Source organism: Gobio gobio (assembly GCF_949357685.1).
Source record: "Gobio gobio genome assembly, chromosome: 20".
Classification (NCBI taxonomy): domain Eukaryota; kingdom Metazoa; phylum Chordata; class Actinopteri; order Cypriniformes; family Gobionidae; genus Gobio; species Gobio gobio.
In genome coordinates, this window is record NC_137113.1 from 27,859,249 (window position 1) to 27,931,337 (window position 72,089).

General features: G+C 37.0%; 2 protein-coding genes across 3 annotated transcripts; both read right to left on the reverse strand.

The window, feature by feature from the left end:
* Positions 1 to 5,530: 5,530 nt before the first annotated feature.
* slc16a12b (solute carrier family 16 member 12b) lies at positions 5,531 to 17,983 on the reverse strand. Its single transcript, XM_079845697.1, has 7 exons — positions 17,668 to 17,983; positions 16,025 to 16,273; positions 14,333 to 14,436; positions 12,357 to 12,500; positions 11,655 to 12,249; positions 7,350 to 7,609; positions 5,531 to 6,542 (listed from the first exon to the last, which is right to left on the reverse strand). Exons 2-7 carry the CDS (start codon positions 16,132 to 16,134, stop codon positions 6,310 to 6,312), a joined length of 1,446 nt encoding a protein of 481 aa, XP_079701823.1. The 5' UTR covers positions 16,135 to 16,273; positions 17,668 to 17,983; the 3' UTR covers positions 5,531 to 6,309.
* Positions 17,984 to 21,261: 3,278 nt separating this feature from the next.
* On the reverse strand, positions 21,262 to 34,683 carry pank1b (pantothenate kinase 1b). 2 transcript variants are annotated; one of them, XM_079845682.1, is made up of 7 exons: positions 34,144 to 34,683; positions 30,581 to 30,933; positions 28,698 to 28,951; positions 26,346 to 26,522; positions 26,127 to 26,250; positions 25,583 to 25,708; positions 21,262 to 24,173 (listed from the first exon to the last, which is right to left on the reverse strand). In XM_079845682.1, exons 1-7 carry the CDS (start codon positions 34,403 to 34,405, stop codon positions 24,114 to 24,116), a joined length of 1,356 nt encoding a protein of 451 aa, XP_079701808.1. In that variant the 5' UTR covers positions 34,406 to 34,683; the 3' UTR covers positions 21,262 to 24,113. The 2 variants fall into 2 exon arrangements, with proteins under 2 accessions (XP_079701808.1, XP_079701809.1); XM_079845683.1 differs by lacking the exon at positions 34,144 to 34,683 and adding an exon at positions 33,261 to 33,427.
* Positions 34,684 to 72,089: the final 37,406 nt, after the last annotated feature.

Here is a 72,089-nt window from a genome sequence, read left to right on the forward strand (position 1 = left end):
AGAACCTCTGAAGAACCGCTGAAGCACCAAAATTGGTGCTATATAGCACTAAAAAGGGTTCCCCTATGATTACGAGACAAGAACCATTTTTGGTGCAATATAGAACCTTTTTTTTTTTAGAGTGTAGGGTTCTTGACTCTTTAAAGAACTCTTTTTCCAAAAAGGTTTTACTCACTTAAAAAAGTAAGGTTAAAAATTACCCAACAGATAACCCAGTGGTGGGTTGATATAGCACGACCTATTGTTGGGTTATTTTAACCCAATATATTGTGTAGTAGCCGACGTTTTACCCAATAAATTGGGCTGTAAAATAACACATTTGTTTGGGTTATTTGGTCCAAATGTTGCTTTAACCTTTCTGGTATTAGTTTTGGCATTTTTTTCGACGTGGGGGAAAACAGTCCATTCCCCCACAATGTAAATGCATGGGGTTAACCCAGTTTAGCCTGTGTAGAATCACTTTTGCCACTCGACAGAGCAAGATATATAGAACTGAGCCATATTGGGTCAGATTGTCCGTAAAGTATCTGTGACTGATAAACGACCCAACGGAATCAATGGCCAGAGGTGTCATTTTGTCATCAAAATACATGCTGCTCCGCCGACCCCCATATAGGTATGACATGCCAACTTCATAAATCACCCAGTCTTTCCATGAAGACGTTAATTCAGTGTTCCAGAATTTAATTGATTAAAAGTATGTATTACATACATTTAACGTTCTAAAATTATCATAAAACCTGTCTTGTGTTATGAAATTGATATTTGGAGTTGACATGTCAGTGTCACAATATTAGAATTACTGACAATAGCAAAGTTTTTTTATTTACTTTTTTTACAGCAACCGTCTTCATCAAAAGACAGGTGATTTATGAAGTAGTCTAGCTATAATGTTGTGTAATATTTGTGGGAGCAGCATGCATGATGAGAAAATGTACAAGTGTCGTACATATAATGTGAGCTTGAATCAGCTTGAAGCACAAGCATGAGCCCAGCCCTTCCCATCATAAAATAAAGAAGACTTTTGAATGTTTTGTTTATTTAATAAACGCATTATGTGGGTATGTGATCGCTCGTTGTGAAAAACTGCTTTAATGAAAAATTGACTGCATTTCTGACACAGTTCGAGTCCCGTGACAAGTATGACTTTATTGGCGTTTTGTTCAACAAACTTTTGCCATTGCAATTAATGAAATCTCTTTACTATCTTTACAATAATACAAGCATCATGTAGTGCAAATGTTTAATTGTAATGGATTGCCGGCTTTCGGAATTGACGAACGGCTCCGTCTGTTTTTTGCAATTATAAAACTTCAGATCAGGGTCTTTTTTTACTTACTTAAGGTGCAGAATGCCAGATGGCAACTTTTCGGGACTGCACCAAGTAAAAATAAATCGTAATCATTACAAAGAGTAAAGATAAAGCGTCTAACAAGGTCTAACAAGGTTTTCCCCCACGGCATATGGCGGATATGACGTTTCGTGGGTGTTCCCAGTAATAAATGGAAGCGTGAGCCTCGTTGGTAGTCAGCTGGGGATGAGATAGCACTGCTGCGGCAGTGGAAACAAACTTCCTTCCTTTTTCCAACTTGCCTTCAAACTGTCTAATGAGCCAGTTGTAGGGAGAATTGGGCTCCTGCCGAAGCAGAAGAAATGACACTTCTGTGGCAGTGGAGCGAGGTTGGATGGAGTAACAAAGCTCCTGTGGGAGTGGAGTTGACGTTTTCAACTTGCTTTCCAAATATCCGATGAGCCAGCTTGGACGTAGAACTGAGCTCCTGTGGGAGTATGGAGATAACACTGCTGCGGCAGTAGAAGCAAGTTGAACTGAAATACGGAATTCCTGCGGGAGCTGCTGCGGTATTACTGCTGCGGCAGTGGAGGCCCTATGGGCGGAGAAACTGGGCTTCTGTTTGAGTGAAGGAGATGACACTGCTTTGGCAGTAAAAGCCAGTTGGATGGAGAAACTGAGCTTCTGTTGGAGCGAAGGACACTGCTGCGGCAGTGAAAGAATGAGGTGGGATCCTTTGGGAGCGACTGGGGAGATGCTGCTGCGGCAGTGAATGTATGATTGTTTCCCTTAGTGGATTGATGATGAAGAAAACGGGTGCTCCAAAATACATTGTACAGTTCACACACATCTAGTCGCAAATGCGAGTATGGTCGCCTTGTGTTGAGCCCTGTGTGACCGAGCTTATGTGAGCGTCAAGTTGTTAAGTATTGAATCAAAGGCAGTGATTATCAGCTGGTTCCAATTAGTCGCTGATCATTTGGCGTAATATGCGCTGTTGTATTCCCATCATTTTAGTGATTTAGCCTCACGATACGTTCATTCGCTTTACCAGCAAGTATATTTAGGGTTCATCACCACTTGTCTGGCTATCACCAGACCAAGCTCAATCTTTTAAGGTTGAACATTAGTCTGGGGAGTCTGCTATGTATTTTCTACTGCACAAGAGGTGTGATAAACAAGCATAATTCAAAAGACTCTGTACGCAATTGGATAGTCCTTCAACCAATCAGACCACAAGAGGTGTGATAAACGAGCATAATTCAAAAGACTGTACGCAATTGGATAGTCCTTCAACCAATCAGACCACAAGAGGTGTGATAAACGAGCATAATTCAAGACTCTGTACGCAATTGGATAGTCCTTCAACCAATCAGACCACAAGAGGTGTGATAAACGAGCATAATTCAAAAGACTCTGTACGCAATTGGATAGTCCTTCAACCAATCAGACCACAAGAGGTGTGATAAACGAGCATAATTCAAGACTCTGTACGCAATTGGATAGTCCTTCAACCAATCAGACCACAAGAGGTGTGATAAACGAGCATAATTCAAGACTCTGTACGCAATTGGATAGTCATTCAACCAATCAGACCACAAGAGGTGTGATAAACGAGCATAATTCAAGACTGTACACAATTGGATAGTCCTTCAACCAATCAGACCACAAGAGGTGTGATAAACGAGCATAATTCAAAAGACTCTGTACGCAATTGGATAGTCCTTCAACCAATCAGACCACAAGAGGTGTGATAAACGAGCATAATTCAAAAGACTCTGTATGCAATTGGATAGTCCTTCAACCAATCAGACCACAAGAGGTGTGATAAACGAGCATAATTCAAGACTCTGTACGCAATTGGATAGTCCTTCAACCAATCAGACCACAAGAGGTGTGAAAAACGAGCATAATTCAAGACTCTGTATGCAATTGGATAGTCCTTCAGCCAATCAGACCACAAGAGGTGTGATAAACGAGCATAATTCAAAAGACTCTGTACGCAATTGGATAGTCCTTCAACCAATCAGACCACAAGAGGTGTGATAAACGAGCATAATTCAAAAGACTCTGTACGCAATTGGATAGTCCTTCAACCAATCAGACCACAAGAGGTGTGATAAACGAGCATAATTCAAAAGACTCTGTACGCAATTGGATAGTCCTTCAACCAATCAGACCACAAGAGGTGTGATAAACGAGCGTAATTCAAAAGACTCTGTACGCAATTGGATAGTCCTTCAACAAATCAGACCACAAGAGGTGTGATAAACGAGCGTAATTCAAAAGACTCTGTACGCAATTGGATAGTCCTTCAACCAATCAGACCACAAGAGGTGTGATAAACGAGCATAATTCAAGACTCTGTACGCAATTGGATAGTCCTTCAACCAATCAGACCACAAGAGGCGTGATCAACGAGCATAATTCAAGACTCTGTACGCAATTGGATAGTCCTTCAACCAATCAGACCACAAGAGGTGTGATAAACGAGCATAATTCAAGACTCTGTACGCAATTGGATAGTCCTTCAACCAATCAGACCACAAGAGGTGTGATAAATGAGCATAATTCAAGACTCTGTACGCAATTGGATAGTCCTTCAACCAATCAGACCACAAGAGGTGTGATAAGAGAGCATAATTCAAGACTCTGTACGAAATTTGGATAGTCCTTCAACCAATCAGACCACAAGAGGTGTGATAAACGAGCATAATTCAAAAGACTCTGTACACAATTGGATAGTCCTTCAACCAATCAGACCACAAGAGGTGTGATAAACGAGCATAATTCAAAAGACTCTGTACGCAATTGGATAGTCCTTCAACCAATCAGACCACAAGAGGTGTGATAAACGAGCATAATTCAAGACTCTGTACGCAATTGGATAGTCCTTCAACCAATCAGACCACAAGAGGTGTGATAAACGAGCATAATTCAAGACTCTGTACGCAATTGGATAGTCCTTCAACCAATCAGACCACAAGAGGTGTGATAAACGAGCACAATTCAAGACTCTGTACGCAATTGGATAGTCCTTCAACCAATCAGACCACAAGAGGTGTGATAAGAGAGCATAATTCAAGACTCTGTACGCAATTGGATAGTCCTTCAACCAATCAGACCACAAGAGGTGTGATAAACGAGCATAATTCAAGACTCTGTACGCAATTGGATAGTCCTTCAACCAATCAGACCACAAGAGGTGTGATAAACGAGCATAATTCAAGACACTGTACGCAATTGGATAGTCCTTCAGCCAATCAGACCACAAGAGGTGTGATAAACGAGCATAATTCAAAAGACTCTGTACGCAATTGGATAGTCCTTCAGCCAATCAGACCACAAGAGGTGTGATAAACGAGCATGATTCAAAAGACTCTGTACGCAATTGGATAGTCCTTCAACCAATCAGACCACAAGAGGCGTGATCAACGAGCATAATTCAAGACTCTGTACGCAATTGGATAGTCCTTCAACCAATCAGACCACAAAAGGCGTGATCAACAGGCATTGATCCATTGCTTCTCTATCCGTCATTGTGTTCAACCCCCCAATAGCGCGCCAGGTGGATAAGCCAGTCTGTGATTGGTTCCCGCGAATGTGTAACAGAAGCAGGATACATTAATTTACAGGCTACATCACCACGGCAACCGTGTGGGTCCATGATGAACGGACTTCTCGTGTGTGAAAAGTATCTATACATCAATTATTGAAGTTTGTCAATTGTTCACAATTACATCTCGGGAAAAGCAGAAATTCTTTTACCGTGAATGCAGATGGAAGCGGCCGAAAGGTTTTTGTTTTAGGTAACGTTAGCTTAGAAATTTGTAAGGGAAAGATTTTAGCATTGAAGAATTGCTTCGAGCGGCTTGTGGAGCCATGTAGACAGCGTGAGTGGGGAACTGCTGGAAATACCATCCGTGCTGAAAACCTGTCCAGGAACGTTGGTGAGTTGACTGGGTATTTATGTGATCCTCCACTTGTGCTGATTGGGTAGACATGTTGATTACTGATTGCTGACAGCTGGTTGGAACGACATAATGATTGCATAGATAGATCATTTGAACGTGCTCCTCCTGAACTTTGTTAATGAAACATCATATAATGGTTTATATAACAGTTGTGTATTATTGCATTTCTGTCAATAGATCCTCATAAATACTACGTGTGCATTGCGAGTAAAAAAAAAAAAAAGCGGTAACTAATATCACTAAAAACTTGCAGAATCGTGAGATGATGCAAACCACACTTTATGCTCTTGAAAATAGGTGGAATATTACCTTCTGTATATACTTTTTATGGTTTTATATAGTCACATTTTTTTAACCCACTGAAACTGATGAAATTCACTATTACTAAACATATATTTCAGACTGTTAACATTAAATTCTAAAGGTTATACTGTATATTAGTCCCATGACTTAGTAGCACCCACACAAACATACAGGTAATAGTCTCAAGAAACGAATTTGTTATCCAGAGAATCGCCGAAGAACTACTTAGCTGTAGCAAACTCAAGATCATAAAAAAGGCATTGCTGAATAAAAATATCAGCCCTTTATAAACCATTTGCAGAACATGGGCGAATGTAATGCCTTTGATATCTGAATAATACAGCAGCTCAAGACTGTCCAGCACTGTCCTCTACTGTCTTAAATAACATACTACAACTGGAGATTCAAGTATCATAACCTACATTTGTACCACAGTAAAAAAAAATTACACATGGAAAAATCACTGAATGCTGACACATTATTATAAAATAGACACAAAGAAAATACATCAAATGTAGCCTAAGTTTTGTGTTGTTTAAAGCTACTGTAGATGAGAATAAAATACTTTCAGAACAAAGAGTCAACAAAATGCATGTGAAATTTTTTTATACACAAACAATTTTTCTCTCAATTAGACATTATTATTGACTCTATCTATCAAGGAAATAAAACAATATTTCATACAATTGATTAAAAAGAACTATACAATTAAAAAAAGAAAAAGAAATTGCTATTTCAACGCTATGAAGTGGCTGGTATAATTATCATCAAGTCTTTATTTTTAGAAGTAAAATAGTCCACTTGTTTGCCTTCACATGGCACCAATTTTGGGTCTTTTCTCAGACTGTTCTTTCGTTTTCTCTGGCAATGGCGAATGACAGCAACTGAGAACAGCAGGACAGAGCTGGAGATCAGGGCGAACCCACTCAAAAAGAATGTTGCTGTGTAAGTCCCTGTGGTGTCAACCAACCAACCTATACAAAATAAAATAAAAAATGACATGATTACCTCAGCTTTTTACTGTAAACTTTATCATACCAAGAAAATGTGTTGATAATAGAAAATATATTTTGACTCATCACTCAGTGTGACAAAGTTCGGTTACACTTTATTTCGATAGTCCACTTTAAACATTCTTCTAACTATAAGTAACTTTGCAACTACATGTCAACTAACTGTCATTTGAGTATTAGTTGACTTTCAGTAGACTGGTAGGTTATGGTTAGGTGTTAGGGTTCGGGTTAGTAGAATAAGTTGAACTGTAGTTGCCAAGTTACTTATAGTCAGTAGAATGTCTGTTGGGGGACCAACAAAATAAAGTTTTAGTAAATATTATTCAGACAGTCTACAAATACTCTAATGACAGTTAGTTGACATGTAGTTGCAAAGTTACTTATAGTTAGTAGAATGTCTAAAGTGGACTATCAAAATAAAGTGTTACCCAAAGTTCCATTACACTCTAAGGTTCTATATGGCACCAAAAATGGTTCTTGGCTCGTAATCATATGGGAACCTTTTTTAGTGCTATATAGCACCAATTTTGGTGCTTCAGAGGTTCTTCACTGGTTCTTTGACTAATGTGCTATATAGCACCTCTGAAGAACTGCTGAAGAACCACTAAAGCACCAAAATTGGTGCTATATAGCACTAAAAAAGGTTCCCCTATGATTACGAGCCAAGAACCATTTTTGGTGCCATATAGAACCTTTTTTTTAGAGTATATAATGTTTATTATATTAGAACTTTGAACTAATCAAAATAAAATAATTTGAGGCCTTTACCTCCAATGGGTGGGCTGACCAGATAGGGAACAGCGTGGAGGAAGTACACAACTCCGAGAGCTGAAGAGAGGTATGTTGTCCCTACAACATCTGATGTTACCACAGGAATAAGGGCAACATAGGCTCCATCAAAGTACCCATAGAGCACAGAGAAGGGTACCAGCAAGTCAAATGTGCGTAAGAGGGGGATAAAAAGACAACATAGTCCCTCCATTCCCACAGCAAACATGTAGCATATATTCCTGTACTTCTTCAGACACCTGGGAGAGATACAGAACCGGTTAGTCAGCAAGAAGCAAACGATCAACATTCTCTGTCTGTTTTCTTAAAACCTGAGCATTTTTTTAAAGCTTTTTGACCTCTTCAAATAACAAAGACCATGACGTGTACACCCTCTTTCTAAACTGACGGCCGGGTCAATGATAAATAAAGAAAAGGACAAATCGGTAACACTTTATTTTACAGTGTCCTTGTTACATTTGTTACATGTACTTAGTAATAACCGTAAATTATGCATAATTACATGCAACTATCCTTCAACCAAACCCTACCCTAAGCCTATAGTAAGTACATGTAGTTAAAGCTACACTATGTAACTTGTCCGTCCACTAGAGGTCGCCTGTTCAAAACAAAGGCGTAGTTTGATGACGCCACGTTTGAGCGCAGAATCTTGGGTCATGTGGTCTTCACCTCACAGCCGGTGGGAAACAGTCAGGATAGGACTCGGGCAGAAATCATGTTCATGGATGCGATTATTAACATTACTGTAGTGAAGCAGAGCAGGAGCGAGTGTTGTGGAGCTGAGCAAGGCCGCTGGAGCGATTGAAGAGCGGGACTGTTATTATGTTATAGTCGCCGGCGGGACTTTTATTATGACACGGTTGCCGGTGGCACTTCCTCTTTTCCAGTCATGAGTATATGAGGTAACGCAGCTCTGTTTATCGTATTAGATATATCTGAGTGTGTTGAAAAGGAAGTTATGACGTTCGCTCAGCGGCTGCTATGACACTTGTTCACACTGCAGTGAGAGTAAAGTGTTTCACTGAATAAAACCGGAGACCGAGGGTGACGCAGATATGACGCAATCGACAGGCGACTCCCTCAAACGCATAGCTCACACGTCCCGGCTCCTTGGTTAAAATAGCAATTTTCTCACGATTAACAAATAGTTGAAAACATTTGGGATATTCTAAGTACTCAACTGAACAAAATATATAACACTGGCCTAGTGATTTCTGGATGTTTTACTGCAAAAATCCTACATAGTTCACCTTTAATTAATTAATATTACTTAGTACTTAAATATATAATTACACTGTAACAATGACACCTTAAAATAAAGGGTTACACTTTATTTTACGGTGTCATTGTTACAGTGTAATTATATATTTATGTACTGAGTAATATTATTTAACTACATGTACTTACTGTAGGCTTAGGGTAGGGTTTGGTTGAAGGATAGTTGCATGTAATTATGCATAATTTACTGTTATTACTACGGTAAGTACATGTAACAAGGACACTGTAAAATAAAGTGTTACCAAATAAAGTGTAACCTACAAATCTTTTAAAATCTAAAAATGTGTTCCTTCTTATCAGAAATGTACTCTTTGTATTCATGTTGGTTTCATGTTTTAGAAAACGTTTTACACCGTTGTTGCTTATATGTTTATGTGGTGTTTTTAATATGCTTTAAGACAAACCATGTGCAAATTCATAAGTCAACACTTTGAAGACATCATTGAAGAGTATTTTCTTTTTAAAACTGCAGTGAAAAATAGACAGTCTCAAAAATGTGGTTTGAAATCGACGATGTTTCTTACATCACAAAGTATCTTGTAACCAATCACGTCATTGTGTGGACGGGCTTTAGCATATCATTAACTGCTGCGAAGCAGAGGAGTCTCAATAAAAGCAAGGTTATCCCAGTATATTTTTCTGTTGATATGAAAAATATGGTACTTTTAGCAATATATTGGGTGAATTATGTATATGATGTATATTACAATTTTATGGTGAACTATTTTTCTTTCTCCACTGACGTTCTAAGTTGTTCAAAGCGTTTCTAAGGATGCTGATTTTTTAGAAGGCAGACTGAGATGGCAAACACACTATTGGCTATTTGATAAAGTAGTCAAGCACAAGGCTAAAGTTATTAATTACCTTAATGTGTCTGATGTTGTAGAGAGCGATGCATAAAACATGCATTACCATTCTGATACATCGACTTGCATACAAGGCTGTATAATTCACTCTTCCACTTCTGAATCAGTTTCTGGTTCAAACATATATGGCTGAAATAAACCAGTATTTCCACTTGCCATTGTGCAGCGTTTGCTAAAATTGAGCAAGTGGATCAGGTATTCCGAGCTTGTGTGATTGAGTGGAGGACCAATTTACATATTCATGAGTCTGCGTATACTAAATGAAGCAAGGGTGTAGACTTATATTCAAGCTATAAAAAACATTTACATTACAGTTAATGTAAAACATGAGTTAAGGGATAAAAATTATTGACAATGGGAAGACTTTAAACATTATTATGAAACTTTTAAAGGTTTTAAAACATTTTTAAAGCTACACTGTGATATTTCCCCCCATCTAGTGGTGAAAAGGTATATGACCATCCAGTGAATATTAGTTTCTGTTCCTCTCAATTCCGATTTCGTTTTAACTCCTACGGTGGCTGATTTAGTCCAAGATTAACATGGCTTCCAGTTCGACCTCGTCCACATTCGACACGGTGCCATCGAGTGTTAAAACGCCAAAGGCGAAGCTTGAATTTACGGGTATGTCCCTCTTTGGCTAATGTACTTTCAAGATGGAGGGGCAACATGGCGACCCGCATTCGAACCCCTCACCCGTATGTATTTTCAATGGCATATTATAAACTTACGAGAATACTTTATTACTTGAAAGAAGTAAATATACATTAATGAGCACATATATTTTTGAAAGAACTAAGTGTTTTAGCTAAGAATAAACTAAAAAAGTTACACAGTGTAGCTTTAAAGGTAATTATTTTTTTTACAAATAGAAATTATTATTCTAATTTATAATTCACTAAAAGTTTTTAGGGAGTCACACAACATGATATTTTACAACCTGATATTTTAAGAGATCATAATCATGAGGGTCTGCAGGGGACATCATTTCCTGTTTGTATATAATAGCAATAATGCTAAACTACTAGGACCCCCCCCCCCCCCCATTTAATTAATCTTAATAAGTGTATTAAAGGGTTAGTTCACCCAAAAATGAAAATGATGTCATTAATTACTCACCCTCATGTCGTTCGACACCTGTAAGACCTCCGTTCATATTCGGAACACAAATGAAGATATTTTAGTGTAAAGCTGATGGCTGAGAAAGGCTTCAGATAGGCCTCCATTGGCATTCAGAACATTTACACTCCCAAGACCCATAAAAGGCACTTAAAACGTCGTTACAAAGTCCATCTCACCACAGTGACTCTACAATCATTTTACGATGCGACGACAATAGTTTTTGTGCGGAAAAAAAAATCTAAATAACACCTTTATTCAACCTCTTCTTGTCTTCCGTGTGTGCCTCCACGACGCATGCGCGAGAATATGACGTATTGCCAGCGTTCGGGAATCCATGAAATGCACACTTTAGTCCCATTTTGAGAACTACGCCGAGACCTAAAGCACGATCAATGTAGAATTCAACAGCTTAGATACGCGTGTCTTCCTCTGCTTGTAAACAAATCGCTTCTGGGTCATGTGTCCGAACGCCGGATCTGCATCATATTCTCACGCATGCGTCGTGGAGGCACACACGAAAGACAAGAACAAGTTGGATAAAGGTATTATTTTTTGCGCACAAAAACTATTGTCGTCGCATCGTGAAATTATTGTAGAGCCACTGTGGTGAGATGGACTTTGCAACGACGTTTTAAGTGCCTTTTATGGGTCTTGTGAGTGTAAATGTACTGAATGCCAATGGAGGCCTATCTGAAGCCTTTCTCAGCCATCAGCTTTCAACTAAAATATCTTAATTTGTGTCTGAAGATGAACGGAGGTCTTACGGGTGTAATTAATGACAGAATTTTCATTTTTGGGTGAACTAACCCTTTAATGTCACTGTATTAAGATCGGGACAACAAAAATTGTGTCATGTCAATTACCCAGCTGTTTATTGGATAACAAAATCTGTGCTTAGAAAAAAGAAGATGATTAGATCTGAAAAAAAGTAAAAAAGAAGCAACATGTGGCTCAGTCAATAAATGTAAATGACTGTAATGTAATAATAACACAGCACACACAAAACAACATACATTACCTCCTATCAGTGAGCCAGCCAAATGTGATGTTGCCAACGATGTCAATGACCCCTAGTATGGACATCAGGAACGCAGCACGCTGATGGCCCACACCTACATCCAGCGCGTACGGCACTAGGTACACAAATGGCAAACTGCACCCACTGGCCAGCAGCAGGAAGGAGCCTGCCAGCACCAGGAAGTCAGGCATGAGCAGGAAGTGGTATTCTTGCATGGACTGAAGGCAGCGTTGTTTAGCACTCACTTCTAACTTATCGCCTGCAGCCTTCCCTGTATGAACGCCATTTACAGAGGGCGGCTTAATGCTATACCCACATTCTGAGTCCACTGGAAGAGGACAGGCTTCCTCTTCCTTTAGAACGATGGGCCGTAACAGAGCTCCACATACACACAGGTTAGACACGAAGCCCCCTAAAATGAGGAGGGCCCCGCGCCATGAATAGTGTTCGATTAGCAGCTGCACTACTGGGGCCAGGATGAAGGTCCCAATGCCACTGCCAGACATGGCAATGCCATAGGCCAAAGACTTCCTCTCACAGAAATAGATCCCGACCATGGCAATAGATGGAGTATAGCAAAGGGCAAAGCCAAGCCCTAAAAAAGAAGAATATAAAATAAAACCGTAAACTTGCTACATACTAAGTGCCAAATATGGGTCTGTACTCTGTATGTCAGGGATTTAGGGCCCTTAAGGCTCTTACCAGTTACCACTCCCAGGGAAAGGTAAAGATATTCCAGACTGGTGGCGAAGGAGCTGAGGACTAGTCCTATTGAGGCCAGGAAACCTCCTAGTATTACAGCTATGCGGCATGACAACTGATTCCCGATCAGGCTTCCTAGTGGAGCTGCAAAAAGTAAAGTGAATAAACATGTATGTTGTGCAAGTCATACTGAACAATAAGTTAAAACATAATAAAAGTCAAATGTAAATAATATTTATTGTAAGCTGGGTTTCCATCCACATACACTGTTGTGTAAAAATCTGGGGCCAGTAATTAGTTTTAAATTGATACTTTTATTCAGCAAGGATGCATTAAATTGTTCAAAAGTGACAGTAAAGACTTGTACATACAAAAATGCTTTTGTTTTGAACTTCTATTCATCAAATAATTTCGGGAAAAAAGTATTATGGTTTCCACAAAAATATTAAAGGGTTAGTTCACCCAAAAATGAAAATTCTGTCATTAATTACTTACCCTCATGTCGTTGGACACCCACAAGACCTCGTTCATCTTCAGAACACAAATGAAGATATTTTAGATGAAATCTGATGGCTCTGAAAGGCCTCCATTGGCACAATGCACTTTACACTCTCAAGACCCTTAAAAGGTACTAAAGACGTCGTTACAAAGTCCATCTTACTACAGTGGTTCTATAATAACTTTATGAAGCGACGAGAATAGTTTTTGTGCGCAAAAAAACCCTAAATAACGACTTATATAGTGATGACGATTTCAAAACACTGCATCATGAAGCTTCGAAGCGTTATGAATCAGTGAGTCGATTCATGATTCGGATCGCGTGTCAAACCGCCAAACTGCTGAAATTTGCCGATCCAAACTGCTGAATCGACTCACTGATTCATAACGCATAAGTTATTTTAGAACCACTGTAGTGAGATGGACTTTGTAACGACGTCTTTAGTGCCTTTTAAGGGTCTTGAGAGTGAACCGTGCATTGAGCCAATGGAGGCCTTTCAGAGCCATCAGATTTCAACTAAAATATCTTCTTTGTGTCTGAAGATGAACGGAGGTCTGACGGGTGTCCAACGACATGAGGGTGAGTAATTAACGACAGAATTTTCATTTTTGGGTGAACTAACCCTTTAAGCAGCACCACTGTTTTCGACATTGCTTATAATAAGCAATGTTTCTTGAGCACCAAAACAGCATATTAGAATAAATTGAATAAAATGAAGGATCATGAGACAATGAAGACTGGAGTAATTGCTACTGAAACCTCAAACTTTTGAACGAATTTGGAGATATTACACAATTAGCTCAGATAACTGGTTTTGGCTATTACCGCCTCAGAACTGCTTGACAAGCTCCCAAACATGCAAACATAATTTAATATGTGTGCTCTAAACTGTGACCAATTTATTAACATTACAAATACTCATTAAAATAAATATTACATTATTATTTAAAAAAGAAATATAGTCGCAGCAACTTTGTTCTCATATTACAAAATATATGATTTGCAACTATGTGCTTCCAGAGACCCCTGACCAGCATGATAAAAGAGAACACAGCCAAACACGATACTGGAAAGCTTTATGTAATAACAGCATTTCTTACGTCTTTTGTTTACTAGTCACCAGACTTAAGATAGCCTTTTCTTAGCAATGTAATTCTTAAGATTGCTGCACTGTCAACAGCAGACAGCACCGGGTGTAAGGAAAGCAAACAGGCCTGTTTTTTTGGGTCAAGCTTGCGACACTGGCGTGTCCTCTCAAGATGTTCGCTGTGTGTGTTGCTGACTTCAACAGAACGTTTTGAGCCTCCCACAGGCTGCAGGTCTTACTTAGTTTCTTATGCAACAGTATTGTCTCAGATGTGCAAAAACTGCGTAACTGAGTTCTGCAGATGGAAACCCTATTTCGGATCGGCCAATGATGATGATTGTGATACGCTAATGTGTGACGGAATTAGTGTCGAATACGATCATTACGTACCACACAGCATGGTTGTGCAGTCCACTAATGAATGAATCCATGCCGTCCCAGAGTAATCTCTTGCAAAATGGATCTGAAACTCAACAAAGAATATAGAGATGCATCTGGAAAAAAGAAAAAGACAAAAAACTCTGAACACCACGTTTATAGTCTTTAAAGGACCATATTGTGACTCTTCAGACTAACAACACGGTTTAAAGTCCAGTGCCATTCACAGCCATTTACAAACAGCCGTGCAGATCGTGTATGAAAGGCCTGTTCTGCACCTGAACAAACAAAACTAGACCACCAGGCCGGTCACTCGGGTCAGAGCACTCAGTGTGGGTATGACAGCCAGAAACTCTCACGTCCTCCGCCACTGAGACAGACGTGTCTGGCCATCAGCCATTAAAGAAGGAGATGTCCTTCAGTCAACCGTTTCACAATCAGTGTGAAAACACCACTGGCATAGCCAAGGTGCAGACTCAAAGGGTAACATCTCACTCAAGGACTTGAACAACACACACTATGTGTGGATAAGAGCTTTTTAAGGGGTTAAGGGCAGAGAACAGAATATCCATAAGATAAAGAAGAGGTTAAAAAGGCACATTTTCCATCTGAAAACCAATAGCTGCACTTTAAGCTCAAAAAGAGTTTCATCATCTGGTAATCCTTGGGTTGATTATTACCACTTATCTCAGCAGGACTTTAGAAATTGTCAAAAGAATGCTTGTTTCAGAGGCGAGGTCAAATTAACGGTTTTGTTCTTGCCAGCCCGTTTGCAATTTCATCCTAGTAAACATCAGCTTTCCAGACCTGCTCTTCAGGTTCTAGTGTTTCACACCTTGCATGTCAGAAGATGCACCTGCACATTTAAATTTAACACCGAAATAATTACAGGGTGTGAACAGCATAGTTGGTAGAATACGTTCACTGCGGTAAAGTCAAAATACTGCTAAATGGAACAGCTTGTCCAAAAGTATAAAAGGAAAACTTTACCTCTCACCTCATATTACATAGAAAAAACTTCTATAGTAGCAACAAATGACACTTACAACAGCACATTACAAACGAAACACACGTGTTAATTAACCAGTCAAAGCAGTAAAAACTCCTTCAAAGAGGCCAATAGATGTAAAAACAACACTCTGTTATCTATATCCATGTGTGAATGCCTGAAAGTTGTTTACAAGTATGTCAAATGTAACCTGACCTTAAAGGCTGCAGCAGAAACACCAGATAGCACTTGTCACTTTGTGAACCAATGACTCATTCTAGGTAATTCTCAGTGAGGAATGAACTAAATATAGAGTTCTGTTGTGACTCGTGTACTGTACTATACAAGAGTATGGACTATTTGACAGGTTAAACCAAATTGAGGAACAAATCCAGGAATTTTTTTTCTAAGGACAGAAGGTTTACGAGAGTGTATAGAGAAAATGCACTAGACTTTTCCCCATGGATCTGACTTTTGATCTGGTATGTCTGTTGCTTCCCTCCCCTCTGTTTGCTCTTATTGGATGTTTACTCTATATTTGCATTATGTGTTGTGTGTTTTTTCTTAAGTTAAAGATCGACAATATTCTTTATCATCAAGAAGTTAAATGAATTATAATTATGTGGTTTAATTATAGCTGAAAACAAAACACCTATCACTCTTTCAAACTGTTCTAGTTTTATAAGCAACAGCATACACTCTCCAAAAAAGCTTACCTCGTAACAGCTCTTGTGCAAACAGTTACCACAAAGCAGCCAGCCACGATCATCCATCCCCACCCTCCATCCGGAGGAAGGACCCCTCCTTTCTTCCTTTCCTGAGCCATGGAGTCTGTCCTTCCCACCACTTTTATATCCTTCAAACTCCAAAACTCCCAGTCCCAAACACACAATGCACCTCTCTGCCGCCACACTCACTGGTCATGGAATTCCTTCAGCAGATGTGAGGCCCGGTCAGTGACTCCGCTGAGCACAAGATGACACACACAGCAAAACAGGCAGGAATAAGTAACAAGCTCAGCAAAAATGCTTAACAGGTCTTCTGTCAGTACTCAGAAAATGTGACTTCTTCCAGGTTTGGGGCTCCTTTTTGGTCTTACAAATGATTCACAGTGAAAAGTGAAATGATGCATGACGGAGGACTTCATGTGAAGTGTTTCTGAGAGAAAGCTCATTCTAACTGATGGGTTGCCATATTAACTTGAGACCTTGCAGTCTGCCTTCCTGACCCTTCTGACCTTCTGAAATTGAAAAGTTTATCTATTGTTTTAAATGATTAGGGCTCTTTCTGAAAACTAGTTTTTGGTGCCCTAAAAAAAAAATTATGTTGGCAATGTCGTGTCCCTGGCCAAAAATAGTTGCGATAGGATGGCATTAATCTGTAAAAATATGTAACACAGAACATTTCCTAAAAATCCACTTTAAACTTTGGAACTATTTTTCAACCATGACAGGACATGTCGGAGGGATGTCTTCTCAACGGTCATTAAACGTCCAAATTTTTGCTGGGTAGTTACAGTCAGTCTATAAAAACCAGTGTGGAAAACTAGATGCAAACCACTCTAGAGCCATTTAGAGCTAAAAACAATAAATTGTGTGATGTGCAATGTTTTGATGTACACGATGTACACTGTCAGGATAAGATGATGCCAGTTTTTTTCCCCTTATTATGCAACTGAACGTGTACTTTATGAGTCTTCTAATCTGGATATCAGCTGACTGTGGGAACAGCCCTTTCACTGCAGCATGAAAAACACACATCAACTCAATAGATTTCTTTGAAATTAGGCTTGTCTAATTGTGACAGCAGATAATTTACGGGCTTATGCACTCCTTCTCTCCCTTGATTCAAAAGTATGCCTTGAAAGTATTTAGCAAAATATATGCCTCTCAATCTGATCTTTGACATGCAAGTCCATCACATGCTAGGACTTGCAAAGAACTGCATTGGTGGATTTAAAGTGGTTCCCTTCAGAAGTTGTCTGAGGGAAAAATATGGGAGTCATTTAAAAGCATTTACTTTTTTATAATTTTAATGTTATTGTAATATAATTTCATTTAAATTTGCACCTGCAAATTTTAAAGAGCATTTGCCTACTCATCAAGGTTAAACCTTTTCCTTGAGGTTTAATTGCAAATACCTTACATTTATTCTAGACATTTGTTAGCATTTAGCTAAATACTTGGACATTATTGTCTTTAAACTAATACAACAAATGTTAAATACATTATGTAGGAAAAATAAGATTTTTTGTTTTTCTTTGAACAGCTAAAAGTTCACCACTGTGACTTCATTCGCTTGTTAAAACCAGATGTTTTGGGGGAAAAAACTTCTCAAAGAGGTAAATTGAGGCACTTACCATTTTATAAACAACCGCAGACACGGTCCAAACATTCCCGGCTCAACTCTTCTGCAATCTCCAGAACTGGCCCTGGCGTTTGGAACTCTTCTGCACATTCGTTTAATTGAGTTGGTGCCGCATGTTCATCATCATCATCCTGAACGCGTTTGCAGCTGAGGGAACGTCACGGACACTTGAACGTGTATAAGCGTGCGAGCTGTGAACCTACTTACCTCTGTCTCCACTCCCCCTTTTTACACGTGTAAAGAAAATTATGCAAGGATGCATGACAGGGTATCGTGAGGATTTCCTTCTCTCACTTAAAATACGTTCTGCTTGGAAGTTGAGGGAACGCCTGTTTACAAACTTGCTCTGCATTTATCGATTTACCATTTGATATGTACGCCTACATTTTTTTGTTGCTAGTATGCCAACCATATTTCAGTACATTCATCATCGCACATTTTTTCTCATTTACATGTGCTACAGAACCGCACCAGCAGTTTCAGAACCGCAGCCACAGAACCGGAAGTGGGGGCGGGCCTTAAACAGTTATAGTTGCGCTACCAATACACGTAATGTTATTTTTTCTCATGGATTTTGTTCGGATCTTAAATAAAGTATATTTTCTGTTAATACATGCATAACATACACTATATTGGCAAACGTTTTGGGATGCCTGCCTTTACATGCACATTTAAAACTTAATGACATCCCATTCTTAATCCGTAGGGTTTAATATGGAGTTGGCTCACCCTTTGCTGCTATGACAGCTCAACTCTTCTGGGAAGGCTTTCCACAAGGTTTTGGAGTGTGTTTATGGGAATTTTTGACCATTCTTCTTGAAGCGCATTTGTGAGGTCAGACACTGATGTTGGACGAGAAGGCCTGGCTCACAGTTTCCGCTCTAATTCATCCCAAAGGTGTTCTATCGGGTTGAGGTCCGGCCAGTCAAGTTCCTCCACACCAAACTCGCTCATCCATGTCTCTATGGACCTTGCTTTGTCCACTGGTGCGCAGTCATGCTGGAACATGAAGGGGCCATACCCAAACTGTTCCCACAAAGTTGGGAGCATGGAAATTGTCCAAAATGTCTCGGTACACTGAAACATTAAGTGTTCCTTTCACTAGAACTAAGGGGCCAAGCCCAACTGCTGAAAAACAACTCCACACTATAATCCCCTCTCCACCAAACTTTACACTTGGTACAATGCAGTCAGGCAGGTACCGTTCACCTGGCAACCGGCACACAGACTTGTCCATCAGATTGCCAGACAGAGAAGCGTGATTGCTTGATTTTTATACACGTGGCCATGGAAGTGATTGGAAAACCTGAATTTAATTATTTGGAGGGGGGTCCCAGTACTTTTGGCAATATAGTGTATCCCCTATCCAGATATCGAGCGAGTCCATGTTGATATAAAGACATTAAAGTCACCATAAAATCAACTTTCATGTCAACTTTAAATGAATTACAGTTTCAGTTTCCCATATGAGCACTGTGATAATAAACGTTGCCATGGAAACAGTGGATATTAGAAACAAGACAGCTGGATTCCCTGGCTGACCAATTGGAAATAAAGGGTTAATTCACCCAAAAATGAAAAATTCTGTTAGCATTTACTTTTCAAACTCATTGTTATTCTTTTAATTGAGGTTTTTATTCACACATAAACATTGATCAATGCACATACACAGAGCACATCAAATATGGTCAGTGGAAAGAAGCTCAAACATGCATGAAAACCAGTGAGGGTTCTCACACGTTAAACAAGCACGGTCAAGAAATGTCTCCGTTTGTGTTCGATGAAGGAAAGTCTTATGGGTTTAGAATGACAGGATGGTAATTGATGACAGAACACGATGGCTGAACTATCCCTTTAAGTATTCAAGACAGCTAATGGTACCTATTCCAAACAGTGTCTACATTTGTCACAACTATACATTTGCTTTGCTGCTAATCATCCCAATAGTGACAAGTAACTATTTTATCAAATTGCACCTAATAAGTTATTACCAGTAACAATTGCATAGTTGCAAGGTGCTATTGGGATATTAGGAAAAGAAAAAAATACTACTTTAAATGAACAAGTAGTGACTTAAATTGATATAACTGGAATAAGTATTAGTGTATAATGAATAGATACTGTTTAATGACAGAGAACCCTCAGCATCAGATTGAAAAGAGCAGAGGGGAGAGCATCACTCCGCTCTTTTCAATATACACAAGTGACTGCACTTTCCCGGACTCATCCGTTAAGATCCTGAAATTTGCTGATGATACCACAATCATCAGACTCAATCATCCAGGATGGCGGCGAGTCAGCATACAGACAGGAGGTGGACCGGATTTCCTTGTGGTGTGTAGACCCAACAACCTGAAACTTAACACCCATAAGACAGTGGAGATGAAAAAAAAAAGGTACATCCTCCTATGCCTCCACCTGATAGCCAAGGTTGTACTGTGTGCAGCACTGATTCCTTCAAGTTCCTTGGCACTACCATTTGCAAAGACTTGAAGTGGGTAAAGAACACCATTAACATAATCAAGAAAGCTTAGAAGAGGATGTATTTTCTCCGCCAGCTAAGGAAGCACAACCTGCCCAAGGACCCGTACGCCATCATTGAATCCGTACTGTGTTCATCAGTCTGTCTGGTTCAGCAATGCCACGCAACTAGACAAACACCGACCTCACAGAGTAGTTAGGATGGCAGAGGGCATCATCGGGACCAATCTGCCCTCCCTCAAGGACCTGTACTCATCCCGTGTCAGGAAACGGGCTGGGAGTATTGTAAGGGACCCCTCACACCCCACATACAGCCTGTTTAGGCAGGTGATATAGACTTATTAAAAAAGTACTACCAGACAGCAAAATAGCTTTTTTCCTGGCAGCCACAAAGACCCTAAACACCCTCCCATAACCTCAATTTATACTGGACTTTTTACCACTACAGTGCCTCTATTCATTTTACTTTGTGCAATGTTTCTTTAACCAACTGGACAATCATTGCCATGCCACAGGCCATGTGTACTGCTTTCTATGCTCGGTCAGTTAATTATTGTGTGTATGCTCTGCACTGAACTGCTCTATGTGCGGTTCTTAGATGTTTGTGGTATCTGTAATCATGTTGTATTATTTGATATCTCATTTAGTCCAACACTGCTGTGCCGTGCCTGTATGTGTAAATGTGCACTGCTGGTTTTCTCTAAACGGTAACAAATTCTGGTAAAAATGTACAATAAGGTTGTATTAGTTAACATGAACTAACCATGAACAACACCTCTGTTCAGCATCAGTTAATCTTTGATATAAAAACAGCTGTTCATGGTTTGTTCATGTTAGTTCACAGTGCATTAACTGATGTTAAGATTTTAATAACGCATTAGTAAATGTTGAAATCAACTTTAACAAAGATAAATAGATGCTTTAGAAGTGCAGTTCATTATTAGTTCATGTTAACTAATGTTAACGAACCTTAGTGTTACCCAAATTCCTTGTATGCTCAGGCATACTTGGCCAATAAAGCTGGCCAATAATTTTGATGCATGTTTCTGAATATCCAGTGAACTGGTGTAAGGGTTGATAACAAACCATTACAGTAAACCATTTTCCACAATCAACACATTTATTAGATATTTACAAAATAGTTTATTAACAAATGAAGTTAGCTTTTCACATGATAACTCAAAACCAATATAAAAATCTCTTAGTGACATGAATTTCAGAGCTATAGTATTGTGATGAGTTCATTCCTTATGAGGCGCAAGTAAATTAGGGGTTCCTAATCAACATCAAATATTATAAGAAATACACTTAAAATTTGTGTAGTGATTCTGTTTGAGATTCATATGTGCTGAAAGTTTAAAAAAATTTTTTGTATGGAATTAAACAAACATACTCATTCAGATCACATACATAAGACAAGTTTGTCAGGAGATTGAGATCATTAATGAGGGTTATTAGCATGGAATATTGACATCTAATTATCTAAAATGATACGATTTATAAAGACACAATTTAGTTCTAGAAAAAGCTTATAATTCAGCGGTATAGCTGCGATTAAGCATTTAAAATTTAGGACATGCTTCCTGAAAACTGGGCATCAAACATGTACAGTTTGGGACAGACAGAATACATTTATGAAAGGAGAGAAAGGTTTCGTACAATTTAACATATAGCGCAAAGAATGAACATGCGTTGACATACGATCTAATTTACAAGAACAAAACCTGATAAAGAGGCAATTCGACTACATTAGATGGAGCGATCCATCCAAAGACCCTTAGGAAATGTCACCCCTGTTCAGAAATCGCTTGCATGCTTTGCATTGACTCATTTAAAATACAATGTACCGACACATGCATTCAGTCTGCTGTGGCATAGAAAAAAGTAATACCCCCCACCCTTACCTCAAAAGAAATTGAAAACACCTCAAGTATACTGTTAAGGATTAATGCGACATCTGGATTTAGCATTTGTGACAATACAGAGGATACGGAGATAAAGCCTTGTCTCCATCAGTAAAAGGCAACCTATAACACTCGGAAGTTACTTTTGTGGCTCAGAGAGATGTTGGGGGTGCCATTTTGTTTTTGGAGGACTGGATTATGCACAATGGCACCCCACCGCATAAGGCAATTCTAAGGACAGAGCAGAGGAAGTAAAGCATGACTCAACAGAGACAAGGAAAAGACGAAGAGGCACTGCACTTAATGTGCTACAGATGTTGTTCCAGATGTTACAAGCAGCTAGAAGACACTTTAATGTTAGCACAGGTCTGTTGTTGAACATGTAGGTTCAGTACACGCACAATGGATGAATATTTTTGACAGTCAATCCTCCAATCAAAAATTGCATTATGATATTATTCTTAAATGTACATTTTACTTCCTCCAGGAAGTTTTGGTCTTGCTTGTATTCATGATGATCAGAAAAAAAAAGAAAAAAAAAAACTACAAATTACACTGCTTATTTTATCAGTGCTGTAAAAAATAAAGGATTTAATGACTTGACTACATATTTACACTGCTGAAGCCAAATGAGAAAATGCAATTGGTAGAAAAATAATTGCTGTCATACTGTGGCTCAAAGGGAGGAAAAGGCAATACATTTTCCTCCTGGAAGTGCTTATGTTTCTGATCCTACATATTTCGACAGATTATAGTGACTGGAATAACTAATTATGATTCCAGCTTTAGGAGCATGTAATTAACATACATCTGGTTCTGAACAACAACCTTCACAGTTCACAGTCAGACCCAGCTGTACAGTATATTTACAAAGAGTTAAAAGGTGTTTAGGCAAGGGAAAAAAAATCATTAATACATAATGTTTAAAGGATGAAGGCATATGTGAGGAGGTTTGACAGTAAATATAAGTCTTGGTTAGAAGTCTCTAATGAGACATCACTGCATAATGGCATGAATATGACAAGAGATGGTTTGTGCAAATGTTAAATTAAATAAATCAACAAAACATTATATACTACAGTGTATATACACAGGGTAAACTGTCAACACATTCAGATCAGAGAAATATTGGCATTAGGGACTGTAAAACCAAAAAAAATCATCAAGGTAAGAAAGAACTTACTGTATGTAGTGAACTATGAGAATTCTCCATCTGATGTTTTCCAGTCAATATTGACAATTTGGTCCCAACACAATCAGTGTCAGCTCAGGTGCATATGTTCACTGTTCATTAGACTGACCAGTTAAAAGGAGGTAAAGATATCTTAGAAAATACAGCTACTCATGTCAACCATCCACTAATCATACAAGGTCTGTTTACCTGACGATTTTTTGCTAATTCTGTACGTAATTGAAAAAGTATTGAAATTCAATTGTTATTTGCTGTATTAAAAAGATTTCAGAATTATGAACTTGGACTCACGCTTTAGTGTCCAAAATGATTTTATGCTTAATAATACAACTTCGCATTTTTAATGCAATAAAAATATGATGAATGCTCATATGTGACTAGAACAGGGAGAGCAAAGTCCAGCGTAAATGCCTCTTAAGGACTGCTCGTATTTTTCTCTGTATTGAGGAAAGGTTGTTTTTATACTGTACCACTAATAAACATAATACTCACCTCCAAACCCTTTTCATAAAGCTCACAAACAGGGTGTAGAAGGAGTATACAGGCATTTTTAATTAGTGTCCTAAACCATCTTCCACTCAAAATATCAAAGCCAAAGCTGTTCTGGATATATAGAAGCAGTGATGAGGCATAATTATCATGAGGTCAGGCTCATCACACACTGAAAGTGCGTTGCTGTTGCATTATTTCCTCTTGGTCACCTGCTTCTGTCACAAGCATAGAAGGGCCAACGTGTCAATGTTTTGAATGGAAAATAAAACTCGGGTCATATTATTAAATGGCTTTTCCTTATTAGGGGATGTGGCTTTCCTGAAATCTTACAGCAGCTTCTGGTTTGAAGGTTGGGTTTTCTTCAGTGTCTCAGGAGTCGTCCGTCATCTTCAGTAGCTCTAGGAAGGCACCAACAGCTCCAAAATATCCCTGCAGTACAGAAGCAAAACATTTGATTCGGTTTCCATACATGCACATGGTATGATGTGGAATCTGTTGAAGCCTAATGATCAATTGATGGCTGATATTTTAATATACTGTACATAAAGTAAGTTGAAACATTTGGGGACAGTAATTTTTTTGAAAGAAATTAATACTTTTATTCAGTAAGGATACATTGAATTGATCAAAAGTGACAGTAAAGACATTTATAATGTTACTGAAGATTTGGATTTGAAATCAATGATTTGCTTTAAAAAAAAAAAAATCATAAAAGAATCCTGAATAAAGGTATCATAGTTTCCACAAAAACATTAATCAACACTGTTTTCAACATTGAAAATAAAAGGAAAAGTTTCTTGACAACCAAATCAGCATATTAGAAGTATCTCTGAAGGATCATGTGAGACTGAAGAATGGCTGCAGAAAATTCAGGTTTGCCACCACAAAAATAAATTACAATAACATTTCACCATTTTTACTACACTTTTAATCAAATAAATGCAGCCTCGGTTAGCATAAGAGAAAATATAAAAAACATTCTAAAAATACATTTGAATGATATCTTATGAGACGTACACAACATAGCTCAACCTAAATGGTTTATTTTACATAATATCTTCTCAAAGTGCACAATCTTTGACAGCAGAAATCAACATTATCCACTGACAGGTAGATTTAGGAACTTTTGGACACTAAAAGTCCTGTTAATTAGCAAAGACGTCATGCAGTGACAAGCACAGAATATTGCAGGGGAGGAAAGACAGGTAAGTTAATATATTCAAATGAAATCTAAATTAACTTGTACAAACAGTACTTAAACCTTGTTTGCTCTTAACATTATTTGAACATTTCTCATTTATTATATACCTATGGCGGCTACACACCTGTTGTTGTTTTTTAATAAATCCTGATGCAAAAGGTGCACATTTTCATCTTATTCCCTAATATTTAAATACTCACATTCATCTTCAGTAACACCTTTCATTGTTATTTACCATCTTTTCTGGTCTCATTTTCTATATCTGAATATCGGGACTAAACAGGACTGAAATGTACAATGTGAAAAAACTAGAACATCTTGTTATAATCAATGAATCTGCCAACATATCTATTAAAGATGTTGGAGTAAATACATGAGTTGACTCAAAGAGATGTCACAGAAGCAAATGATGGCTTGTTGACATTTCTGACTTATAAGGAATATTCACAGAATTGTAATATTAATAGAAATTCTCCACTATAAATAATCTCATGTGTATACAAAAATGTTTATAATATGTGTGTGCTTATTGGCTGATTCCAATAGTTATAAAATGCCAAACACACAATGGAGAATGTTATGGTAAGTCTAAGATGGACAGGGAATTAAAAGTGATTTAAAAAGGAAAAAGTCTTACTTCATGTTCTAAGAAAAGGGCTTTCAGTTGACCGTTAGACCAGAAGTCCATGGCATAGGCTAGCAGCTTAGTTGATACAGTGTTGATCCGAAGGAAATTGCCAACAAAAACCACTTTATCGATATTCTAAAGGGAATTAAATACAAAAACAGGCAGTCAGAATAAACAGTAACACGATTTGAATTTGATGAAGAGAAAAGAGGAAATGTCCACATTACACATGTAACACCAGAGTATTTTAGGAAAAAGAAAAAAATGTTTATCCATCTTGAGGCTGTTCAGTGTGCTGTGATAGCCCTGTACAATGCTGCTTGATCTCCATGCCACAAGACAACACTGTAAAGAAGCTCAGAGCACACAGAGTTCAGGCCCATCTTTAGTACCATGGACTTGATCTTGATATTTTTTGCCGGTAATGCCCATTGAATTATATGTATTTTTAAGTAGACAAAATAAATTAATGTGGCTGGAAGCCTGGAAATATGGATAGAAACTGCAAAAACTGATAAATGAGCTTTTGCATTAAAAGAAAATGTTTTCAAACCTCGTTCACTGCACACATGCGGGCGATGGAGCCGATGTTGTTTGTGATGGTGACAAGAGTGGCCCTGGCCAGGTCCTCTTTACTTATGCTATCACGTTTTTCCTTGCCCATCATATGACCAAAACTAATAAATTAAAGAAAGAAAAAAACTTTAAAAAAATTCTTTAAATCACAAACATGATCATTTTTACATATGAATGCTGACAAATCTGTCTGTACCTGGATGCAACGGCGGATCCCTGGAGACCGAAGCGCTCATAATCGCCACCGTAAATGTCCTTCACAAGTTTGTCCACATTTGTGCTGTCCCCTTTGGTTGCCATCTCTAAGGCCTCCTCGAATGTATCACAGCCAGTCAGCAAGCAACACAGGCCTAGAAACGTACCACCTCCTAAACTGAATCACAACCAATGAAGCAAATTAATGTTAGGCTCTTTATCGCCATCTGTGGTTCAAACATAAAATTGCCTTTTTTTTGTAATCATTTGATATTTGGCCACAAATTAAGAATTTGTTCCCACAAATTATTCATTAATGTCCACGATTTATAAATTATTTATTTTGTTTGAGTTAAATTTTTAAAATTATTTAAATAAAATGACTCCCCGTGTGAATACAGCGTAAGACTTTCATTCATCTTCGGAACACAAATAAAGATATTTTTAATGAAATCTGACAGATTTCTCTCCCTCCACTGACAGCTACGCAACTACAACTTTAATGATTTAAAAAGTTCATAAAGTGATCATAAAAATAATCGATATGAAATGAGTGGTTTGGTCCAAATTTTCAGAAGAGACACAATCTCTTTATATGATTAACAGATTGAATTTAGGCTTTTATTCAAATAAAAACATTCATCAACACACACATCAGTTGTGGTAAACGGAAGTTCAAGCAAGCTTGGTTGATGTGCGAGAACCAATGAGGTTCATTCTTGTGTGTTACGCAGCACGTTTGAGCTTCCGCAAGAACCAATGAGGTTTGTTCTTCTAGCAAGTACAGGTGAGCTTCTGTTTATGTTCGCTGATCAATGTTTATATGTGAATAAAAGCCTAAATTAAATCTGTTCATCATATAAAAGACTAAACTGCTCACTTCATATGGATACTCTTTTTGAAGCAACAAAGTGGTAGCTGCATGGACTGTCAACAAAGGGACAGAAAACTCTCAGATTTCATAAAAGATCTTTATTTCTGTTCAGAATATTTTTAACTCTTACGTTAACGTTTCTCATTTACGTTGAATGGGTGATGTCATGCGTTGCCGTACTGAATTGTGGGTTCCGTCGCGTCGCAATCGGCAGAAGTTGAAGATTTCTCAACTTTTCAAGCGCCAATGCAGGCGTCATCCAATCAGATCGCCATATGCAAATACCCTAGAGCAGACGCTAGCCAATTGCATTCATGCAACCCTAGAGCAGACGCGGCAAGTAATGTGATTGGCTGTTGTTGCATCAGCCACGCCCTCTGTCAAGCGTTAGCGCTGACGCCCCGTGTGAATGCGCTGTTACAGGTTTGAACGACGAGGGTATGTAAACTATGAAAATTATCATTTTTGGGTGAACTAACCCTTTAACTAAAATGACAAAACAAATGAACCAATTACATTTTTTTTTTGTACTTTGGCAATGCACTTCTGCATGAATAAATTTGATGGTTTGAGGTATATCTATTAGGGCTGTCAAAAGATTAATCGCGATTAATCTCATCCAAAATAAAAGTTTGTGTTTACATAATATATGTGTGTGTACTGTGTATAATTATTATTTATATATAAAAACACACACAAGCATGTATATATTTAAGAAAAATTTATTATATTTATATATAAAATATTTATATTTATATATAATATAAATAATATAAATGTATATACAGTATATACATGCAAATATTTCTTAAATATATACATGAATGTGTGTGTATTTATATATACTAGGGCTGTCAAAAGATTAATCGCGATTAATCGCATCCAAAATAAAAGTTTGTGTTTACATAATATATGTGCGTGTACTCTGTTCATTATTATTTATATATAAATACACACACAAGCATGTATATATTTAAGAAAAAAATATTATTTTATATATAAAACATTTATATTTATATATATTATAGATTATATAAATGTATATACAGTATATACATGCAAATATTTCTTAAATATATACATGAATGTGAGTGTATTTATATAGAAATAATAATTAACAGAGTACACACACATATATTATGTAAACACGAACTTTTATTTTGGATGCGATTAATCGCGATTAATCTTTTGACAGCCCTAATATATAAATAATAATTAACAGAGTACACATAAATATATTATGTAAACACAAACTTTTATTTTGGATGCGATTAATCTTTTGAGAGCCCTAATATCTATGCTTCTGCAATAACACATCTGATAAATGTTATCAGGTCAGGAAGTAAGATCTGCCGCAGTAGAAGCCAGAACTTCTTTTCTTACTTATGCATGGCACGTATTAAAAGCAAGGACAAATGACATAAACCTGAAATGACCATGTTTGCTTGGCTACAAGAAAAAGATGAGGCAGGAATTCACCTAGTGCCGGTGACCCGCTTGTAATCATCCTTGGAGTAGACAGCCAGGATGCTAACCCCCGAGCCAATGTTTACCAGCAGCATAGGGAAGGGGTTCTCCAGGCTAAATGGCCTCTTGACACAGTTTTCAGGGTCAGAGGGATTTTGAAAAAAATAACACTCGGGATGGCCATTGAACCCGACTGAGTCAACGTACAGCAGACCTTGAATAAGACAGTCCAGTTCATCCAGCTTCTGCAGCTCCAAAGCAGCCACCTGTGGGAAGAAATAAATACACAATCATAGATGTGAGAGGCATATCCGATGCGAGCTATTTTTTCGTGTCCTGATAACAGTAATAGGTTAACCAGTCATTATGTCAACAAAACACTAGCCTGGCACGGATCAACAAATTTTTTTCACATTCAATATAACACACACCACTGCAATTTGTACAGCTTATCAGTTGGTTGATTTTCATTTATAAAGCAATTACTGGATCATTACCATCATATTTATCAGTATTCTCATTGGCAACAGACAATAGATATAACCTCAGGTCCAACAATAGCATACTTTTCAATGTGCCTACTGTTCACTCCGAATTTGGTAAAATGCTCCGTCAACCTGGAACGCACTACAGAAAGAACTGAAACTAAACATGTTTATCCTCATTTCTGATTTCAAGTCATATCTGGCAGACACTTTACATCATACATGTGAGTGTGTCTAGACTTTATGTTGTTTACAGCCTGCATATTCTCACTTGTTAAAGGAACACTCCACTTTTTTTGAAAATAGGCTCATTTTACAAGTCCCCTAGAGTTAAATAGTTGAGTTTTACCGTTTTTGAACCCATTCAGCCGATCTTTGTATCTGGCGGTAGCACTTTTAGCATAGCTTAGCATACATCATTGATTCTGATCAGTCCATTAGCATGTCATTCAAAAAATGACCAAAGACACTTTCAATATTTTTCCTATTTCAAACTTGACTCTTCTACAATTACATCGTGTGCTAAGACCAACTGAAAATGAAAAGTTGTGATTTTCTACACCTATATGGCTAGGAACTACTTTCTCATTCCTGTGTAATAGTGGCGGATCTTCGCGGCCGTACCATGGCTGCAGCGGCGCAATGATATTACAGCGCCTGAAAGTAGCCCAGCTAGGGAACTTTCAATGTGACCGGCACTAAGTTCGTGTAGTTGCAGAGAAAGTTTCAGGCTTGCAGCCGACAAATTGTGTTGTGGATTTACCTGTGTGATTAGCCATGGTTCTGTGTGTTGTAAAGGGCTGTGATAGTAAGTCGAAGGTGTAACTACCACCATGTTTCACAGAATACCAACCAACCATTGCGCCGCTGCAGCCATGGTACGGCCGCGAAGATCCGCCACTATTACGCAGGAATGAGAAAGTAGTTCCTAGCCATAGAGGTGTAGAAAAACGCAACTTTTAATTTTCAGTTGGTCTTAGCACACGATGTAACTGTAGAAGAGTTAAGTTTTAAATAGGAAAAATATTGAAAGTGTCTTTGGTCATTTTTTGAATGAGATGCTAATGGACAGATTAGAATCAATGATGTATGCTAAGCTATGCTAAAAGTGCTACCGCCGGATACAAAGATCGGCTGAATGGGTTCAAAAACGGTAAACTATTTAACTCTAGGGGACTTGTAAAATAAGCCTATTTTCAAAAAAAGTGGAGTGTTCCTTTAATTGTATTTATGCTTTTTATGTTGTGTCCATCTCTGTTTTTATGTGTCTTTTTAAGCTATGTGCTGCCTTTTCTTGGCCAGGGCTCACTTGAAAAAGAGACTACTGACTACCCTGGTAAAACAAAGGATAAATAAAAAAAATAAAATAAAACCCATTCATATTTTGCCATTCCTCTGTGGGTCATGTACCGTTCTGAAGTCTTCCTCAAACTTGTATGCACCCCCACCCGTGGCGCACAGGGTGGTGTGCAGGCTGGAGAAATTCTTGTCTCGGCCCATTTGGATGAAGCGGTGCATGTCTTGAGTGGGGAACCGAATGAAGTGCAGGTTGCCTTTGCGGCCACACATGGTTAGGTTCTTCAGCTCCAGGTGAACGTCACGGATGCCCGTGTTTCCATAGGCCACGTTGGAGGTCAGGTAGCGGCGGATGCTCTTCAGGCTCTCCACTTCCTCTTGTTCTTCTTCAGCGGCTATGTCCTTGGGCTCAAAGTAAACCAGCTTTACCAGGGTGCCTCCGATATCCATGCCAAACCACGGAAAGGCTGAAACAAAAACACACGTTTTAGAAAGGGTCAATTCAATATCAGTGTTTCCCCTACAATGTATTCACAGCGGCGCAGCGCCGCCGCTGGATTTTCAGCGCCGCTGCAAAATCTTCATATGATCAATATCACATTCACTTACACACTGTAAAAGAGAGAGTGAGATTGACGATGGCCAGAGAACTAAACAAAAATGTAGTCTGCTTACACTTACACAATATCACAGGGCTGTGATATTAATCTTATTTTATTTTCGCTTCCAAAAGAAGATATGCTCGCGCATCGTCTAGCACAACTTCCTTCCCTTCATAGCGCGCGCTGTCATTTCTCCCCAACAAACATGCATTTAGCGTCAGATTCAGCACAATCTGTGATTGTTGTCAAATGCACTCTCCACTTTGGCTAAATTGCAGAACCTGTGTTTGATTAAATGAAAAGCACAATAATCTGCGCAATAGACGCTGTTTCCAAGTTCAAGGCGGGTGTGTGTGTGTGTACGCACGCTGCTAAATGGACTGATTTGCACATGTGCTTCGTTTGCGCGACTAAACCATCAAATACACAACAAAATAGCCTATATCTCAAAATGACAGGCTTGGAGAGTATTCACTTAAACACAGTTTAGCTTAAATGGGCGTAAATAGTTGGGAGAAATTAATGGGAGAATGATATTAGATCTGCGTCTTAAAGGGGCAGCATCTAATAAACCTGGTGACGATTGAGCCAATAATGTGAATCAAACGATTGAGCCAATAATGTGAATCAAACAACAAAAGGCAAAGAGAAAATTACTTGCAGCTCTTGTATGATATGTGATGGTCTTACTTTTTTTTTTTTAACCTTTTTATTAATCATTATATATAGAGATTAATAAAAAGGTAAAAAAAAAAAGTATATATATATATAAAAATGTATATATATATATATATATATATATATATATATATATATATATATATATATTTTTTTTATATATATATATATATATATATATATATATATATATATTTTTTTTTTTTTTTAATATATATATATATATATATATTTTTTTTTTTGATTAATAAAAAGGTAAAAATCATGTAATAATATTTCACAATATATTTTTTTCGGTATTTTTGATTAAATAAATGCAGGCTTGATAAGCATGAGACTTTTTGCAAAAACATAAAATAGTATCCAAATACTTTTTTTTTATTTTTATTTTTACTTACTGCCCCTTTCTTACATTTGAGCCCTTGCCCCTTAGGAACTTTTTGGACATCCCTGCAGGTAATTGAAGTAAAATAGGCTATAAGCTGGTCACCTTTTAAACTAATGAAAAGCTTATTTTGGATTTTAATGTTCAAAATGTCTATTTCTATCCACAAAACTTGCCAGAAATCATGGTTTAAGGGTTGTTTTTGTTTTTAAATTTATTCCGAAGGTGCATGCCCCCGGACCCCCCGACGCGCGGCTTGGTAACAACCACCAAGTAACAGCACTGCTGCTGGAAAAAATTCTAGGGGAAACACTGAATATTCTTTCCTAACAAGCATAACCTGAATATTTTTGTGTGGTATCAATTGGTGTGAAATGGGACTCAAAAAAGAGGTGTTGCATCATTGGTGATCCTTAAACTGATGTTTTTAATAATAATATATCAATGAATACTGTCTGATTGCAAAATACTATGACTGCTTTGGCAGGGGGAAAAAAATGAGTATTTTGGTCTATTCACACTGTGGCTTATGGGGCCTTTTGTTGCCATGGTAACAGCAGTTTTAAAGAGATTGCCTTAGCGATTCAGAGAAACATCCTATCTTTAAAATACAATCTTTCCAGCATAGCATACACCTTTAAAAAACGGTTTAGACTTACCGTATTACAGTATTTCTCATAGTAACATCAGTGAATCAGTGAAATAGATTTTGCAGTGTTTGAGAGAAAGCAGTTTCTTATGTCATTGATTAGTTAAGGCAGTCTGTGTTTAGATCAGTGATGATAATGTAGCTGGCAGACGTACATGTGGGTGAAAGGTGTGAGTACTCCTTGTCTCAGAGAGCAAAGTACTCTAAAGTCACCAAGAACACAGTGACATTACAGCAGTGTGAGCACAAAAAGTGAGGTTACATTAGTTTACATAAACCTATTTAAAAACAATATTGAATATTAACAACGATTAACTATACTTCAGTTATAGATACATTACTGTTACTGCAACTACTTCATTAGTAGGTTTGACAGTAGATTTAAAAAACATCAATTAATACGAACGAAACAGAATAAAAAAAATGGTTTACTGTCGTGTACAAATTGCATTGATTCAATAATAATATGCAAGACATTACCTGGTTTCTTCACAATTAGTTTCATACTTGCAGGTGAGACAGAGGATTATGCACGCAGCGATCTATTCCTGATATGAATATATCTTTCAAATGCCGCTGTCAGAAGAATAAACGTGTTCATGTCAGCTGGCAGGTGTGCTATTGCCTTTTTATGTTAATTTGACAAGAACTGTAAAGTCTGCAGGCTCCACCCCCTTGTGCGATGCTTCCCTCTCATTGGTTGTTCAGCATGCCCTTCATATCTGGCGTGTTTTGTCCACGCCCCCTGGTTCTGATCTGGCCAATGAAATCCGCACAGCGAACATCACATTGATTTAACAACACTAAATAAACCAGTCTTTCAAAAACACATAGACCTCTTAATACAGGCATGTTTGAAATGTGTTTACAGTTTTATGTTATTCCTCTTTTAAATAAACCTCTTCTTGTTTTGTTTTTTAATTGCGAAGAATAGTTGAATAAAACCCAAAAAGAAAACAAAAAATGGTTCATTACTTCCGGGACTTTATGACACTTTAAATAGGCTATATCGACCTGCAAGATCTTGATACAAATATGAATAAAAACGTAATGCAAAAAATGCATCGTAAACACTTTAATCAAACAGTCAGAAACTAAAATTGACATTTTAACGTACAGTGAGATAACATGTATCATGACGAGACGAAAAATAATGTGTCCATTAAATTAAATTAAAACAAAGAAAGGCAATTCAAGTTATGCCATGGAATCGTTTTTTAGTTGCTTACATTATAGATGTTTGTTTAAATAAACCATACCTCAAAAATACATATTTACTGTAGGCCTATGTTCTGCTAATTGTCATTGTACGGTTTATGTTGCAATTGAATATGTTAATGAAATGCTGCAAAGCTGAACTTACGCGGTCTGTTCTTCTTCCCCGAATCCACGCGTCTTCTGAGTCTGCAGCGCTTTGCAGGCGAACCATTGTTGTGTACATCCTGATGAAGATGGTGGAAATTTTCAATACCATTATGGCCACCGCTACTGTCACTAGCAGCCAGACCACCTCCGTTAGACGAAACAGAGTCCCCGTTATCGGACTGCGGGGGGTGAAATCCGTTCAGTAAACCGTTCGTGTAGTGCGTTGTTCCGTTTTGATCGGATGTTTCAGCATTTTCCATTATTTACGTAGCAAATGTAAACGCTCGGAAGACAGATGCGTAACGACTCGACGTTTCGAAGGCGCTTCAAAATGTACAATTGTTTTGGCAGAATTCTACATAAATGCTGATGTGTTGTAAAGAGGTGAAGACAATAGATAGGTCTTCAACATCTTATTCGAGGTCACTGTCGGTCATTTCTTCTTTACACGCTGTATGGCTGTTTCCGAGTCAAACAGCCGGTATGCGACGTCACTAAGGAAAATGCCTCCACTCCCTCTGCTGAAACGTCATGTTTCAGAGCCGCCTACTTACATTTAGCATAGGCTATTTTTATTAGGGGTTCAAGCACGAAGTGCTGAAACCCTATTGTATTTGTGCTGATTAGGGGTTCAAGCACGAAGTGCTGAACACCTATTGTATTTGTGCTGATTTTTATTATTATTATTATTATTAGGGGTTCAAGCACGAAGTGCTGAAACCCTATTGTAATTGTATTGATTTTTATTAGGGGTTCAAGCACGAAGTGCTGAACACCTATTGTATTTGTGCTGATTTTTATTATTAGGGGTTCAAGCACGAAGTGCTGAAACCCTATTGTAATTGTATTGATTTTTATTAGGGGTTCAAGCACGAAGTGCTGAAACCCTATTGTATTTGTGCTGATTTTTATTATTATTATTATTCTGCCGTAAAACGCATCGTGCAGCCCAAACCGTAAGTGCTGGAGCTTTGAAACTTTGTCAGATGGTAGTACAAAAATCGAGGAGAGGTTATCAAATTATGAGCCAGATTGGCCTATAGGTGGCGCTATAGCAATCAATTGCGCGAAACTGCTCATAACTCCTAAACCGTATGTCGTAGACTCAAGTGTCTTATATCATTGGAAAGGTGAGTCCCTGACGAACAAAACGTATATCTCCGATTTCATTTCCGTCATAATAGATTTTCCGCCATTTTGAATTTTGTCAAAAAACTACTTTTGCGAACTAGTCCCTGGATTTTTGCCCGATCGGAACCAAACCAGTGCAGAAATGTTCTCTGGAGTCTGACTATCAATAATTATTGAAAAAAAGTATAAATTTCGCTTCAAGGTCGCAAAGGGGCGGAAAACGAATGTTGTGGGAGGAGCCTATTTTACTAAAATGGCTATAACTCAAGAACAAAATGAGATATCTTTACCAAACTTGGTACACATATGTATGGGCTGAGTCTTTGGTCACGATAAAAAAATCCCGACGATTGAACACTTGGTGGCGCTATAACATGAAAAAAACATGAAAATGGCTATAACGACCCGACCGCTAGTCCGATTGACTTGAAAATTGGTATGCAGTGTCTTGGTCCAAGGTACCATATATGTCTATGAGGACATTGGCATATCTCAAAAAACATGGCTGCTATCGGCTAATGAAGTTTGAGCACCTCTAAGACAAGGTTAACGGAGGCCGATCGGAATGAAACTTGGTGGGCATCTTTGACTCATGGCCCTAGAGGTCTGTAAGAATTTTGAAAGAAATCGGCCACTAGTTGGCGCTAACGAGTTTTATGGCTCTGTAATCACGTGGTGTTGCACACATCAACCAAATATACACATCATATGATAGGTCTCCTCATGTTGAACAACTTTGCCTCTAGAAGCATTGCTGTCAATCAAACCGTTCATTAAATATCCGCGATTATGTTTAAAACCTACTTTTGCGAACTAGTCCCTGGATTTTTGCCCGATGGGAACCAAACCAGTCTAGAACAATTCTCTGGACTCTCTAGATCAATAATTATCGAAAAAAAGTTGAACTTTTGCATTTAGATGGCTATAACAGGGTCATTTAGAAGAGGAGCTTAGCAAAATACACTCAAAAGGCTATAAATCCTAAAGGAAAACTCAAAACTTCACGAAAAATGTTAAGTATATGTATCATAACATGCTGAAGAATCCTGTAAAGTTTCATGGAGATCGGACCATAGGTGGCGCTATAACTGTTAAAACGCTTTGAAAACCATGTATTCCCTATGGTGAAATGCCTGTATTGGCTGCAAATGGTATTTTCCATCTCTGTAATCAGGTGGGGTTAAAAACATCCACATAATATGCATAAATTATGATAGATCTCCTCATACTGAACAACTTTGCTTCAAGAACCAATACTGTCAATCAAATCGTTATTTAAACATTCACAATTATGTTAATAACCTCATTTTGCAATCTAGTCCTAGATTTTTTTGCCCGATCGGAACCAAACCACTGTAGTACGATTCTCTGGACTCTTTAGAGCAATAATTATTTAAAATAAAGTTAAACTATTGCATCTGAATGGCTATAACATTATTTCAAGGTGTGGCCTTGGCCAAGTGTCCCCAAATGCCTATATCTATTCAATGAATGCTCAGATATTCTTAAAAACAAGTCAGAACATGTGTACTATGCCTCTAAACAAGCATGAAACATTTCAGACAGATAGGACAATATTTGCCTCTATAACAGTTAAAAAGCTGAAAATTATGAAAATAATGGTATATTAAGCCAATAAGTGGTCGTTTGCTGCCCCCCGCTGTTCATTTTATTGTACTACACTCTAATATTGATCTACAAGTCATATTCAGCTTAAAATAATTCACTATTTTAACATTTGCAATCACATTTAGTTAAAATTAATCTATTAAGTATTACTATTGACAATTGTCACATTGAGAAATGTGAATCTTGAAGGAGACTTGCAGGAAACATTTTGTTTAATGCAACATCATATAGTTAAAATGTCTGTATCTACAACAAAATGTGTGTGTGTAGTCCTATGTTTCTGAATACATTTTTAAAAATCTGATTAATAGTTACAAAGAGCTATGTTAAATGATTATAGACCATAGCATTAAAAAAGTGTGTGTGTGTGTGTGTGTGTGTGTGTGTGTGTGTGTGTGTGTGTGTGTGTGTGTGTGTGTGTCTGGCCTTGACCAAGTGTCCCCAAATGCCTATATCTATTCAATGAATGCTCAGATATTCTTAAAAACAAGTCAGAACATGTGTACTATGCCTCTAAACAAGCATGAACATTTTCAGAAAGATCGGACATTATTTGCCTCTATAACAGTTAAAAAGGTGAAAATTACAGGGTTCATATGACAATAATGGTATATTAAGCCAAAAAGTGGTCGTTTGCTGCCCCCCGCTGTTCATTTTATTGTACTACACTCTAATATTGATCTATAATTCATATTCAGACTTTAAAAAAATCACTATTTTAACATTTACAATCACATTTAGTCAAAATTAATCTATTAAGTATGACTATTGACAATTGTCACATTGAGAAATGTGAATCTTGAAGGAGACTTGCAGGAAACATTTTGTTTACTGCAACATAAAGTTCAAATGTCTGTATCTACAACAAAATGTGTGTGGGTGGTCCTATGTTTCTGAATACATTTTTAATAATCTGATTAATAGTTACAAAGAGTTATGTGAAATGATTATAGACCATAGAATTAAAAAAGTGTGTGTGTGTGTGTGTGTGTGTGTGTGTGTGTGTGTGTGTGTGTGTGTGTGTGTGTGTGTGTGTATAAGCATGCAGAATGGAATTAACATGGAAGACCAATTTGATATATAAGTGATTTTATAATGTCTATTGCAAAGCAACTGTGAAAAGACTTTATTAATAAGTAGAATGTCCAGCAGAGGGCAGCAGAAGACCACTTATTGACTCACTTTCCTTTTAAAGTTAATAATTTTCAACAGTGACAAAAGCAATTACTATTATAACATACTCATATTTTGTCAGATTTTATCTCTTCATTTGTACTGTCACTTCACATAATTACTAGCAATGTGGTAAATCATGGTAAATCACATTAGAATCATGGTTAATCATAGTAAATAATACTAGAACGTGGTGTATTTCACAAAAAAATGTGACATGCTCATAGACCATTAAAATATATTTTCACAATAACATATTACAAAAACATTGTGTGTGTGTGTGTGTGTGTGTGTGTGTGTGTGTGTGTGTGTGTGTGTGTGTGTGTGTGTGTGTGTGTGTGTGTGTGTGTGTGTGTGTGTGTGTGTGTGTGTGTGTGTGTGTGTGTGTGTGTGTGTGTGTGTGTGAGAAAGCATGCATAATGTAACAACTGGTTTGAAGCCTGTTTCAGAGTCTATTTTACTAAAAGGGCTATAACTCAGGAACTAAATGAGCAGTGTTGGGGAAAGTTACTTTGAAAAGTAATGCATTACAATATTGCGTTACTCCCTTAAAAAGTAACTAATTGAGTTACTTAGTTACTTTTTAAGAAAAGTAATGCGTTACGTTACTTTTGCGTTACTTTTTCTCACCTGGGCTGGGCTTGCTTTTTTGTTTTGTTTTTTAATAGCAAAAAAAGTCATTTTTTGTGCAAATGTAAAGACCTCTTCATACCAAAATTGAAATAATAGGCCTCAGGCTGAGGTATAAATGTGCTGCCATTCTGGATAATGGAAGAATAGGACGCAGGAGAAAAACGTTTTACCAATAAAAACAAAAAATCTAGTCATTTTTGCTCATGGCTTAACTGAATCATCAAAGGTCAGCAGCATGACATTGGTCAATAAAGGTAGATTAAAGGCATAAAAAATATGTGTTTTATTTAACATATATATATTTGAGGTTTGAGTACTCTGATTTTGCATGTGACTGAATTTATTCATTTTGAGGAGTACAGAATCTTTATTGTGCAAGTTAGATGAGTAAATGCTCACATTTAGTCTAGAACTACAATAACCATCATGTTTACACACAACGCCTTATTTTTCTCAACATGGGGCAGGAGAGCTGTCAGTCAAATAAATGTGAAAAAGTAACTTGCGTAACTTTTTTGAAAAAGTAACTCAGATATTTTGTTGTAAATTTGAAAAGAAATGCATTACTTTACTAGTTACTTGAAAAAGTAATATTATTACGTAACTCAAGTTACTTGTAATGCGTTACCCCCAACTCTGTAAATGAGATATCTTCACCAAACTTGGTACACATGTGTATGGGCTGAGTCTTTGGTCACGGTACAAAGAATTGTGAGGATTGAACACTTGGTGGCGCTATAACATGAAAAAAACATGAAAAGGGCTATAACCACCTGACTGCTAGTCCGATTGACTTGAAAGTTGGTATGCAGTGTCTTGGTCCAAGGTACCATGCATGTCTGTGAGGAAATTGGCGAAGCTCAAAAAACATGGCCGCCATTGGCCAATGAAATTTGAGCACCTATTAGACAAGGTTAACAGGATCGGAACAAAACTTGGTGAGCATGTTTGACTCATGGTCCTAGAGGTCTGTAATAATTTTTTAAGAAATTGGCCACTAGTAGGCGCCAACGAATTTTATGGCTCTGTAATCACGTGATGTTTCACATATTCCCACAATATTGATATAATTTGATAGATCTCCTCAAACTGAACAACTTTGCCTCTAGAAACATTGCTGTCAATCAAATCGTTCTCTTAATATTCGAAATTATGTTAAAAACATACTTTTGCAAACTAGTCCCGTTTTTTTTGCCCGATCGGAACCAAACCAGTCTAGGACAATTCTCTGGACTCTCTAGATTAATAATTATCAAAAAAGTTGAACTTTTGCATTTGGATGGCTATAACAGGGTCATTTAGAAAAGAGGCGTGGCAAAATACACTCAAAAGCCTATAAATTCTAAGGGAAAGCTCAAAACTTCACGAAAATTGGTGGGCACATGTAACATTAGATCCTTAACAAGCATTAAACGTTTTATAGAGATCGGACCATAGGTGGCGCTATAACTGTTAAAAACCTTTTAAAACCATGTTTCCTATGGTAAATTGCCTGTAAATTGACTTTTCCATCTATTATTTCAGTGTTTAAAATCTTGCTAAATAAAATGTAATGTCTTTTGATGCTTGTGTGCTTAAAGGCCTTAAAGGCTTGAACCCCGCTAAATGCTGCTCGCAGCTTTAATTAGGGGTTCAAGCACGAAGTGCTGAAACCCTATTGTAATTGTACTGATTTTTATTATTATTATTATTCTCCGCTAAAACGCATCGTGCAGCCCAAACCGTAGAAGCTGGAGCTTTGAAACTTTGTCGGATGGTAGTACAAAAATCGAGGAGAGGTTATCAAATTATGAGCCAGATTGGCCTATAGGTGGCGCTATAGCAATTAATTGCGCGAAACTGCTCATAACTCCTAAACCGTATGTCGTAGACTCAAGTGTCTTATATCATTGGAAAGTTGAATACCTGACGTGAAAAATGTATATCTCCGATTTCATTTCCGCCATTATAGATTTTCCGCCATTTTGAATTATGTCAAAAAACTACTTTTGCGAACTAGTCCCTGGATTTTAGCTCGATCGGAACCAAACCAGTGCAGAAATGTTCTCTGGAGTATGAATATCAATAATTATTGAAAAAATGTAGAAATTTCTATTCACTGTTGCTAAGGGGCGGAAAACGAACGTTGTGGGAGGAGCCTATTTTACTAAAATGGTTATAACTCAAGAACAAAATGAGATATCTTTACCAAACTTTGTACACATATGCACGGGCTGAGTCTTGGGTCAAGATAAAACAATTGCGACGATTGAACACTTGGTGGCGCTATAACACGAAAAAAACATGAAAATGGCTATAACCACCCAACCGCTAGTCCGATTGACTTGAAAATTGGTATGCAGTGTCTTGGTTCAAGGTACCATGTATGTCTATGAGGAGATTGGCGTATCTTAAAAAACATGGCTGCTATTGGCCAATAAAATTTGAGCACCTCTAAGACAAGGTTAACGGAGGCCGATGGGAATGAAACTCGGTGGGCATGTTTTACTCATGGACTTAGAGGACTGTAAGAATTTTGAAAGAAATCGGCCACTAGTTGGCGCTAACGAGTTTTTTGGCTCTGTAATCACGTGGTGTGGCACACATCAACCAAATATACACATCATATGATAGGGCTCCTCATACTGAACAACTTTTCCTCTAGAAGCATTGCTGTCAATCAAATCGTTCATTAAATATTTGCGATTATGTTTAAAACCTACTTTTGCGAACTAGTCCCTGGATTTTTGCCTGATCGGAACCAAACCAGTATAGGACAATTCTCTGGACTCTCTAGATTAATAATTATTGAAAAAAAGTTGAACTTTTGCCTTTGGATGGCTATAACAGGGTCATTTAGAAGAGGGGCGTAGCAAAATACACTCAAAAGCCTATAAATCCTAAAGGAAAACTCAAAACTTCACGAAAATTGTTATGTATATGTAACATAACATGCTGAAAAAACATGCAAAGTTTCATGGAGATCGGACCATAGGTGGCGCTATAACTGTTAAAAAGCTTTGAAAACCATGTAATCCTATGGTGAAATGCCTGTATTGGCTGTAAATGGTATTTTCCATCTCTGTAATCAGGTGGGGTTATAAACATCCACATAATATGCATAAATTATGATAGATCTCCTCATACTGAACAACTTTGCCTCAAGAACCAATACTGTCAATCAAATCGTTATTTAAACATTCACAATTATGTTAATAACCTACTTTTGCAAACTAGTCATAGATTTTTCAACCTGATCAGAACCAAACCAGTGCAGTACAATTCTCTGGACTCTTTAGAGCAATAATTATTTTTAAAAAAAGTTAAACTTTTGCATCTGAATGGCTATAACAGGGTTATTTCATGATGTGGCCTTGACCAAGTGTCCCCAAATGCCTATATCTATTCAATGAATGCTCAGATATTCTTAAAAACAAGTCAGAACATGTGTACTATGCCTCTAAACCAGCATGAAAAATTTCAGACAGATAGGACAATATTTGCCTCTATAACAGTTAAAAAGCTGAAAATTATGAAAATAATGGTATATTAAGCAATAAGTGGTCGTTTGCTGCCCCCCGCTGTTCATTTTAGTGTACTACACTCTAATATTGATCTACAAGTCATATTCAGCTTAAAATAAATCACTATTTTAACATTTGCAATAACATTTAGTTAAAATGAATCTATTAAGTATTACTATTGACAATTTTCACATTGAGAAATGTGAATCTTGAAGGAGACTGGCAGGAAACATTTTGTTTACTGCAACATCATAAAGTTCAAATGTCTGTATCTACAACAAAATGTGTGTGTGTAGTCCTATGTTTCTGAATACATTTTTAAAAATCTGATTAATAGTTACAAAGAGCTATGTTAAATGATTATAGACCATAGCATTAAAAAAGTGTGTGTGTGTGTGTGTGTGTCTGGCCTTGACCAAGTGTCCCAAAATGCCTATATCTATTCAATGAATGCTCAGATATTCTTAAAAACAAGTCAGAACATGTGTACTATGCCTCTAAACAAGCATGAAAAATTTCAGACAGATAGGACAATATTTGCCTCTATAACAGTTAAAAAGCTGAAAATTATGAAAATAATGGTATATTAAGCCAATAAGTGGTCGTTTGCTGCCCCCCGCTGTTCTTTTTATTGTACTACACTCTAATATTGATCTATAAGTCATATTCAGACTTTAAAAAAATCACAATTTTAACATTTACAATCACATTTAGTCAAAATTAATCTATTAGCTATTACCATTGACAATAATTGTCACATTGAGAAATGTGAATCTTGAAGGAGACTTGCAGGAAACATTTTGTTTACTGCAACATAATATAGTTCAAATGTCTGTATCTACAACAAATTGTGTGTGTGTAGTCCTATGTTTCTGAATACATTTTTAATAATCTGATTAATAGTTACAAAGAGCTATGTGAAATGATTATAGACCATAGCATTAAAAAAGTGTGTGTGTGTGTGTGTGTGTGTGTGTGTGTGTGTGTGTGTGTGTGTGTGTGTGTGTGTGTGTGTGTGTGTGTGTGTGTGTGTGTGTGTGTGTGTGTGTGTGTGTGTGTGTGTGTGTGTGTATAAGCATGCATAATGGAATTAACATGGAAGACCAATTTGATATATAACTGATTTTATAGTGTTTATTGCAAAGCAACTGTGAAAAGACTTTATTAATAAGTAGAATGTCCAGCAGAGGGCAGCAGAAGACCACTCATTGGTTCATTCTGTCCACTAAGCATATATATAAACTCTAAAAAAACATTATAATAGCATTGAAAATGACATTTTGTCAATGTTTATCAATTAATTTGTTCATTTGATTAATGTTTTTACAATAATTATTAAATTACAATTAAAATAATGCCTGAAAATATGTTTTAAAGGGGAAGACCTGGAATAAGCTATTTGTTACCCATCATTTATTTCAAATATTTATATCACCAACAAAATGTGCATGTGAGTTAAGCACGTTTGAAGACATTAACTTGGAAAATGTGCCCATTAAATGAAAAACAGACATTTAAAATGAAAATGAGCCAATGAGTGGTTCTCTGCTGCCACCTGCTGGGCATAAATAGTCATTTTTTCATACTATTTACTTATCATGTTTTATAATTCCTATTTAGACATTATAAAGTCATTATTACAATATTTACAATCACATTTTGTCAAATTAATTTATCTCAAATATATTATGGCGTATTACCTAAAATTGCCACCAGATGGCAGCAGAAGACCACTCATTGGCTTATCCTCTAAACTAATATTGTTCAATCATATTTAAACTGTGATCGTGCAGACCAAAGCGTAAATGCTAGAGACTTGAAACTTCATCAGATGATAGTACAAAAATCGAGGCTAATGTTGTCAGAGTATGAACCCTTTTGGACAATAGGTGGCGCTACAGCAATCAAAAGCGCAAAATGACTTATAACTCCTAAACCGTATGACGTAGACTCAAGTGTCTTATATCATTGGAAAGGTGAGTCCATGACGAACAAAACGTATATCTCCGATTTAATTTCCGCCATGATAGATTTTCCGCCATTTTGAATTTTGTCAAAAAACTACTTTTGCAAACTTGTCCTAGGTTTTTTGCCCGATCGGAACCAAACCAGTGACAAAATGTTCTCTGGAGTCAGGTTATGAATAATTATCAAAAAAAAGTCGAAATTTATATTCACGGTTGTTAAGGAGCGTAAAAATAGTCGTTCAGGGCGGAGCCTATTTACTAAAAAAGCTATAACTCAAGAACAAAATGAGATATCTTTACCAAACTTGGTAGACATGTGTATAGGCTGAGTCTTTGGTCACAATAAAAAAAATCGCGACGATTTAACTCTTGGTGGCGCAATAACAAAAAAACATGAAAATGGCTTTAACCACCCGACCGCTAGTCCGATTGACTTGAAAATTGGTATGCAGTGTCTTGGTCCAAGGTACCAAGTATGTCTGTGAGGACATTGGCATATCTCAAAAAACATGGCTGCCACAGCCAATTAAATTTGAGCACCTATTAGACAAGTCTCATGGCCCAAGAGGTCGGTAAGAATTTTGAAAAAAATCGGCCACTAGTTGGCGCTAATGAGTTTTATGGCTCTGTAATCACGTGGTGTTGCACACATCCACGAAATATGCATATCATTTGATATATTCTAAGGGAAAACTCAAAACTTCACGAAAATTGGTGGGCATGTGTGTCATAACATCATTAACAAGCATGCAAAGTTTTATAGAGATCGGACCATAGGTGGCGCTATAACTATTAAAAACCTTTTAAAACCATATGTTTTCTATGGTAAATTGCCAATATTGCCTGTAAATGGACTTTTCCATCTGTTATTTCAGTGTTTAAAATCTTGCTAAATGGTAAAAAAGGTAATGTCTTTTGATGCTTGTGTGCTTAAAGGCCTTAAAGGCTTGAACCCCGCTAAATGCTGCTAGCAGCTTTAATTAGGGGTTCAAGCACGAAGTGCTGAAACCCTATTGTAATTGTAAGGGTTTTTATTATTATTATTCTCCGCTAAAACGCATCGTGCAGCCCAAACCGTAAAGGCTGGAGCATTGAAACTTTGTCAGATGGTAGCCCAAAAATCGAGGAGAGGTTATCAAATTATGAGCCAAATTGGCCTATAGGTGGCGCTATAGCAATCAATTGCGCGAAACTGCTCATAACTCCTAAACCGTAAGTCATAGACTCAAGTGTCTTATATCATTGGAAAGCTGAATACCTGACGTAAATAATGTATATCTCCGATTTCATTTCCGGTAGGCAAATTTTTCCGTCATTTTGAATTTTGTTGAAAAACTACTTTTGCGAACTAGTCCCTGGATTTTAACCCGATCGGAACCAAACCAGTGCAGAAATGTTCTCTGGAGTCTGAATATCAATAATTATCGAAAAAAAGTTGAAATTTCGATTCACGGTTGCTAAGGTGCGGAAAACGAATGTTGTGGGAGGAGCCTATTTTACTAAAATGGCTATAACTCAAGAACAAAATGAGATATCTTTACCAAACTTGGTACACATGTGTATGGGCTGAGTCTTTGGTCACGATAAAACAATCGCGACGATTGAACACTTGGTGGCGCTATAACACAAAAAAAACATGAAAATGGCTATAACCACCCGACCGCTAGTCCAATTGACTTGAAAATTGGTATGCAGTGTCTTGGTCCAAGGTACCATATATGTCTATGAGGACATTGGCGTATCTCAAAAAACATGGCCGCTATCGGCTAATGAAGTTTGAGCACCTCTAAGACAAGGTTAACGGAGGCCGATCGGAATGAAACTCGGTGGGCATGTTTGACTCATGGCCCTAGAGGTCTGTAAGAATTTTGAAAGAAATCGGCCTCTAGTTGGCGCTAACGAGTTTTATGGCCCTGTAATCACGTGGTGTTGCACACATAAACCAAATATACATATCATATGATAGGTCTCCTCATGCTGAATAACTTTGCCTCTAGAAGCATTGCTGTCAATCAAAGCGTTCATTAAATATTTGCAATTATGTTTAAAACCTACTTTTGCGAACTAGTCCCTGGATTTTTGCCTGATCGGAACCAAACCAGTCTAGGACAATTCTCTGGACTCTCTAGATTAATAATTATTGAAAAAAAATTGAACTTTTGCATTTGGATGGCTATAACAGGGTCATTTAGAAGAGGGGCGTAGCAAAATACACTATACAGCTTATAAATCCTAAAGGAAAACTCAAAACTTCACGAAAATTGTTATGTATATGTGACATAACATGCTGAAGAAGCATGCAAAGTTTTATGGAGATCGGACCATAGGTTGCGCTATAACTGTTAAAAAGCTTTGAAAACCATGTATTCCCTATGGTGAATTGCCTGTATTGGCTGTAAATGGTATTTTCTATCTCTGTAATCAGGTGGGGTAAAAAACATCCACATAATGTGCAGAAATTATGATAGATCTCTTCATACTGAACAACTTTGCCTCAAGAACCAATACTGTCAATCAAATTGTTATTTATTTATTCACAATTATGTTAAAAACGTATTACCTAAAATTGCCACCAGATGGCAGCAGAAGACCACTCATTGGTTCATTCTGCTTACTAAGCATATTTAAACTTTATAAAATCATTATAATAAATGTTGCAAATGACATTTTGTCAATGTTTATCAATTAATTTGTTCATTTGATTAATGTTTTTACAATAATTATTAAATTACAATTAAAATAATGCCTGAAAATATGTTTTAAAGGGGAAAACCTGGAATAAGCTATTTGTTACCCATCATTTATTTCAAATATCTATATCTCCAACAAAATGTGCATGTGAGTTAAGCACGTCTGAAGACATTAACTTGGAAAATGTGCCAATTAAATGAAAAACAGACATTTAAAATGAAAATGAGCCAATGAGTGGTTCTCTGCTGCCACCTGCTGGGCTTAAATGGTCATTTTGTCATTCTATTTACTTATCATGTTCTATAATTCCTATTTAGACATTATAAAGTCACTATTACAATATTTACAATTACATTTTGTCAAATTAATTTATTTCAAATATATTATGGCGTATTACCTAAAATTGCCACCAGATGGCAGCAGAAGACCACTCATTGGCTTATCCTCTAAACTAATATTGTTCAATCATATTTAAACTGTGATCGTGCAGACCAAAGCGTAAATGCTAGAGACTTGAAACTTTATCAGATGGTAGTACAAAAATCGAGGCTAATGTTGTCAGAGTATGAACTTGATTGGCCAATAGGTGGCGCTACAGCAATCAAAAGGGCGAAATGGCTCATAACTCCTAAACCGTATGTCGTAGACTCAAGTGTCTTATATCATTGGAAAGGTGAGTCCATGACGAATAAAACGTATATCTCCGATTTCATTTCCGCCATGATAGATTTTCCGCCATTTTGCATTTTGTCAAACAACTACTTTTGCAAACTAGTCCTAGGTTTTTTGCCGGATCGGAACCAAACCAGTGTCAAAATGTTCTCTGGAGTCAGATTATCAATAATTATCAAAAAAAGTCGAAATTTATATTCACGGTTGTTAAGGAGCGTAAAAATAATCGTTCAGGGGGGAGCCTATTTACTAAAAGGGCTATAACTCAGGAACAAAATGAGATATCTTCACCAAACTTGGTACACATGTGTATAGGCTGAGTCTTTGGTCACGATAAAAAAATCGCGACGATTTAACACTTGGTGGCACAATAACGTGAAAAAACATCAAAATGGCTTTAACCACCTGACCGCTGGTCCGATTGACTTGAAAATTGGTATGCAGTGTCTTGGTCCAAGGTACCAAGTATGTCTATGAGGACATTGGCGTATCTTAAAAAACATGGCTGCCACAGCCAATTAAATTTGAGCACCTATTAGACAAGTCTCATGGCCCAAGAGGTCTGTAAGAATTTTGAAAGAAATCGGCCACTAGTTGGCGCTAACGAGTTTTACGGCTCTGTAATCACGTGGTGTTGCACACATCCACGAAATATGCATATCATTTGATAGATCTCCTCATACCAAACAACTTTTTCTCTAGAACTGTTGCTGTCAATTAATATGTTCATTAAATATTCCTGAGTATGTTCAAAACCTACTTTTGCGAACTAGTCCCTGGTTTTTTGCCCGATTGGAACCAAACTAGTCTAGGATAATTCTCTGGACTCTCTAGATCAATAATTATTGAAAAAAAGTTGAACTTTTGCATTTGAATGGCTATTACAGGGTCATTTAGAAAAGAGGTGTGGCAACATACACTCAAAAGCCTATAAATTCTAAGGGAAAACTCAAAACTTCACGAAAATTGTTTTTGCATATGTAAGATAACATCTTTAACAAGCATGCAAAGTTTTATGGAAATCGGACCATAGGTGACGCTATAACTGTTAAAAGCCTTTTAAAACCACGTATTTCCTATTGTAAATTGCCTGTATTGACTGTAAATGGTATTTTCCATCTATTATTTCAGTGTTTAAAATCTTGCTAAATAAAAATTAATGTCTTTTGATGTTTGTGTGCTTAAAGGCCTTAAAGGCTTGAACCCCGCTAAATGCTGCTTGCAGCTTTAATTATTATTATTATTATTATTATTATTCTCCGCTAAAACGCATCGTGCAGCCCAAACCGTAAGGGCTGGAACTTTGAAACTTTGTCAGATGGTAGTACACAAATCGAGGAGAGGTTATCAAATTATGAGCCAGATTGGCCTATAGGTGGCGCTATAGCAATCAATTGCGCGAAACTGCTCATAACTCCTAAACCGTATGTCGTAGACTCAAGTGTCTTATATCATTGGAAAGGTGAGTCCATGACGAACAAAACGTATATCTCCGATTTCATTTCCGCCATGATGGATTTTCCGCCATTTTGAATTTTGTCAAAAAACTACTTTTGCGAACTAGTCCTAGGTTTTTTGCCCGATCGGAACCAAACCAGTGCAGAAATTTTCTCTGGAGTCTGAATATCAATAATTATCGAAAAAAAGTTGAAATTTCTATTCACGGTTGCCAAGGGGCGGAAAACGAATGTTGTGGGAGGAGCCTATTTTACTAAAATGGCTATAACTCAAGAACAAAATGAGATATCTTCATCAAACTTGGTACACATGTGTATGGGCTCAGTTTTTGGTCACGCTAAAAAAACCGCGATGATTGAACACATGGTGGCGCTATAACACGAAAAAAACATGAAAATGGCTATAACCACCCGACCGCTAGTCCGATTGACTTGAAAAATGGTATGCAGTGTCTTGGTCCAAGGTACCATGTATGTCTATGAGGACATTGGCGTATCTCAAAAAACATGGCCGCCAAGGCCAATTAAATTTGAGCACCTATTAGACAAGGTTAATGGAGGCCGATCAGAACGAAACTCGATGGGTATGTTTGACTTATGGCCCTAGAGGTCTATAAGAATTTTGAAAGAAATCGGCCACTAGTTGGCGCTAACAAGTTTTATGGCACTGTAATCACGTGGTGTTGAACACATCCACAAAATATGCATATCGTTTGATAGACCTCCTCATATTGAACAACTTTGCCTCTGGAACCATTGCTGTCAATCCAATTGTTCATTAAATATTTGCAATTATGTTAAAAACCTACTTTTGCGAACTAGTCCCTGGATTTTTGCCCGAACAGAACCAAATCAGTCTAGGACAATTCTCTGGACTCTCTAGATCAATAATTATCAAAAAAAAGTCCAACTTTTGCATTTAGATGGCTATAACAGTGTCATTTAGAAGAGGGATGTAGCAAAATACACTCAATAGCCTATAAATCTTAATGGAAAACTCAAAACGTCACTAAAATTGTTATGTATATGTGACATAACATGCTGAAGAAGTGTGCAAGGTTTCATGGAGATTGGACCATAGGTGGCGCTATAACTGTTAAAAAGCTTTGAAAACCATGTATTCCCTATGATGAATTGCCTGTATTGGCTGTAAATGGTATTTTCCATCTCTGTAATCAGATGGGGTTAAAAACATCCACATAATATGCATATATTATGATAGATCTCCTCATGCTAAACAACTTTGCCTCAAGAACCAATACTGTCAATCAAATCGTTCATTAAATCTTAACGATTATGTTAAAAACCTCTTTTTGCAAACTAGTAATACATTTTTCGACCTGATCAGAACCAAACCAGTGCAGTACAATTCTCTGGACTCTTTAGAGCAATAATTATAAAAAAAAGTTAAACTTTTGCATCTGAATGGTTATAACAGGGTAATTTCAAGATGTGGCCTTGACCAAGTGTCTCCAAATGCCTATATCTATTCAATGAATGTTCAGATCTACTTAAAAACAAGTCAGTACATGTATCCTATGCCTCTTAACAAGCATGAAAAATTTCAGACAGATCGGACAATATTTGCCTCTATAACAGTTAAAAAGGTGAAAATTACAGAGTTCATATCAAAATAATGGTATATTAAGCCAATAAGTGGTCGTTTGCTGCCCCCCGCTGTTCATTTTATTGTACTACACACAAAATAATTGATCTCTAAGTCATATTTAACTGCTCATAACTCCTAAACCGTATGTCGTAGACTCAAGTGTCTTGTATCATTAGAAAGGTGAGTCCATGATGAACAAAACTAATATGTTAAACGAATGTTGTGGGAGGAGCCTATTTTACTAAAATGGCTATAACTCAAGAACAAAATGAGATATCTTAACCAAACTTGGTACACATGTGTATGGGCTTAGTCTTGGTTATAATAAGCCAATAAGTGGTCGTTTGCTGCCCCCCGCTGTTCATTTTATTGTACTACACACACAAAAATTGATCTATAAGTCATATTTAGACTTTAAAAAAATCACTATTTAAACATTTACATCACATGTAATCAAAATTAATCTATTAAGTATTACTACTGACAATTGTGTCACATTGAGAAATGTGAATCTTGAAGGAGACTTGCAGGAATTTTGTTATGTTTACTGCAACATCATATAGTTATAATGTCTGTATCTACAACATAATTTGTGTGTAGTCCAATGTTTCTGAATACACTTTTAATAATCTGATTAATAGTTACAAAGATCTATGTGAAATGATCATAGACCATAGCATTAAAAAAAATGTGTGTGTGTGTGTGTGTGTGTGTGTGTGTGTGTGTGTGTGTGTAAGCATGCATAATGGAACAACTGGTTTGAAGCCTGTTTCAGAGCCTATTTTACTAAAAGGGCTATAACTCAAGAACGAAATGAGATATCTTCACCACACTTTGTACACATGTGCATGGGCTCAGTCTTTGGTCACAGTAAAAATAATTGTGAGGATTGAACACTTGGTGGCGCTATAACATGAAGGAAACATGAAAAGGGCTATAACCACCCGACTGCTAGTCCGATTGACTTGAAAGTTGGTATGCAGTGTCTTGGTCCAAGGTACCATGCATGTCTATGAGGAATATGGTGTAACTCAAAAAACATGGCCGCTATTGGCCAATGAAATTTGAGAACCTATTAGACAAGGTTAACGGAGGCCGATCGGAACAAAACTTGATGGGCATGTTTGACTCATGGCCCTAGAGGTCTATAAGAATTTAAAGAAATTGGCCACTAGCAGGCGCTAACGAGTTTTATGGCTCTGTAATCACGTCATGTTTCACATATTCCCACAATATTGATATCATTTGATAGGTCTCCTCATACTAAACAACTTTGCCTCTAGAATCATTGCTGTCAATCAAATCTTTCATTAAATATTCACCATTATGTTAAAAACCTAATTTTGCAAACTAGTCCCTGTTTTTTTGACCGATTGGAACCAAACCAGTCTAGGACAATTCTCTGGACTCTCTAGATCAATAATTATCAAAAGAAAGTTGAACTTTTGCATTTAGATGGCTATAACAGGGTCATTTAGAAAAGAGACGTGGCAAAATACACTCAAAAGCCTATAAATTCTAAGGGACAACTCAAAACTTCACGAAAATTGGTGGGCATGTGTGACATTAGATCCTTAACAAGCATGCAAAGCTTTACAGAGATCGGACCATAGGTGGCGCTATAACTGTTAAAAACCATATGTTTCCTATGGTAAATTGCCTGTAATTTAAGTTTTCCATCTATTATTTCAGTGTTTAAAATCTTGCTAAATAAAACCTAATGTCTTTTGATGCTTGTGTGCTTAAAGGCCTTAAAGGCTTGAACCCCGCTAAATGCTGCTAGCAGCTTTAATTATTATTATTATTATTATTATTCTGCCGTAAAACGCATCGTGCAGCCCAAACCGTAAGTGCTGGAGCTTTGAAACTTTGTCAGATGGTAGTACAAAAATCGAGGAGAGGTTATCAAATTATGAGCCAGATTGGCCTATAGGTGGCGCTATAGCAATCAATTGCGCGAAACTGCTCATAACTCCTAAACCGTATGTCGTAGACTCAAGTGTCTTATATCATTGGAAAGGTGAGTCCCTGACGAACAAAACGTATATCTCCGATTACATTTCCGTCATAATAGATTTTCCGCCATTTTGAATTTTGTCAAAAAACTACTTTTGCGAACTAGTCCCTGGATTTTTGCCCGATCGGAACCAAACCAGTGCAGAAATGTTCTCTGGAGTCTGATTATCAATAATTATCGAAAAAAAGTATAAATTTCTCTTCAAGGTCGCAAAGGGGCGGAAAACGAATGTTGTGGGAGGAGCCTATTTTACTAAAATGGCTATAACTCAAGAACAAAATGAGATATCTTTACCAAACTTGGTACACGTGTGTATGGGCTGAGTCTTTGGTCACGATAAAACAATCGCGACGATTGACCACTTGGTGGCGCTATAACACGAAAAAAACATGAAAATGGCTATAACCACCTGACCGCTAGTCCGATTGACTTGAAAATTGGTATGCAGTGTTTTGGTCCAAGGTACCATATATGTCTATGAGGACATTGGCGTATCTCAAAAAACATGGCTGCTATCGGCTAATGAAGTTTGAGCACCTCTAAGACAAGGTTAACGGAGGCCGATCGGAATGAAACTTGGTGGGCATCTTTGACTCATGGCCCTAGAGGTCTGTAAGAATTTTGAAAGAAATCGGCCACTAGTTGGCGCTAACGAGTTTTATGGCTCTGTAATCACGTGGTGTTGCACACATCAACCAAATATACACATCATATGATAGGTCTCCTCATGTTGAACAACTTTGCCTCTAGCAGCATTGCTGTCAATCAAACCGTTCATTAAATATCCGCGATTATGTTTAAAACCTACTTTTGCGAACTAGTCCCTGGATTTTTGCCCGATGGGAACCAAACCAGTCTAGAACAATTCTCTGGACTCTCTAGATTAATAATTATCGAAAAAAAAGTTGAACTTTTGCATTTGGATGGCTATAACAGGGTCATTTAGAAGAGGAGCTTAGCAAAATACACTCAAAAGGCTATAAATCCTAAAGGAAAACTCAAAACTTCACGAAAAATGTTATGTATATGTATCATAACATGCTGAAGAATCCTGCAAAGTTTCATGGAGATCGGACCATAGGTGGCGCTATAACTGTTAAAACGCTTTGAAAACCATGTATTCCCTATGGTGAAATGCCTGTATTGGCTGCAAATGGTATTTTCCATCTCTGTAATCAGGTGGGGTTAAAAACATCCACATAATATGCATAAATTATGATAGATCTCCTCATACTGAACAACTTTGCTTCAAGAACCAATACTGTCAATCAAATCGTTATTTAAACATTCACAATTATGTTAATAACCTCATTTTGCAATCTAGTCCTAGATTTTTTTGCCCGATCGGAACCAAACCACTGTAGTACGATTCTCTGGACTCTTTAGAGCAATAATTATTTAAAATAAAGTTAAACTATTGCATCTGAATGGCTATAACATTATTTCAAGGTGTGGCCTTGGCCAAGTGTCCCCAAATGCCTATATCTATTCAATGAATGCTCAGATATTCTTAAAAACAAGTCAGAACATGTGTACTATGCCTCTAAACAAGCATGAAACATTTCAGACAGATAGGACAATATTTGCCTCTATAACAGTTAAAAAGCTGAAAATTATGAAAATAATGGTATATTAAGCCAATAAGTGGTCGTTTGCTGCCCCCCGCTGTTCATTTTATTGTACTACACTCTAATATTGATCTACAAGTCATATTCAGCTTAAAATAAATCACTATTTTAACATTTGCAATCACATTTAGTTAAAATTAATCTATTAAGTATTACTATTGACAATTGTCACATTGAGAAATGTGAATCTTGAAGGAGACTTGCAGGAAACATTTTGTTTACTGCAACATCATATAGTTAAAATGTCTGTATCTACAACAAAATGTGTGTGTGTAGTCCTATGTTTCTGAATACATTTTTAAAAATCTGATTAATAGTTACAAAGAGCTATGTTAAATGATTATAGACCATAGCATTAAAAAAGTGTGTGTGTGTGTGTGTGTGTGTGTGTGTGTCTGGCCTTGACCAAGTGTCCCCAAATGCCTATATCTATTCAATGAATGCTCAGATATTCTTAAAAACAAGTCAGAACATGTGTACTATTCCTCTAAACAAGCATGAACATTTTCAGAAAGATCGGACATTATTTGCCTCTATAACAGTTAAAAAGGTGAAAATTACAGGGTTCATATGACAATAATGGTATATTAAGCCAAAAAGTGGTCGTTTGCTGCCCCCCGCTGTTCATTTTATTGTACTACACTCTAATATTGATCTATAAGTCATATTCAGACTTTAAAAAAATCACTATTTTAACATTTACAATCACATTTAGTCAAAATTAATCTATTAAGTATGACTATTGACAATTGTCACATTGAGAAATGTGAATCTTGAAGGAGACTTGCAGGAAACATTTTGTTTACTGCAACATAAAGTTCAAATGTCTGTATCTACAACAAAATGTGTGTGGGTGGTCCTATGTTTCTGAATACATTTTTAATAATCTGATTAATAGTTACAAAGAGTTATGTGAAATGATTATAGACCATAGAATTAAAAAAGTGTGTGTGTGTGTGTGTGTGTGTGTATAAGCATGCAGAATGGAATTAGCATGGAAGACCAATTTGATATATAAGTGATTTTATAATGTCTATTGCAAAGCAACTGTGAAAAGACTTTATTAATAAGTAGAATGTCCAGCAGAGGGCAGCAGAAGACCACTTATTGACTCACTTTCCTTTTAAAGTTAATAATTTTCAACAGTGACAAAAGCAATTACTATTATAACATACTCATATTTTGTCAGATTTTATCTCTTCATTTGTACTGTCACTTCACATAATTACTAGCAATGTGGTAAATCATGGTAAATCACATTAGAATCATGGTTAATCATAGTAAATAATACTAGAACGTGGTGTATTTCACAAAAAAATGTGACATGCTCATAGACCATTAAAATATATTTTCACAATAACATATTACAAAAACTGTGTGTGTGTGTGTGTGTGTGTGTGTGTGTGTGTGTGTGTGTGTGTGTGTGTGTGTGTGTGTGTGTGTGTGTGGGTGTGTGTGTGTGTGTGTGTGTGTTTGTGTGTGTGTGTGTAATGTAACAACTGGTTTGAAGCCTGTTTCAGAGCCTATTTTACTAAAAGGGCTATAACTCAGGAACAAAATGAGATATCTTCACCAAACTTGGTACACATGTGTATGGGCTGAGTCTTTGGTCACGGTACAAAGAATTGTGAGGATTGAACACTTGGTGGCGCTATAACATGAAAAAAAACATGAAAAGGGCTATAACCACCTGACTGCTAGTCCGATTGACTTGAAAGTTGGTATGCAGTGTCTTGGTCCGAGGTACCATGCATGTCTGTGAGGAAATTGGCGAAGCTCAAAAAACATGGCCGCCATTGGCCAATGAAATTTGAGCACCTATTAGACAAGGTTAACAGGATCGGAACAAAACTTGGTGAGCATGTTTGACTCATGGTCCTAGAGGTCTGTAATAATTTTTTAAGAAATTGGCCACTAGTAGGCGCCAACGAATTTTATGGCTCTGTAATCACGTGATGTTTCACATATTCCCACAATATTGATATAATTTGATAGATCTCCTCAAACTGAACAACTTTGCCTCTAGAAACATTGCTGTCAATCAAATCGTTCATTTAATATTCGAAATTATGTTAAAAACCTACTTTTGCAAACTAGTCCCGTTTTTTTTGCCCGATCGGAACCAAACCAGTCTAGGACAATTCTCTGGACTCTCTAGATTAATAATTATCAAAAAAGTTGAACTTTTGCATTTGGATGGCTATAACAGGGTCATTTAGAAAAGAGGCGTGGCAAAATACACTCAAAAGCCTATAAATTCTAAGGGAAAGCTCAAAACTTCACGAAAATTGGTGGGCACATGTAACATTAGATCCTTAACAAGCATTAAACGTTTTATAGAGATCGGACCATAGGTGGCGCTATAACTGTTAAAAACCTTTTAAAACCATGTTTCCTATGGTAAATTGCCTGTAAATTGACTTTTCCATCTATTATTTCAGTGTTTAAAATCTTGCTAAATAAAATGTAATGTCTTTTGATGCTTGTGTGCTTAAAGGCCTTAAAGGCTTGAACCCCGCTAAATGCTGCTCGCAGCTTTAATTATTATTATTATTCTCCGCTAAAACGCATCGTGCAGCCCAAACCGTAAGGGCTGGAACTTTGAAACTTTGTCAGATGGTAGTACACAAATCGAGGAGAGGTTATCAAATTATGAGCCAGATTGGCCTATAGGTGGCGCTATAGCAATCAATTGCGCAAAACTGCTCATAACTCCTAAACCGTATGTCATAGACTCAAGTGTCTTATATCATTGGAAAGCTGAATACCTGACGTAAAAAATGTATATCTCCGATTTCATTTCCGCCATTATAGATTTTCCGCCATTTTGAATTTTGTCAAAAAACTACTTTTGCGAACTAGTCCCTGGATTTTTGCCCGATCGGAACCAAACCAGTGCAGAAATGTTCTCTGGAGTATGAATATCAATAATTATCGAAAAAAAGTTGAAATTTCTATTCACGATCGCTAAGGGGCGGAAAACGAACGTTGTGGGAGGAGCCTATTTTACTAAAATGGCTATAACTCAAGAACAAAATGAGATACCTTTACCAAACTTTGTACACATGTGTATGGACTGAGTCTTGGGTCACGATAAAAGAATCGCGACGATTGAACACTTGGTGGCGCTATAACACGAAAAAAACATGAAAATGGCTATAACGACCCGACCGCTAGTCCGATTGACTTGAAAATTGGTATGCAGTGTCTTGGTCCAAGGTACCATATATGTCTATGAGGACATTGGCGTATCTCAAAAAACATGGCTGCTATTGGCCAATGAAATTTGAGCACCTCTAAGACAAGGTTAACGGAGGCTGATCGGAATGAAACTCGGTGGGCATGTTTGACTCATGGACTTAGAGGTCTGTAAGAATTTTGAAAGAAATCGGCCACTAGTTGGCGCTAACGAGTTTTTTGGCTCTGTAATCACGTGGTGTTGCACACATCAACCAAATATACACATCATATGATAGGGCTCCTCATACTGAACAACTTTTCCTTTAAAAGCATTGCTGTCAATCAAATCGTTCATTAAATATTTGCGATTATGTTTAAAACCTACTTTTGCGAACTAGTCTCTGGATTTTTGCCTGATCGGAAACAAACCAGTCTAGGACAATTCTCTGGACTCTCTAGATCAATAATTATCAAAAAAAAAGTTGAACTTTTGCATTTGAATGCCTATAACAGGGTCATTTAGAAGAGGGGCGTAGCAAAATACACTCAAAAGAATATAAATCCTAAAGGAAAACTCAAAACTTCACGAAAATTATTATGTATATGTAACATAACATGCTGAAAAAGCATGCAAAGTTTCATGGAGATCGGACCATAGGTGGCGCTATAACTGTTAAAAAGCTTTGAAAACCATGTATTCCTATGGTGAAATGCCTGTATTGGCTGTAAATGGTATTCTCCATCTCTGTAATCAGGTGGGGTTATAAACATCCACATAATATGCATAAATTATGATAGATCTCCTCATACTGAACAACTTTGCCTCAAGAACCAATACTGTCAATCAAATCGTTATTTAAACATTCACAATTATGTTAATAACCTACTTTTGCAAACTAGTCATAGATTTTTCAACCTGATCAGAACCAAACCAGTGCAGTACAATTCTCTGGACTCTTTAGAGCAATAATTATTTTTAAAAAAAGTTAAACTTTTGCATCTGAATGACTATAACAGGGTTATTTCATGATGTGGCCTTGACCAAGTGTCCCCAAATGCCTATATCTATTCAATGAATGCTCAGATATTCTTAAAAACAAGTCAGAACATGTGTACTATGCCTCTAAACCAGCATGAAAAATTTCAGACAGATAGGACAATATTTGCCTCTATAACAGTTAAAAAGCTGAAAATTATGAAAATAATGGTATATTAAGCAATAAGTGGTCGTTTGCTGCCCCCCGCTGTTCATTTTAGTGTACTACACTCTAATATTGATCTACAAGTCATATTCAGCTTAAAATAAATCACTATTTTAACATTTGCAATCACATTTAGTTAAAATGAATCTATTAAGTATTACTATTGACAATTTTCACATTGAGAAATGTGAATCTTGAAGGAGACTGGCAGGAAACATTTTGTTTACTGCAACATCATAAAGTTCAAATGTCAGTATCTACAACAAAATGTGTGTGTGTAGTCCTATGTTTCTGAATACATTTTTAAAAATCTGATTAATAGTTACAAAGAGCTATGTTAAATGATTATAGACCATAGCATTAAAAAAGTGTGTGTGTGTGTGTGTGTGTGTGTGTGTGTGTGTGTCTGGCCTTGACCAAGTGTCCCAAAATGCCTATATCTATTCAATGAATGCTCAGATATTCTTAAAAACAAGTCAGAACATGTGTACTATGCCTCTAAACAAGCATGAAAAATTTCAGACAGATAGGACAATATTTGCCTCTATAACAGTTAAAAAGCTGAAAATTATGAAAATAATGGTATATTAAGCCAATAAGTGGTCGTTTGCTGCCCCCCGCTGTTCTTTTTATTGTACTACACTCTAATATTGATCTATAAGTCATATTCAGACTTTAAAAAAAATCACAATTTTAACATTTACAATCACATTTAGTCAAAATTAATCTATTAGCTATTACCATTGACAATAATTGTCACATTGAGAAATGTGAATCTTGAAGGAGACTTGCAGGAAACATTTTGTTTACTGCAACATCATATAGTTCAAATGTCTGTATCTACAACAAATTGTGTGTGTGTAGTCCTATGTTTCTGAATACATTTTTAATAATCTGATTAATAGTTACAAAGAGCTATGTGAAATGATTATAGACCATAGCATTAAAAAAGTGTGTGTGTGTGTGTGTGTGTGTGTGTGTGTGTGTGTGTGTGTGTGTGTGTGTGTGTGTGTGTGTGTGTGTGTGTGTGTGTGTGTGTGTGTGTGTGTATAAGCATGCATAATGGAATTAACATGGAAGACCAATTTGATATATAACTGATTTTATAGTGTTTATTGCAAAGCAACTGTGAAAAGACTTTATTAATAAGTAGAATGTCCAGCAGAGGGCAGCAGAAGACCACTCATTGGTTCATTCTGTCCAATAAGCATATATATAAACTCTAAAAAAACATTATAATAGCATTGAAAATGACATTTTGTCAATGTTTATCAATTAATTTGTTCATTTGATTAATGTTTTTACAATAATTATTAAATTACAATTAAAATAATGCCTGAAAATATGTTTTAAAGGGGAAGACCTGGAATAAGCTATTTGTTACCCATCATTTATTTCAAATATTTATATCACCAACAAAATGTGCATGTGAGTTAAGCACGTTTGAAGACATTAACTTGGAAAATGTGCCCATTAAATGAAAAACAGACATTTAAAATGAAAATGAGCCAATGAGTGGTTCTCTGCTGCCACCTGCTGGGCATAAATAGTCATTTTTTCATACTATTTACTTATCATGTTCTATAATTCATATTTAGACATTATAAAGTCATTATTACAATATTTACAATCACATTTTGTCAAATTAATTTATCTCAAATATATTATGGCGTATTACCTAAAATTGCCACCAGATGGCAGCAGAAGACCACTCATTGGCTTATCCTCTAAACTAATATTGTTCAATCATATTTAAACTGTGATCGTGCAGACCAAAGCGTAAATGCTAGAGACTTGAAACTTCATCAGATGATAGTACAAAAATCGAGGCTAATGTTGTCAGAGTATGAACCCGATTGGACAATAGGTGGCGCTACAGCAATCAAAAGCGCGAAATGGCTTATAACTCCTAAACCGTATGACGTAGACTCAAGTGTCTTATATCATTGGAAAGGTGAGTCCATGACGAACAAAACGTATATCTCCGATTTAATTTCCGCCATGATAGATTTTCCGCCATTTTGAATTTTGTCAAAAAACTACTTTTGCAAACTAGTCCTAGGTTTTTTGCCCGATTGGAACCAAACCAGTGACAAAATGTTCTCTGGAGTCAGTTTATGAATAATTATCAAAAAAAAGTCGAAATTTATATTCACGGTTGTTAAGGAGCGTAAAAATAGTCGTTCAGGGCGGAGCCTATTTACTAAAAAAGCTATAACTCAAGAACAAAATGAGATATCTTTACCAAACTTGGTAGATATATGTATAGGCTGAGTCTTTGGTCACAATAAAAAAAATTGCGACGATTTAACTCTTGGTGGCGCAATAACATAAAAAAACATGAAAATGGCTTTAACCACCCGACCGCTAGTCCGATTGACTTGAAAATTGGTATGCAGTGTCTTGGTCCAAGGTACCAAGTATGTCTGTGAGGACATTGGCATATCTCAAAAAACATGGCTGCCACAGCCAATTAAATTTGAGCACCTATTAGACAAGTCTCATGGCCCTAGAGGTCGGTAAGAATTTTGAAAAAAATCGGCCACTAGTTGGCGCTAATGAGTTTTATGGCTCTGTAATCACGTGGTGTTGCACACATCCACGAAATATGCATATCATTTGATATATTCTAAGGGAAAACTCAAAACTTCACGAAAATTGGTGGGCATGTGTGTCATAACATCATTAACAAGCATGCAAAGTTTTATAGAGATCGGACCATAGGTGGCGCTATAACTATTAAAAACCTTTTAAAACCATATGTTTTCTATGGTAAATTGCCAATATTGCCTGTAAATGGACTTTTCCATCTGTTATTTCAGTGTTTAAAATCTTGCTAAATGGTAAAAAAGGTAATGTCTTTTGATGCTTGTGTGCTTAAAGGCCTTAAAGGCTTGAACCCCGCTAAATGCTGCTTGTTATTAGGGGTTCAAGCACGAAGTGCTGAAACCCTATTGTAATTGTATTGATTTTTATTATTATTATTATTATTATTATTATTCTCCGCTAAAACGCATCGTGCAGCCCAAACCGTAAGGGCTGGAGCGTTGAAACTTTGTCAGATGGTAGTACAAAAATCGAGGAGAGGTTATCAAATTATGAGCCAGATTGGCCAATAGGTGGCGCTATAGCAATCAATTGCGCGAAACTGCTCATAACTCCTAAACCGTATGTCGTAGACTCAAGTGTCTTATATCATTGGAAAGGTGAGTCCATGAAAAACAAAACGTATATCTCCGATTTCATTTCCGCCATGATGGATTTTCCGCCATTTTGAATTTTGTCAAAAAACTACTTTTGCGAACTAGTCCCTGGATTTTAGACCGATCGGAACCAAACCAGTGCAGAAATGTTCTCTGGAGTCTGAATATCAATAATTATCGAAAAAAAGTTGAAATTTCGATTCAGGGTTGCTAAGGGGCGGAAAACGAATGTTGTGGGAGGAGCCTATTTTACTAAAATGGTTATAACTCAAGAACAAAATTAGATATATTTACCAAACTTGGTACACATGTGTATGGGCTGAGTCTTTGGTCACGATAAAAAAATCCCGACGATTGAACACTTGGTGGCGCTATAACATGAAAAAAACATGAAATTGGCTATAACCACCCGACCGCTAGTCCGATTGACTTGAAAATTGGTATGCAGTGTCTTGGTCCAAGGTACCATGTATGTCTATGAGGACATTGGCGTATGTCAAAAAACATGGCCGCCACAGCCAATTAAATTTGAGCACCTATTAGACAAGGTTAACGGAGGCCGATCGGAACGAAACTCTGTGGGCATGTTTAACTCATGGCCCTAGAGGTCTGTAAGAAGTTTGAAAGAAATCGGCCACTAGTTGGCGCCAACGAGTTTTACGGCTCTGTAATCACGTGGTGTTGCACACATCCATGAAATATGCATATCATTTGATAGAACTCCTCATACCAAACAACTTTGCCTCTAGAACTATTGCTGTCAATTAATATGTTCATTAAATATTTGCGTTTATGTTCAAAACCTACTTTTGCGAACTAGTCCCTGGATTTTTGCCCGATTGGAACCAAACTAGTCTAGGATAATTCTCTGGACTCTCTAGATCAAAAATTATCGAAAAAAGTTTAACTTTTGCATTTAAATGGCTATAACAGGGTAATTTAGAAAAGCGGCATGGCAAAATACACTCAAAAGCCTATAAATTCTAAGGGAAAACTCAAAACTTCACGAAAATTGTTATGCATATGTGAGATCAGATCTTTAACAAGCATGCAAAGTTTTATGGAAATCAGACCATGGGTGGCGCTATAACTGTTTAAAACCTTTTAAAACCACGTATTTCCTATTGGAAATTGCCTGTATTGACTGTAAATGGTATTTTCCATCTATTATTTCAGTGTTTAAAATCTTGCTAAATAAAACTTAATGTCTTTTGATGCTTGTGTGCTTAAAGGCCTTAAAGGCTTGAACCCCGCTAAATGCTGCTTGCAGCTTTAATTATTATTATTATTCTCCGCTAAAACGCATCGTGCAGCCCAAACCGTAGAAGCTGGAGCTTTGAAACTTTGTCAGATGGTAGTACAAAAATCGAGGAGAGGTTATCAAATTATGAGCCAGATTGGCCTATAGGTGGCGCTATAGCAATCAATTGCGCAAAACTGATCATAACTCCTAAACCGTATGTCGTAGACTCAAGTGTCTTATATCATTGGAAAGCTGAATACCTGACGTAAAAAATGTATATCTCCGATTTCATTTCCGCCATTATAGATTTTCCGCCATTTTGAATTTTGTCAAAAAACTACTTTTGCGAACTAGTCCCTGGATTTTTGCCCGATCGGAACCAAACCAGTGCAGAAATGTTCTCTGGAGTATGAATATCAATAATTATCGAAAAAAAGTTGAAATTTCTATTCACGATCGCTAAGGGGCGGAAAACGAACGTTGTGGGAGGAGCCTATTTTACTAAAATGGCTATAACTCAAGAACAAAATGAGATATCTTTACCAAACTTTGTACACATGTGTATGGACTGAGTCTTGGGTCACGATAAAAGAATCGCGACGATTGAACACTTGGTGGCGCTATAACACGAAAAAAACATGAAAATGGCTATAACGACCCGACCGCTAGTCCGATTGACTTGAAAATTGGTATGCAGTGTCTTGGTCCAAGGTACCATATATGTCTATGAGGACATTGGCGTATCTCAAAAAACATGGCTGCTATTGGCCAATGAATTTTGAGCACCTCTAAGACAAGGTTAACGGAGGCTGATCGGAATGAAACTCGGTGGGCATGTTTGACTCATGGACTTAGAGGTTTGTAAGAATTTTGAAAGAAATCGGCCACTAGTTGGCGCTAACGAGTTTTTTGGCTCTGTAATCACGTGGTGTTGCACACATCAACCAAATATACACATCATATGATAGGGCTCCTCATACTGAACAACTTTTCCTCTAAAAGCATTGCTGTCAATCAAATCGTTCATTAAATATTTGCGATTATGTTTAAAACCTACTTTTGCGAACTAGTCTCTGGATTTTTGCCTGATCGGAAACAAACCAGTCTAGGACAATTCTCTGGACTCTCTAGATCAATAATTATCAAAAAAAAGTTGAACTTTTGCATTTGAATGCCTATAACAGGGTCATTTAGAAGAGGGGCGTAGCAAAATACACTCAAAAGCATATAAATCCTAAAGGAAAACTCAAAACTTCACGAAAATTATTATGTATATGTAACATAACATGCTGAAAAAGCATGCAAAGTTTCATGGAGATCGGACCATAGGTGGCGCTATAACTGTTAAAAAGCTTTGAAAACCATGTATTCCTATGGTGAAATGCCTGTATTGGCTGTAAATGGTATTCTCCATCTCTGTAATCAGGTGGGGTTAAAAACATCCACATAATATGCATAAATTATGATAGATCTCCTCATACTGAACAACTTTGCCTCAAGAACCAATACTGTCAATCAAATCGTTATTTAAACATTCACAATTATGTTAATAACCTACTTTTGCAAACTAGTCATAGATTTTTCAACCTGATCAGAACCAACCCAGGGCAGTACAATTCTCTGGACTCTTTAGAGCAATAATTATTTAAAAAAAAAGTTAAACTTTTGCATCTGAATGGCTATAACTGGGTTATTTCAAGATGTGGCCTTGACCAAGTGTCCCCAAATGCATATATCTATTCAATGAATGCTCAGATATTCTTAAAAACAAGTCAGAACATGTGTACTATGCCTCTAAACAAGCATGAAAATTTTCAGACAGATAGGACCATATTTGCCTCTATAACAGTTAAAAAGCTGAAAATTATGAAAATAATGGTATATTAAGCCAATAAGTGGTCGTTTGCTGCCCCCCGCTGTTCATTTTATTGTACTACACTCTAATATTGATATACAAGTCATTTTCAGCTTTAAATAAATCACTATTTTAACATTTGCTATCACATTTAGTTAAAATTAATCTATTAAGTATTACTATTGACAATTGTCACATTGAGAAATGTGAATCTTGAAGGAGACTTGCAGGAAACATTTTGTTTACTGCAACATCATAAAGTTCAAATGTCTGTAACTACAACAAAATGTGTGTGTGTAGTCCTATGTTTCTGAATACATTTTTAAAAATCTGATTAATAGTTACAAAGAGCTATGTGAAATGATTATAGACCATAGCATTAAAAAAGTGTGTGTGTGTCTGGCCTTGACCAAGTGTCCCCAAATGCCTATATCTATTCAATGAATGCTCAGATATTCTTAAAAACAAGTCAGAACATGTGTAATATGCCTCCAATCAAGCATGACAATTTTCAGACAGATAGGACAATATTTGCCTCTATAACAGTTAAAAAGGTGAAAATGACAGAGTTCATATGAAAATAATGACCAATATGTGGTCTTTTGCTGACCCCCGCTGTTCATTTTATTGTACTACACTCTAATATTGATCTATGGTTATAGATACATGGTTAATCATAGTAAATAATACTAGAACGTGGTGCATTTCACAAAAAAATGTGACATGCTCATAGACCATTAAAAGATATTTTCACAATAACATATCTCAAACATATTGTGTGTGTGTGTGTGTGTGTGTGTGTGTAACCATGCATAATGGAACAACTGGTTTGAAGCCTGTTTCAGAGCCTATTTTACTAAAAGGGCTATAACTCAGGAACGAAATGAGATATCTTCACCAAACTTGGTACACTTGTGTATGGGATGAGTCTTTGGTCAAGGTAAAAAGAATTGTGAGGATTGAACACTTGGTGGCGCTATAACATAAAAAAACATGAAAAGGGCTATAACCACCCGACTGCCAGTCCGATTGACTTGAAAGTTGGTATGCAGTGTCTTGGTCCAAGGTACCACGCATGTCTATAAAGGAAATTGGCGTAGCTCAAAAAACATGGCCGCCATTGGCCAATGAAATGTGAGCACTTATTAGACAAGGTTAACAGAGGCCGATCGGAACAAAAGTTGGCGAGCATGTTTGACTCAGGGTCCTAGAGGTCTGTAATAATTTTTTAAGAATTTGGCCACTAGTAGGCGCCAATTAGTTTTATGGCTCTGTAATCACGTGATGTTTCACATATTCTCACAATATTGATATAATTTGATAGATCTCCTCATACTGAACAACTTTGTCTCTAGAAACATTGCTGTCAATCAAATCGTTCATTAAATATTTGTGATTATGTTAAAAACCTACTTTTGCAAATAAGTCCCTGTTTTTTTGCCCGATCGGAACCAAACCAGTCTAGGACAATTCTCTGGACTCTCTAGATCAATAATTATCAAAAAAAGTTTAACTTTTGCATTTGGATGGCTATAACAGGGTCATTTCGAAAAGAGGCGTGGCAAAAAACCCTCAAAAGCCTATAAATTCTAAGGGAAAGCTCAAAACTTCACGAAAATTGGTGGCCATGTGTGAGATTAGATCCTTAACAAGCATTAAACATTTTATAGAGATCGGACCATAGGTGGCGCTATAACTGTTAAAAACCTTTTAAAACCATGTTTCCTATGGTGAATTGCCTGTAAATTGAATTTTCCATCTATTATTTCAGCGTTTAAAATCTTGCTAAATAAAACTTAATGTCTTTTGATGCTTGTGTGCTTAAAGGCCTTAAAGGCTTGAACCCCGCTAAATGCTGCTTGCAGCTTTAATTATTATTATTATTATTATTCTGCCATAAAACGCATCGTGCAGCCCAAACCGTAAGTGCTGGAGCTTTGAAACTTTGTCAGATGGTAGTACAAAAATCGAGGAGAGGTTATCAAATTATGAGCCAGATTGGCCTATAGGTGGCGCTATAGCAATCAATTGCGCGAAACTGCTCATAACTCCTAAACCGTATGTCGTACACTCAATTGTCTTATATCATTGGAAAGGTGAGTCCCTGACGAACAAAACGTATATCTCCGATTTCATTTCCGTCATAATAGATTTTCCGCCATTTTGAATTATGTCAAAAAACTACTTTTGCGAACTAGTCCCTGGATTTTTGCCCGATCGGAACCAAACCAGTGCAGAAATGTTCTCTGGAATCTGAATATCAATAATTATTGAAAAAAAGTAGAAATTTTGATTCACGGTCGCAAAGGGGCGGAAAACGAATGTTGTGGGAGGAGCCTATTTTACTAAAATGGCTATAACTCAAGAAAAAAATTAGATATCTTTACCAAACTTGGTACACATGTGTATGGGCTGAGTTTTTGGTCACGATAAAAAAATCGCGACGATTGAACACTTGGTGGCGCTATAACACGAAAAAAACATGAAAATGGCTATAACCACCCGACCGCTAGTCCGATTGACTTGAAAATTGGTATGCAGTGTCTTGGTCCAAGGTACCATGCATGTCTATGAGTACATTGGCGTATCTCAAAAAACATGGCTGCTATCGGCTAATGAAATTTGAGCACCTCTAAGAGCACCTCTAAGACAAGGTTAACGGAGGCCGATCGGAATGAAACTTGGTGGGCATCTTTGACTCACGGCCCTAGAGGTCTGTAAGAATTTTGAAAGAAATCGGCCACTAGTTGGCGCTAACGAGTTTTATGGCTCTGTAATCACGTGGTGTTGCACACATCAACCAAATATACATATCATATGATAGGTCTCCTCATGCTGAACAACTTTGCCTCTAGAAGCATATCTGTCAATCAAACCGTTCATTAAATATTTGCAATTATGTTTAAAAACTACTTTTTCAAACTAGTCCCTGGATTTTTGCCCGATTGGAACCAAACTAGTCTAGAACAATTCTCTGGACTCTCTAGATCAATAATTATCGAAAAAAAGTTGAACTTTTGCATTTAGATGGCTATAACAGGGTCATTTAGAAGAGGGGCGTAGCTAAATACACTCAAAAGCCTATAAATCCTAAAGGAAAACTCAAAACTTCACGAAACTTGTTATGTATATGTGACATAAAATGCTGAAGAAGCATGCAGAGTTTCATGGAGATCGGACCATATGTGGCGCTATAACTGTTAAAAAGCTTGGAAAACCATGTATTCCCTATGGTGAATTGCCTGTATTGGCTGTAAATGGTATTTTCCATCTCTGTAATCAGGTGGGGTAAAAACATCCACATAATATGCAGAAATTATGATAGATCTCCTCATACTGAACAACTTTGCCTCAAGAACCAATACTGTCAATCAAATTGTTATTTATTTATTCACAATTATGTTAAAAACTTATTACCTAAAATTGCCACCAGATGGCAGCAGAAGACCACTCATTGGTTCATTCTGCTTACTAAGCATATTTAAACTTTATAAAATCATTATAATAAATGTTGCAAATGACATTTTGTCAATGTTTATCAATTAATTTGTTCATTTGATTAATGTTTTTACAATAATTATTAAATTACAATTAAAATAATGCCTGAAAATATATTTTAAAGGGGAAAACCTGTAATAAGCTATTTGTTACCCATCATTTATTTCAAATATCTATATCTCCAACAAAATGTACATTTGAGCTAAGCATGTTTGAAGACATTAACTTGGAAATGTGCCCATTAAATGAAAAACAGACATTTAAAATGAAAATGAGCCAATGAGTGGTTCTCTGCTGCCACCTGCTGGGCTTAAATGGTCATTTTGTCATACTATTTACTTATCATGTTCTATAATTCCTATTTAGACATTATAAAGTCACTATTACAATATTTACAATTATATTTTGTCAAATTAATTTATTTCAAATATATTATGGCGTATTACCTAAAATTGCCACCAGATGGCAGCAGAAGACCACTCATTGGCTTATCCTCTAAACTAATATTGTTCAATCATATTTAAACTGTGATCGTGCAGACCAAAGCGTAAATGCTAGAGACTTGAAACTTTATCAGATGGTGGTACAAAAATCGAGGCTAATGTTGTCAGAGAATGAACCCGATTGGCCAATAGGTGGCGCTACAGCAATCAAAAGCGTGAAATGGCTCATAACTCCTAAACCCTATGTCGTAGACTCAAGTGTCTTATATCATTGGAAAGGTGAGTCTATGACGAACACAACGTATATCTCCGATTTCATTTCCGCCATGATAGATTTTCCGCCATTTTGAATTTTGTCAAAAAACTACTTTTTCAAACTAGTCCTAGGTTTTTTGATTGATCGGAACCAAACCAGTGCAGAAATGTTCTCTGGAGTCTGATTATCAATAATTATTGAAAAAAAGTTGAAATTTCTATTCACGGTCGCTAAGGGGCGCAAAACGATTGTTGTGGGAGGAGCCTATTTTACTAAAATGGCTATAACTCAAGAACAAAATGAGATATCATCATCAAACTTGGAACACATGTGTAAGACCTCAATTTGTGGTCATGATAAAAAAATCGCGACGATTGAACACTTGGTGGCGCTATAACACGAAAAAAACATGAAAATGGCTATAACCACCCGACCGCTAGTCCGATTGACTTGAAAATGGGTATGCAGTGTCTTGGTCCAAGGTACCATGTATGTCTATGAGGACATTGGCGTATCTCAAAAAACATGGCCGCCACAGCCAATTAAATATGAGCACCTATTAGACAAGGTTAACGGAGGCCGATCAGAACGAAACTCAATGGGTATGTTTGACTCATGGCCCTAGAGGTATGTAAGAATTTTGAAAGAAATCGGCCACTAGTTGGCGCTAACGAGTTTTATGGCTCTGTAATCACGTGGTGTTGCACACATCCACAAAATATGCATATCAATTGATAGATCTCCTCATATTGAACAACTTTGCCTCTATAACCATTGCTGTCAATCAAATTGTTCATTAAATATTTGCAATAATGTTAAAAACCTACTTTTGCAAACTAGTCCCTGGTTTTTTGCCCGATCGGAACCAAACCAGTCTAGGACAATTCTCTGGACTCTCTAGATCAATAATTATCAAAAAAAGTTCAACTTTTACATTTAGATGACTATAACAGGGTGATTTAGAAGAGGGACGTAGCAAAACACACTCAATAGCCTATAAATTCTAAGGGAAAACTCAAAACTTCCCGAAAATTGGTGGGCATGTGTGACATTAGATCCTTAACAAGCATACAAAGCTTTATAGAGATCGGACCATAGGTGGCGCTATAATTGTTAAAAACCATATGTTTCCTATGGTAAATTGCCTACATTGCCTGTAATTTGAGTTTTCCATCTATTATTTCAGTGTTTAAAATCTTGCTAAATAAAACTTAATGTCTTTTGATGCTTGTGTGCTTAAAGGCCTTAAAGGCTTGAACCCCGCTAAATGCTGCTCGCAGCTTTAATTAGGGGTTCAAGCACGAAGTGCTGAAACCCTATTGTAATTGTAAGGGTTTTTATTATTATTATTCTCCGCTAAAACGCATCGTGCAGCCCAAACCGTAAAGGCTGGAGCATTGAAACTTTGTCAGATGGTAGCCCAAAAATCGAGGAGAGGTTATCAAATTATGAGCCAAATTGGCCTATAGGTGGCGCTATAGCAATCAATTGCGCGAAACTGCTCATAACTCCTAAACCGTAAGTCATAGACTCAAGTGTCTTATATCATTGGAAAGCTGAATACCTGACGTAAATAATGTATATCTCCGATTTCATTTCCGGTAGGCAAATTTTTCCGTCATTTTGAATTTTGTTGAAAAACTACTTTTGCGAACTAGTCCCTGGATTTTAACCCGATCGGAACCAAACCAGTGCAGAAATGTTCTCTGGAGTCTGAATATCAATAATTATCGAAAAAAAGTTGAAATTTCGATTCACGGTTGCTAAGGTGCGGAAAACGAATGTTGTGGGAGGAGCCTATTTTACTAAAATGGCTATAACTCAAGAACAAAATGAGATATCTTTACCAAACTTGGTACACATGTGTATGGGCTGAGTGTTTGGTCACGATAAAACAATCGCGACGATTGAACACTTGGTGGCGCTATAACACAAAAAAAACATGAAAATGGCTATAACCACCCGACCGCTAGTCCAATTGACTTGAAAATTGGTATGCAGTGTCTTGGTCCAAGGTACCATATATGTCTATGAGGACATTGGCGTATCTCAAAAAACATGGCCGCTATCGGCTAATGAAGTTTGAGCACCTCTAAGACAAGGTTAACGGAGGCCGATCGGAATGAAACTCGGTGGGCATGTTTGACTCATGGCCCTAGAGGTCTGTAAGAATTTTGAAAGAAATCGGCCTCTAGTTGGCGCTAACGAGTTTTATGGCCCTGTAATCACGTGGTGTTGCACACATAAACCAAATATACATATCATATGATAGGTCTCCTCATGCTGAATAACTTTGCCTCTAGAAGCATTGCTGTCAATCAAAGCGTTCATTAAATATTTGCAATTATGTTTAAAACCTACTTTTGCGAACTAGTCCCTGGATTTTTGCCTGATCGGAACCAAACCAGTCTAGGACAATTCTCTGGACTCTCTAGATTAATAATTATTGAAAAAAAATTGAACTTTTGCATTTGGATGGCTATAACAGGGTCATTTAGAAGAGGGGCGTAGCAAAATACACTATACAGCTTATAAATCCTAAAGGAAAACTCAAAACTTCACGAAAATTGTTATGTATATGTGACATAACATGCTGAAGAAGCATGCAAAGTTTTATGGAGATCGGACCATAGGTTGCGCTATAACTGTTAAAAAGCTTTGAAAACCATGTATTCCCTATGGTGAATTGCCTGTATTGGCTGTAAATGGTATTTTCTATCTCTGTAATCAGGTGGGGTAAAAAACATCCACATAATGTGCAGAAATTATGATAGATCTCTTCATACTGAACAACTTTGCCTCAAGAACCAATACTGTCAATCAAATTGTTATTTATTTATTCACAATTATGTTAAAAACGTATTACCTAAAATTGCCACCAGATGGCAGCAGAAGACCACTCATTGGTTCATTCTGCTTACTAAGCATATTTAAACTTTATAAAATCATTATAA

Coding starts and splice junctions, on each gene's coding strand:
- pank1b (XM_079845682.1), bottom strand. CDS start 34,405: ATGGAAAATGCTGAAACATCCGATCAAAACGGAACAACGCACTACACG. Junction 26,251..26,345: donor GGATCCGCCGTTGCATCCAG/GTACAGACAGAT, acceptor TTAATTTATTAG/TTTTGGTCATATGATGGGCA. Junction 24,174..25,582: donor CCCTTTTCTTAGAACATGAA/GTAAGACTTTTT, acceptor TCTGTACTGCAG/GGATATTTTGGAGCTGTTGG.
- slc16a12b (XM_079845697.1), bottom strand. CDS start 16,134: ATGGCTCAGGAAAGGAAGAAAGGAGGGGTCCTTCCTCCGGATGGAGGG. Junction 14,437..16,024: donor TGCACAAGAGCTGTTACGAG/GTAAGCTTTTTT, acceptor TCTTTTTTCCAG/ATGCATCTCTATATTCTTTG. Junction 12,501..14,332: donor CTGCACAACCATGCTGTGTG/GTACGTAATGAT, acceptor TACTTTTTGCAG/CTCCACTAGGAAGCCTGATC.